Here is a 72,089-nt window from a genome sequence, read left to right as displayed (position 1 = left end):
TCTCTAACATGCACACATCTATCTCTCTCTCTCTAACACAACTCTCTCTTATACAAACACAGCTATGGGTAATAGTCTCTTTCTCTCTCTTATAACACACCCCTCTACCGCAAGTATATCTCTCTCTCTTACAAACACAAAACACACACACGACTTACTCCGAGTCTCTCTCACTCTCTCTCACCCCACGCACGCCAACACCTGCCAATAGTCTAATACTAGTTCTCTCCCTCTCTCTCTCTCTACATCCATAGTGGTCTCTCTCTCTCTCTACATCCATAGTGGTCTCTCTCTCTCTCATATTCCACACACACAACCACTGGCATGTAGGCAGAACTACAGTCCTATAAATATACTAAAGAGTCTCTCTCAAAGATACGCAATCACCACTATTAATAGTGAACATCAGTGTTCGAGAACATGACTCGGCCCCTTGCTGAGCCCGGACTTGGCTTGACTTGGGCCGAGTCCGGCCAAGTCAAAAAGAGTTAAAAAAATAAAATAAAATATATATAAATCAACAGTAAAAATAGAAAAAATATATTTAAAGTAAAATTAAACAAATCACATCTAAATAAAATTAAAAAAAATACTTTAAAAAAATAGATTTTGAAAAAATCAATTTGTGATGGGGGTATTTTAAAAATAGTTCAAAAATAAGGGAAAATATTCCCGGTCAAAATATTTTCTAATATTTGCCAAAGTAGTTAAACACAAAAAAAAAAAAACATAGTGTTCGAGCTTTTTTGGATTGTTTAATGATCTGGGAATTAGACTACCCAACTCAGAGATAATCGGCGAATCCGAGTTGGCTCGCCCGAATAGTCCCCGTCTCCCTCAACAACATAAACCTACTGCAAGTGATAGCTCTCTCTCTCAAAACTCCTAGTAATTGTCCCTCTCTGTCTCTCTCACCAACACACACCTACTACAAGTAATAGCTCTCTCTCTCTCTCTAGCGCCTACTAATACAAGCACACTCTCTCTCCTCACCAACACCATATATACTCTCTGTCCCCACACCAACACCATATACTCTGTCCCTCTCTCTCCCCACCAACACCATATGCATACACTCTCTCTCTCTCTCTTACTTTCTCTCTCATATGCACGCATACATACAAACACAGGGACGTAGTAAACTTGAGAAAATCATTGGTCCAAAGTCACTTAATTCTCACCTTTGATGTTAGGACCATAATTTTGTAATCCTCCATTTAGAACTATTTAAAATATCCATTTTTCAAGAAATATTTCAAGAGGTGTAATTTTCAAAATTACTGAATTAACTATTATTTTAAAAAATGAGTTATTTGTTAAGACTGGTAAAGTCTTACTAATAATCTAGTACATGATCAATTGCATTATCAGTACAAAACTTTTCATTTATGGTTTCTACCACCTTCTTTAATTGAATTCACGCAAAATTTGCATTTGAAAAATAGATTGGTGAAGTGGATCGTCCACCCACCTATTCTCGGATCATTTATTCATAATGTTTTAGATTATAATTTTTACTTAAAGTTTCCCAAAAAAAAAAAGTTATTAATTATGATTTAAAAATATTCAAAAAATAAAAAATACAATAAAGTTTTCTCAACCGTGATCACTATGTTTGTGAAAAATTTTAAGATTTCAAGCACTAAAAATAGTGTGTATTGTAATTGTAAATAATAATAACAATGCATATTGTACCACTTTATCTAAACCATTCTTTTTCAAATGTTTATAGATCTACAACATCCGTACTACTTTTTTGAGCTACAAATTTTAAGATCACCGGTGGAAATAGAGTTTAGAGTTATCTTAGGGATTTTCCATGCCCGAAGGATTTTCCGAGTAAGATTTGGAGATGAAGCTTTACTTTTTTCCATATGGCTTAGGCCTTAGTGAAACTACATCAGCTTGTCAGCCTTTGGCACCTCTAAATTGTGCCGAAAGAAGTTGTACAAGTGTCAATCTATTTATCTTTAATCATAAAATTTGAAACTCTAAAAATAGTACATATTAATCAGATCTATAACCACTTAAACATTTTTCAAATGGATAGTTTATATAATACGTTATGAGATGCACTATTGTCATGACAAAATCTTTTTTTTTTTCATACACATACATTACAAAGTCGAGATGATCAATTATAGGGTACACTAAGGAACTATTTTTGGTGGATTTTTGAGGTACATTTTCTGAACTTTTCTTTATTATAATATCTAAAACAATATTAGAAAAGTTAAAAAAGAAAAAATATATACCTTAGGAGAGAAGGGGTTTGGCCTCTTTTTTCGAATTTTTTAGCCATGTTCGATTTTTATTATTTTTATATTTTTAGGTCTAAAACTGAATTAATATCGAATTTGTTTGCCAAAAATATTGCTGACTACGAAAGTCTTAGTGGCACACGGGACTCTTTCTATATTTTCTTTCTTTCTCTATAATATAATATTATTTTTATTCGACCTTATCGGTACGGTTATTCTATAAAGACAACAAAATATCTTTTGTGACCCAAATGAACCCTCATTTTTTTGTTATTTTTGTCCTTTTCCCATGGGCCTTCCCCAAAACCTTGTCTCATTTGTTTTTGAGTATCTCCAAAATGATTATTATTTATTTAATAATATTATCACTAAGCCACCTATACGTAAAAATTATGATTATTATAAATTTAAGGAAATATTATAAAAAACAAATTCCAACGAGACTTTGTAGATAACCTAACCCTAACAAAATTGGATTTGGCAACTTTTATACCAAATTGAACTTTTCTAATAAATACCATCGAGGCAAAAGCGTCATAGTTTTTTTTGATGAAAATGTCCATAGTATTGGACCACTCTTATTTTGTGTTGTACCGTACTCCCAAAATGTCAGATCGCCGTTATTTTGTATCGGATCTCATGCTTTCCAGAAAGCCCAAAATACCGAACTGCCCCCATTTTGTGTCAGGCCGCTTGTCCAAAGTGCCAGACCACCTCTATTTTATGTCGGACCGCCTCTATTTTATATCGGACTGCATGCTTTCCAGAAGCAAAGTGTCGGACCGCCTCCATTTTATGCTGGACCGCAAGCTTCCCAGAGGGTATTTTGGTCTTGAGTTTATCTTTTTTATGACTTGGAGGGTATTGCTAAAAAAATTAAATTTGCGGTAAAAAGTGAAAAAAAAGTTTGGTTGGAGGTAAATTGCATAGGAAGTCTATTCTTGGCGGTTATTTGTAATTTTTTCTTCAAATAATCTTATTTCTAAATCACCTGTATTGCAAAAACTAAAAAGGGAAAACAGTTTGATAGGGTTGTGGCCCTATCAAAATAAGTAAATCAGCACCGCATAACTCATCGACAATTGGAGTCAAGCATTGGAAAACCTTTACATCAATCATCTCGACTTGGACCTTATGGTTGTGAAAAAAAAAAAAAAATTTCAAGCTTCAAAAAATAGTGTATATTGTACCAAATTATCTAGACCATTTATTTTTGCCTTAAAAACAAATGTTCACATATCTAAAAAATTTGTGCCATTCTTTGAGTTTCAAATTTTATTGTCGGTGTTGGAAATTGATTTTAGAGCCATCATAGAGATTTCCGCTTTCCGGAAGATGATTTAAGGTGAGGCTTTATTCTATTTTCAGAAAGCCTAGGCCTTATAGAAACCGCATCCATTAAAAAATCCCAACTAGAGGTGAGTTTTTTCTTGGTCTACCTGTATTGCATAAAATAAAAAAAAATCCAATTAAAGGAGAGCTTTTTCTTGGTCCATATCACGTGTACTCTTGATGCACATGCACCTTTGAAATTGCAATTGAAAGGTTCACACTAAGGGGCAGAAAATGAATGGCCATGATTTAATAATATATTTTAATTTCAGTTTTTCTACAAATTAGGTTAATTTGAAATCCTAGATGTGCATATTTCGTGCTTACATCCCAATCAGGTGTACCTAAAAACTATAAAAATATATTTTCAAATATATTATCTAGACCGTCCATTTTCAAGATTTTCACATCTTGTGAATTTCAAGATCTTAGCCTTTATAAATAACATTGTTCACCTAATGAAAATAAATCCATCCAAAACAATTGGAAATGAAAAAGTCCTTTTAAGGCCTAGATCTAAGCATCTTACTAAAATGAATGGCTGATGTTAATTGAGTTAAAAAAACACTTTATAAGTTGTGTATTTAATTTTTTCTGTTTTTGTGATTGTTCATTAGAATGAAAAGAGTGTATATTTTAAAATTTGGTTCAAATAAATGGCCATAAGATGGTTTTTTGAGGTTGTTGTATGATATTGGTTGTATGAAATCATTGCCTAATTAAATACTCTAACATTAATGTGATTACAGAACGGGGAACTTTTGCAGAGTTACTATAATGTGTATGGAGGAGCAACAGCACAATATCCATTCTATGGAGGGGCAAGCATCTATCCTTATTTCCCCATAGGTCAAGGGCAGGGGTACCCTCAGGTCCAATACCCACAGTTTGTGCAGTACTCAGCAGTGAGTGGTGGAGTGACCACTGCCTACCCCAACCAATATGGAGGAGGCACACTGTCCATTGGGACACCACCTACTCCCCCAACAGGTGTGCTATTCTCACTCTTAAAAAGAAGTGGAATATCCTCTCACTAGAATTTTTATTGCCCTTGGATCTCATTTTCACATGCATGAAAAGTAGACACATGGATGAGTTGTCATTGTTCAACCCTATGAGTGGAGAGAGAAAGAGCGGAAAAGTTTTCATTTTTCATTTTTTTTTTATAAAAAACCTCCCATCCCCGTCATGTGGTATGGAAGGATATACAATCAATTTTTATGTTTTTTGGTTTTTTTTTTTGGGGTAATTCACATGTAAAAATAAGCTCCTACCTATTTTTTCAAATAGTTTAAAAGTCGGTGTTTTGAAAGTGAAAACAGAAACGGCTTACATTGACTAGAGTGTGGGGATGTTGTCATCATGACCCCAGTCTATTTCTTATGGTTGAGATTGAAGAGGTCACTTCTAAAAGGAAAAATAAATTTTATTTTATTTTTTATTTTAAAAATATTTTTTTATTTTATTTTTTATTTTTAAAAATAAGTTTTACCTGAAATTTGTGATATATTTTCATTTTTATAAAAATTTTAGCAATAAAAAAATTTGAACAAAAATAATTGGCCACAATACCTTGAATGGTTTAAGGTATTTTAGTTTTTTATAAATTTATTTTTATTTATTACGACCTACAAAAAAGAATATGTGCCCTAAATTTTAAGTAAAGATAAATTTTAAATAAAAAGAAAAAATAAAATTATCTACCATTGATGTGACTCAAGTTCAATCTAAACTGTTAAGCATCGTCCTTTTTTTCAAGAAAAGTTGAGAAAGATAGGTTAACTATTTGAAAATAGATAGATATTTCACAATCGAGTGTTATAAAAAAGGCAGATAAGGGTGAGGCCCTGAACAATCAAATTAAGATTCCCCTCAAAAATTCACCACAAAAGATTGTTTGAATATCCAAAAATCCTAAAATCGATCATCTCAACCTCAAGATGTATGGATATGAGAAAAAATAGATTACAAGTCTTAGAAATAGTAAATCTTATAATGCATTTTTTAGAGTGTCAATTTTCAATATTTTCAAGTGTTAATAGATATGTTTGCTCTACACTATTTTTAAAGCTTTAAATTTTATAATTAGAGATGAAAATAAAATTTCAGGCCATTACAAAGACTTTCAGTACTGAAACAATGTCTTTCAGCGCTATGTGAAGGTGCGCTTGACTTTGATTGTTTGAGGCATCAGCCTTATACAAGCTACATCCTTTAAACAATTATTTGACTCGGGATAGGATTGAGATGCACGCGAGTCCGATCAGGAACGATTTTCTCTTGATTTTTTTAAATTCTATTAAAATTGCCTGTATCAGATTCGATTATAAGGACTCGGGCCCAAGTCCTACTTTGCCCGCTTCAACCCCAAGGTTTACGTCCCCAACTGTGCCACTAACTGCTACGATACATAATATACCACACATGCGTCTTTTTTCCATTTCCAATGGTGAGATAGAGGCAAAACGTGCCTAGGTTATGTGATCTCTAACCCACAATGTATTATACACTAGTGGAACACCTTTTTATTGTTTCAATGAACTTCAGCTTTCAAACGTTTGTTTTGCATTTTGAATTGACCCGAGAAGAGGTTCAAGGCTAAGTAGTCAAGGTGGCAGTTTACTACAATATGACGTCTTAAGTTCCATTCTTATTATGGATAGGGGACTCTTTCCTTATTGAACTACCTCAAAAAGAGATACTCATAATGGGAACACATGGTTTTTGGGCCGTACCGATATTATCTTTTGCGGTTGATTAGGCGGGAATGTCTCTTTTATCTATAGTAGGAATGGAACTCAAGAAGTCATATTGTGGTTTTCACTCAGACTATTTTTAGTTCAATATATGAGCAGTTCGGTTATCCTAAAGAAAGGATGCCCCATTATTTGTGAGCTTGTGCGTTTATGGCATGCTCACAAGTGTCAAGATATAATTGGTAGATAGTTATTCGGTGTGGTTTTTCAAGGCGTAGTTATACTCGTTAAAGTTACATCGTAACCCCATCAGAAAATACAGTTTTGGTGTCGAAATCCCTTGTGATGGCATATAAATCTATATTCGCTCTTGATTATTGAATTTGAAGCTCCAAATATAGTGCAGATTTGGTAGATCTGTGAACCTTTGAAATGAACAATCCGAAAAAATGCATTTACATGACAAACTATTTCTAAAGCAAGAAACTTTTTTATTTTTTAGATCCATGATTGTTGAGGTCGAGATGATCAATTTGTAGATTTTGTTATTCCAAATTATTTTTTCCAATGAGATTCGAGGAGTGGCATTATAAAGCCACGACCCTACAAAATAGTTTTCCCAATTATATTTGGGAGATAACTGTGGAAAAGCTTTATATAAGGATGTATTGCCTTATATAAAGGTAGGGTTTCACCTCTAAAATCAACTGGAGAACATATTATTCTGGGATAAAAAAACCCTCAAATTGATCATTTCGACCTCGACAATCATGGATCTGAGAAAAAAAAGGATATCAAGCTTTAAACATAGTGCTTTTTGTTACACACTATTTGGACCGTTCATCATTTAATATTCATAGCTTTATCAGATCTGCATTATTTTTGGAGCTTTAAATTTTATAACTAAGGGTGCAAATAGATTTTCAAGACATTTTAAGAGTTTTCGATGCCAAAAAAAAATATTTCGGTAATGTCTAGAGGTTTTGACTTAACATGCACCCAATAACATTTTTTTTTTCTCTTTTATAATTTTTTCGTTTTAATGCAAAATAGGGATTACTTGTCTATGCATGGCATTTGTTTGTTGTTGGTAACTTATTATGGATATATCTTAATCACGTGTTAAATATAAAGCCAAAAAGTTACTAATGTAAATGAAATGACGTACAAATTCTATATGATTTTTTTCCAATTGCCATTACTTTGTCTACCGGATAAAATTTGTTCCCACTCATAAATTGTTTAAATTAAGAGGACGAAATGAATAATGGGAAAGTATACAACAGGATTGTTTCAATGGTAGAAAAAGTCATAATTATATTTTGCCTTGGTCAGATACAAAATTGGGTGGTTGAGAAACGTGTTATCGACTGCACTTGAAGTCCAAGAATGAGGTTGGGTCGTGGTGGTAACACCACTTGTGCCTTAGCTAAGGTTTAGACTTTCATTCTCACTTAATATATAAAAAATTACTAACGATTTCACATATGGGTAAAGACTTGGCATCCCGATTGAATTACCTAAAAAAAAAAATCCATAAATATTTTTCCTTGGACTTTTGTGCATAAAACAAGCACACCCTACTCGATTTTTAAGATGTCATATTTCGTGTTTCAAGAGTAATAAAATTTTTTTTTTTTTTTTGAGGTCGATAAAATGAGTAACAACTTCATTATAAACAATCCTGATGCTTAGGATGAGAGAGAATATAAAATAAAAGTTGTATGTAGTATAAAAAAGTCGTCATCACCCAGTCGCCATCACCCCAGCTATCAGATATGAAATCTAAGTGGCCCGAGGGCATAATGTTGACCGGTCCCAGAAGCGTTCTTCTGTAAACCTCTTGTAGAGAAAAGGCACACCTCAAATGTTTGATTTTAGGTGTGATAGGTTAGGGTGTTTGTGACCTTCTCCAAGATAGATGATTATGTTATCGATAAATAGTAGTGTTTTAAAGCCCAATGATTTTCAATCCAGATCACCGATTTAAATAAGAGATGATCAAGCTAGTTCCGACGTATTCCCCCCCTAAAACCACTTTTATATTTTTCCTTTTGTTTTCTAATGCTTATCTAATGTTTACATATTTCCACTCTAAATATTCATTGTGAAATTTCTTTTGAATTTTGCGTTATTTATGGATACAATTTCATTGATGTGATTACTAATATCTTTAACAGTGTCTCTCACTCTTCAACAGGCATGACCATGGCTCTCCCAGGTGCACCAGCAGCTCTCCCTCCTCCAACCCCTCACCCCTATCGCCTCCACTCAGTCCTCCCCACTCCGCTTTCTCACTCTACAATTCCTGAACAACCCTCAGCATAAGTCTCTCTCTCTCTCTCTTTCTCTCTCTCTCTCTCTCTTAGCTAGGAAGCACTTTTGGGCACCATGGCCCTTAGCACTCTCCTACATGCTCCATACTTAGCCTCAAAAGGCTAAATTCTCTCTCTACTTCTCATGAGTCCTTCTCACTTGTTTAGCCTTGGATAGGCTAAAACTTCCACCTCCAAATTTGTCTATGCTTTGCCCAGTGGTTCACCAAATTTAGCCCCACATGGCTAAATTATTGTTATAAAAAAAATATCACCCTCTAACCTGAGGTTGAGTGACTCTAGGGCATAAACCCTAATTCACCTCCTCCAACTTTAGGCCCATAGGGGCTGAACCCATCTCCAAACATGGGAAACATTCTCTAAATTTAGCCCTAGAAAGGCTAAAACCCTCACTCCAACTCTTGCCACAAGGGTGGCACAATTTGACAACCTCACCCAGTGTAAACTTGTGTAAACCCTAGGGAAAGGGAAGCATTCCACTAACACTTGTTATTCTTTTTGTTGTTTGGCTCTTGAATTTGAGGCTAAATATTGGGATTTAGCCTCATTAGACAGATGTGGGGTAAATTTGATGTCTTTTTTTTTGGGACTCATTTTTACTATCTGTCTCACTAACTTTAGGGGAGGCCTCCAATAAGTTATTGGAGTCCACTAGGATTGGTACTGGTACTATTCTTTTCTTCTTTTTTCTTTTATTTGTTTCTCTATTTAGGGAACCCCCCAAACATGGGAGTAATCCAAGGGAGAGATTTTTGGTCTCTGGGTTAGCTTCCCCTAACCCACCCCCCAACCATGGTTAGAAGTAGGCCAGGACCCATGTCACAGATTGTTGTCTTTCTTACCAGTAAGTCACACGTGAGATGCACTTCAAGAGAAGTACCTAAAAGAGAAATATCTATTTGGACATTGTGCACAGTGTGGTCCGCCGGGACACGCTATACGCACCCTTAATGCTTTATGTTATAGTAGAGATGTAGCATGTGTTAAGAGGACTTGATACTATGGTGACTCCTATGTTGATGTTATTTACTGAATAATTTGAACCTTGTACTTTAATTTGGTATTAAGCCGATCCCAAATGGTTGGGATGAGGCTTGAATGATGATGATTTTAATTTATTATTAATTAGTGTTTGGATATTAATAACTGATTATAGCTCTATCTATGATGGGAAGTTTTTTTTATTTGCATGTATAGGGCTCCATTTTTCCTAGGGGTTGTTGTTTTTCCCAAATCAACTGCATGGAGAAATATGGATAATATGAGGAATGATCTTTTATTGAATTTAGATAGAGCTTGTTTTTATTTTTATTTTTATACTTGGGTGCTAAAGTTGTAATAATTTTTTTTGAAACTTAATTATCGTATTGCAAAAAAATTTATTGGACCCCTTGCCTAATCTGGCCCAAAATGAATGGGTAAGGGGAAATAAAAACAAAAGTAAAAAATCCTAGTTTTGAAAAGAGAAATATTAGAAATATTGTTCTTTCCAAAACTAGGATTCTTCAATTTTGTTTTTATGAAAAGAGTGCAAGTCTAGCCCATCAAATTTGACCAAGCCTTAAGACCTTCCAAGCCCATGTCAAGCTCATTTGATTAGACCCATGCTTGATGGATAAAATTATAGAAAAATATTTGGTGAGTCAGCTGATGCATGCATCCGACTCAATTTTCAAAATTTAAGGAGACCCAAATCAACTGCATGGAGAAATATGGATAATATGAGGAATGATCTTTTATTGAATTTAGATAGAGCTTGTTTTTATTTTTATTTTTATACTTGGGTGCTAAAGTTGTAATAATTTTTTTTGAAACTTAATTGTCGTATTGCAAAAAAATTTATTGGACCCCTTGCCTAATCTGGCCCAAAATGAATGGGTAAGGGGAAATAAAAACAAAAGTAAAAAATCCTAGTTTTGAAAAGAGAAATATTAGAAATATTGTTCTTTCCAAAACTAGGATTCTTCAATTTTGTTTTTATGAAAAGAGTGCAAGTCTAGCCCATCAAATTTGACCAAGCCTTAAGACCTTCCAAGCCCATGATAAGCTCATTTGATTAGACCCATGCTTGATGGATAAAATTACAGAAAAATATTTGGTGAGTCAGCTGATGCATGCATCCGACTCAATTTTCAAAATTTAAGGCCGATAGTACATTCTAGATTCCTATGACTTTATTTCCACCTCAGATTCATTGAAATAATAGACTTCTAAATTTTTTGATCCAAAATTAATGTGCAATATATATTTTGGAAGGGTGGACTAAGGTCCATGATATATCTAGAGCTAGTGAAGGTCTATTATTGATTAAGCTCAAAGTCTAATAGATTTTTTCAGATTTTGTACAATAACTCCAGCTGTCAAATTTTATATATTACGATTAGATATGATTCTAACCTTTACCTACCAAAGATAAATGATTGTAGGCTGTACAACCCCTTATATTTTGTATAGATATTTCTCTCCATATCATATATTATATATTCTTTGAGATTGAAAAGAGAATAATCCTCTTCGACTTACATTTTGATGAATTCAAGTATGAGCCTAGTACCAAGTCAAGGCACGACACTTACTTTTACATTGAACCATCAATAACTTTATTGGGTAGCTTTTTTTTAATTCCACATCCAACAAAGGTGATGAGTTATGGTGACCTTTTATATGAAAAATAAATGGCCTTATTATGTACTTTTTTAGTTTAATTTATCATTATGATAGTTTTTTTTCAATTAATTATGGTTGGCTACACGAATACTAGTCTGTCATTTTGCTTTATTAAAGGCCATACGAAGTCATAAGCCTTCATATATTTTTGGATTACTTCCCACCATGTCCTTTTGGGCACATCCCTTATCATTTTCAGTCCTCTTACTTGAACTAACTCACACATCCTAACATGTGTTGTGCTTGGTCGGCATCACACGTGGCGAGCCCACTTAAGTCTACTCTCTCTCATTTTAGCACCTATTGGTGTCAAACCTAAATTTTCTCAAATTGATTCATTCCGCACCATAGAGCAGAGCTTGTCTCACAACTCTCTTATAAAACATGGCTTTTAGTTTCATTGATATACAGTGATCACATAAAATTTCAATTGCATATCTCCACTTTGCCCACCCAACTCTGATTATGTGTGTGACATCTTCCTCAATCTTTCCATTTCTCTGAATTATCAGCGCAAGATATCAAAGTGCAGTCGTTTTTGTATTTCATGGCCGTCAATTCTGGCCCAAAACTATTTGACGCAACTTTCTAACACAAAGCCGTATATGCAAATTCCTAAGCAATCTCTTCCCCTATCAAAAAAAGTTGCATCAAATAGGGCATGTTGGGCTTTAATACCAAGGGTGGGTCCTAGCCTATCATTCTCATTGGCCTCATATTCAAGCCCAGCTCGGCCCGATGAGCACTATTAAGATGCCCGAACCCAACTTTTTCACACCCTCACTCATAAGTGGGGCATGCTAAATCCTCCTAGGAGATTTGACTAGACAAAGGAACTAATGACTTAGGTAAGGGTTAGGTCATGGTGATAGCACCCCATACCTAGTAGTCATGTTGTGGTTTTCAATTCTCTCGACACTTTTAAAAAAGCTAACTTCTAAGACTATATAAAAAACGAATAATAAATTATTTAAAAATATATATATAAAAAAAAAAACGAATAATAAATTAACTAAAAAAAAGAAAAATAAAGAAGAAGGAACAAATGACTTAAGTGGCATGAGCCAAACAACGAAACCACCCTTGTTAAGGATTGGGAACATGAAATTACCAAATAATTAAAACACCCTGTAGTTGTTCAAGGTTAGTAATATAGAACTAGGATATTTTCATCTATTTGTTTTGTGTTCCCAAATTTGAACAATTACCGATTGATTTTTCTTTCTTGTTCTGCTTGTTTTTTTTTTTTTATGTAATTTTGCTTAAGCCATTTGAGTTGAATTACCAAAATATCCATGATGCTTAGGGTTTCCAACCTTGAACAGGGGTAATCTGAAATTTTTTAATAATTCTTTTGGTGGAGTTTCGTGAAAAGTAAAGCCTGCAATAGTAAACGAAATATTTTGAGCCCCTCAATAATTTTATAAACTAATATAAGTCCTCTAATGACATTTCCCAATTTTTTGGAATTTTTTATCAGAATTGAAAGCTTCATCTGTCCAATGAGTCACTAATAAAAGGGTGTGGTTTTCATAAAGTTAAGGTCCTGACCAATCAAAGTAAGGCGTACATTCAAATAATGCCAGAATATGTTGTTTCCGTATCAAAAATCTTTATGATGGCCCTAAAATTTATTTTCATCTTGAATTATAAAATTTAAATATTAAAAAATAGTGTAGATTGAGTAGATCTATAAACACTTGAAAATCTTAAAAATTGACGGTCTATAATACATTACAAGATACACTATTTCCAAAACTTGAAATCTATTTTTTCTCAGGTTCATACATCTAAAGGTCGAGTTGATCAAATTTAGGATTTTTTAGCATCCAAATAATCTCTTCTAGTGAATTTAGAGGTGTGCCTTAATTTGATTGTTTAGAGCGTCGCCCTTACATAAACCTTTTGTAGAAACAAAAAGCAATCCATAAGAAAAAAGAAACAAACACAAAAATATACCTGATTCGGCAACGTGCCTACGTACACGAGAGATGAGAGCTTTTTTACTGGCAAATGGAGAATAGGGTTACAATAACTCTCTTCCTCACGCCTCTCTGATCTCTTTGATTACAAAAGATCTGTGTTTTTTCCTTAACCCTAAAAAAAACCCATCTCAACAATATATGTCGAGTCCTAGATAGATGGTACATGTGGCTAGCCTAAGATAAAACATAACTTATTTATTATCCTTTCCTATATACCAAAGTTTATACCCATCTATTAGTTCCATAGCTTTTCCCCTTTCTACTTAGTTTCTTATAAATAAGTCATGTTTACTCTCTTTTGTCTCATTGTATATACTAACTCTATACTCTTACTTGTAAGTGTTCCTGTATTCCATGTGGCTAGACGAATCATATTATCTTAGGCTAGCTTCCTTACCCGCGGCCGTCCAAAATGTCATGGGAACTGTTAACCATTTTCCACTACATTTGGGCGGCACTACGACGCTCACTTTTGAGGAATGTTCTAGCTTACCTTGCTCATTTGTCACTATATCCGGGTTTCAGTACGGCATATTGCTTACCCAGAACGCCCTAGCATAAGAAGATAACGTAGATTCATGATTCATGAAATATTTTAGCAAAGTTTTAAATTTCGTTCCTACCTAATACAACCCACATCTTTTACCGGGGTTTGGGATAGGTTAAGGGAAAGTTTAAGGTCATCACCCTTCTTATACCAAATACAAGAAAATACTTATAGTAAAAAAATAGGGAAACTGACCAAAAATTTCCATTCATTTTGGAAATTTATGGCTTAATCACACTTTTTTGTAGGGAATATTATAATTTAATTTTACTTTTAAATTTCAAAATATAAGGGACAAATTTTAAATTATATTTTGAGTATTTTTTACAAATGTAAGATGGTGAGAAAATCAATTTCCCAAATTTAAGCTCATCCAATATATAGGAAAGAAAATAACTTTTTTTAAAAAATATAGACTTTTAAAAAGTGGGACTTGAATGAAAATACAAAATGCTCATGACTACTTTTTATAATAAATGGTTTTAAATATACGCTAGTTTAATTTTACAATAAAGTTATTAGGGACCATCACCTTATTTTCCTCACTTTTTCCGCCACCTCTTGATTAAGGGTTGCATGATTTTCAAGGGCATTTCACCCTTTTAAAATTATTTCTATCTACTTTTATCTCTCCCTTATTCCCTTCAACACGTCATTGTAGCTTATTAAAATATATATTTTATGTATAAATAGAGGAATGGGTTTTTATTCCGTACTCTAGAAGGACGCTCTCTCTCTCTCTCTCTCATTTTGAAAGCTTCATAATAGGTAGCGTCTAGGTTACAAAGAGCTTGTGAGGCAAGAAGGAATGATGAGAAATTAATTTTATTATTTTTTTGAATTTTAAAAAAATAAAATTATCAATAAGATAAGTTTTCTATATTTCCCCTATTTTTAAAAACTTATCTACTTCTCATCCGACTGTCCATTCTGAATAGATGGCTAAGATAGTCACATTCATAATGTCACATCTCTAGACTATTTTATTTTTAATTTTTTTTGAAAAACATTTTACATCCAAATTTTTAGTATCTATTCGTCTTGTAAACTCTCACTTATCAAAACTATAAAAATAATATTATCAATAAAATAAAATGACCAAAGTGCCTCTAAAAGTCTCAAGAGTATTTTGGTTATTTTATTTGATCAAAAATATTTATTTAGCATTTTATTTGGGTGAGCCCCATTGACATGATTGCATGTACCAACTTTCATATTCATATAATTTACTTAAAAATTTTAAAATAAAATACTCGTAGGTATCAAATCTAGATCAAACGGTCAATGGCTGACTTGACGTAAATTGGAAGACGGGATCGAGAGAAGTATACATCTTCTACACAATAAGGGAAAACATGGCTCTAAATCAAATAGTTTATCTAAAAATTAAAAATAAAATGCTCGGAGGTATCGGATCTAGATCAAATGGTCAATGACTCACTTGATCTAAATTGGAAAGCTGGATCGAAAGAAATATACAGCTTCTATGCAGTAGGTGAAAAAATGGCTCTAAACCAGACCAAGAAAAATATAGCTCTAAATCAAGCCAAGAGAATAAGATTTGTCTTCTTTCATGAAATAAAATTCAATTCTATTATCTTTCAATTATTTTTACATGAGCATCTTTACTTCTCTTAAATTCAATTCTATTATCTTTCAATTATCTTTACATGAGCATATTTATTTTTCTTAATCCTTTTAATCTTTTTTCACCTGTATTTTTAACATTTCTAGTCTCTATTTATATTCTAGTCTTACAAGTCATTCCAGAATTTGCAACAATTATATTTTATTATTTTAATATATCTTTATCTCTCAAATCTGCAGCAATATTTTCTCTCGATATATCTAGTTATCTTCATATCTATTTTATCATCGGCTAAATTTACAATAAATATATCTAATTATCATAATATTTATATTTTATCTTCATATTTGCCATATTTTGATGATGTTGAGGAATGTGATGCATTGAAAACTTCTAATTCTTAGTACTTGGTCTCTCTATCAAACAGAACAACAAATCACTTCTTAGTGCTTGGAAAGATGACCTGGTCGATGAAGAAAAATAAATCACCACAATATAAGAATTGTGATATTGATTTTTATTTTACAATAGAAGATACAATATCTTCATACTTATATTTAAAATGCAAAATACTATAAGCTAATTTTCCTTGATTCCTTTATAAACACATAAAACCCGTAATAATTGTTTTTTGCCAACATCAAACCATTTCCTTCTCTCCCTCTTTTCAATCTCCTCTTATGTCCTAAAAAAAAAAAATATGACTATTACCTTTTCAATCTCCTCCCATACCCTGAAAAAATTTCATCTCCAAAAGTACCGCATTCTAATTTATTAACCAAACTTCTATCGACTTTTTAAATAAACATCACTATTTTAGTTATTTTTAATTAATTCTCGCAAATTAAATCAAAATAGGTAGGGAAAAACTTACAAGGCTTTTATAACACAAAACAATAATGAACAGACTCTTATAACACAAAACAATAATGAACAGAAGCATGTTATTCCAAAGTCTTTCGATGCTGAAGGCATGTGATTCCCAATCAAAAATCACAATATTACAAAAGGTGTGAATAGTTAGATGTAGTCGCGCAAGAGGTGGGGCTATGTGTAGCAGTCATGAGGACTACACTATACACTTGGCTGCAGACCTGACCCAAACACCAAGTTGGAAGATTCTTTTGATTTAAACGTTTTCAAATTTGTTTTTTTGTTCGCCTCGTACTAGTTAGATAACAGTCATGAGGACTACACTATACACTTGGTTTCACACCCCACCCAAAACACCAAGTTCGAAGATTCTTTTCATTTAAACATTTTCAAAATTATTTTTTGTTCACCACGTACTAGTTAGATAACAAGTGCAAAATACGTGTGTACAAAAGCATTTAACATCAAACATAGAAAATATGAATTTCTTTCAATCCAAAAGCTTCAAAATCTAAAAAAAAATATAATAGAGCACGACAGCAATAAAACATCATGATAACTTGAGTCAATTACCTGAATGTTTTATACATGTTTATAAAGTCATTGTTTCTTTACTAGGGTAAAAAGAGATCCAACTATTAGCAAGGTAAGAGGAAATCCGGCTATAGGCAAGATTTTTAGATAACATAATATATAAGAAAAAACATATTAGAGTTTTAAAACCCCGATTTCTGGGGCGATTATTCACCCACATATCCATGTCATTGAATCGGTTATCCAGATCGAAAATGATTCGGTTCAAATCGATTATCCAAAAAAAACAATTTTAAAACAAATAAAAATTAAAAATAGAGTAAGGATTTATAGATGGGATTTAACAGGTCATAAGAGATCATTAGATAGAATATATATATATATATAATAGATAGGGGGACTGGAGACGGTACCCATACCATCCCATAACCAGTTCAATCCCACCTGATTCCCATCTCAATCGGAAAACATTGATTAATATAAGAACCATTAAACATAAAATTGACTCGTAATATTTCAGCTTATCTTTTTCCAACTACAATCAGCCTTTGAATTGAAAGAGAAAATTTAAACTTTTCTTATAAATGTAGGTGATTTTACCACCCGAAACATGAGTGGAATTAGTAATTCACCTCATTTAGACACCCAAAATTTTAAACTTGGTTTACAATATTTGTTCACCATAGAGAGAATAAACGGAGTGAGAGTGTATTAAACATTTCCAGAGAGAATATAACTTTGGAATTTAAGAAGGGAAAAAAGCTAAAGTTTTTAGGGTCGGTTTGGATTATTGGAAAAATAAATTTTGAAAATTCTTAGGTGTGAGAGATGATTGAGGGTTAATGGGATATGCGGAAGGCTTGGGGTTTGCATCAGAGAGATAGATATGATTTGGGGTGAAGACGGTTCATTTTTGGGTGTAGTTTGTATAAGGTTGCAAATTTAAACAATCAAATTAAGGTGCACTTTTAAATTTTATTATAAATATAATTTTGGCGTCAAAATTTCTTAGGACGGCTTGAGAATCTATTTTCATCTCTAATTATTAAAGTTTAAACTTTGGAAATTGTTCAAATCAAGTAGATCTATAAACACTTTAAATCTTGAAAATGGACGGTCCAGATAATGTGTTCAAGATAGATTATTTTTAGAACTCGAAATCTTTTTTTCTTTTCATATTCATTCATCTCGATGTCGAGATGATCAATTAGAAGGTTTTTCAACATCGAAACAACCTTTTATAATGAATTTTTGAGATACATCTTAATTCTGCATTTTAAGGTTGCAACCTTATATAAACTTTTTCCTTCGTTTTTACATGTAAATCTTTCACTTCTTTAGTGAGAGAGAGAGAGGGAGAGATTTAGTTTCCTAAGTAACTTTGAGCTAAGAAAACATTTCAATAAGTCAAAATAGAATATTTAGAAAGAAATAGAGACCCAAATTTTTTGAAAGAGGTACAGACACCGATTTCCTACTTTAGTCTTTCTATCTTAAATTCTATCTTTATCTACATGCTATGTACCCTACATTCTCTCTGCTATTAGACCTTGATGCCAATTGCAAGAGAATTTTAATGAAACTACATAACATAAAAAATTAAAAAAATACAGTGAGAGATATAAAAAATAGTAGAAGAGGGGTGGAAAAGGGAAGAAGAGAAAGAGAAACCATTTTTTTCGTATTTAAAAAACCCACAAAAAAACATTATACGTTTTAGAGTGTACTAATACATAAGTTTCAAGTAGACCCCAACTCTATGTGTGGGGCCTTTGGGCTTAATTTAGTAAGATCTATTCTCCATTTCTTTTAACTTCATTTATCTTGCTTCTTTCATACTTTAATTGATTCAAAGTAAATTTATTTAATTTTTATAAGAAAAAGTTTTAGGCAAGATCAAGGCAGCATAGCTGGAGATTCAAAATTATGTGAATCATAATTTTTCTGGAACTTCATCTTTGATATTTTTCAATACTAAAGTAGCTCTTTAGTTGGCACAGAAATCAGAGGGTAAACTCTGGATTTGAGTATAAACACTCAGTAAAAGTATAAAGAGAAATTGGAGATAAAGTTATACAGGAGTTTTCAAGATATACATTGGGTTTCTCCCTAGTAAGACAATTTATCTCCATAAGTTTGCCACAAATTTTACACAAGTTTCATATAGTTTGTTATAATGTTTCAAACACCAACGATTTATATCGAGAATCGCTTATCTAAATTGGGAATCGGACGAGACCAAACCAGTTTTAGGAAGGTATCAATCCCATCCCAATTTCCCCTTAACCATAGCATGACACATTGTCATGAGTTTGAATAGTTTCAAAAGGGTAAATTTTTAAATATTTCGTCTCTTGTATTTTGATAAATTTCCCTGAAAAAAATATTTTTGCATCTCAAAAACTAATTAAATCCCCCCAAAAAGATTGATTCCAGATTATCCAATGATGATCATGTCTAAGGTTTCGAAGGCTCAGAATCTTTCATCTTTTGTAATTGTTCTCATGGTGGAGAATTAAAGATGTTATGAAAATTTTGATGGTGGGCCGGGCCGTTAAAATTAAGCTTGGCCCCACCACTTGCTATTATTTCCTTTTGTGGGTTGCTCATCTCCGTTTCGAAGGACACCATGACTCAATTTTCATTTTAAATAATATAGAATGAAAAAGAACTCTCTAGTCTCTCTCTGTATAAAGACAAAAATTATATAAAGATGAGACCCTCAACAATCAAATTAAAGCGTATCTCAAAAATCCATTAAAAAAATGTTGTTTTGATGCTGAAAAACCCTCAACTTGATCATTTCAATCTCAAGATGTATGAACATGAGAAAAAAATAAATTTCAAGTCTTAATGTATTATCTAGACCGTAAATTTCAAGCCTTCGTAGACCTATTCGATCTACACTATTTTTTAAATTTTTAATTTTATAATTAGAGATTAATAAATTTTTAGTCCATCATAAAGATTTTTTATATTGAAACAACATATTTCAACACTATATAAGGATAGGGTGCGCCCTTCTCTGATTGTTTAGGGCCTCGGTCTTATACGAACCCTATTTAACTGCTTTTTAATTTTAAGGAAGCTTCTTTTTTAGCATCTGTCCTACTAATGAAATACCTTTTCTATGGTTATGAATCTCAATATTCCTTCTCTTTAGCTTTTTTACTTTTATTTTTCTCTTTCTACGTGGATCGGTTTGTCCTGCACAATGTATAAAGTTCAAGATATGAAACTTTTTTCTCCAATTTTAAGGGCAAAAGGAACAGAGAACACACCCTTTCAACAAAGATTTATTTTGATATTTTAAACTATTCTCACATATATTATATTTTACACTCAAGTCCCAAAGCATAAAGTGTATGTTAGTTATATTTCTTTTTCTATATATCAGAATAATTTCAAATTGGATATCTGTATATTTCTCACAATCAAACACTGATAAAAATATTTTAATAAAAAGAAAATAATAAATAATGAAATATCCCTGTATTTTAATAATTATTTATTTTAAATATTTTTTATAGGTGAATGATGGTGAGAATTATAAATATTTGAAATTTAAGTTTAATCTAATACATAGATAAAAAGATAAAATAAAAATATAGTTTATGCTCTAAAAATAAAAATATAGTTTATACTCTAAAAATGAAAGTGTAAAATGTGAAAATATGGGACTATTTTTTTTAGTTTTGAAAAAAAATTGGAATTTCTCTAAATCTAGAACGTTCGTGTCAAATGGTGAATTAATCTTCGGTTTAACAAAGAGAGTGTGCAGCATACTCCCTCTTGTGAGAATAAACTATACCCTTACACCCTCAGGCAAAAGACTTACTTGGGAGAAGTATTTCCTCTATCAGTTCATAACCGACTTTAGAATAACAAAGCAAGAATTTTCAGGAAAAGAAAATTAGAGATTAAATTTTAGAAATACTTAAATTTCCCCACACGAATATCGACCTTCTCGATGTTATTTTTCGGTCACACATATATTTCATTTGAGTATTTTTATTTTTCTAATATTCTTTAAAGAAATTGTTGAGTTGAGGCTATATACCTAAAAAGTGAAACTGCAATCAAAATTAATCCCAGGACTTCATTTGAGGGAGCAAATGTATCATATGCTCCAGCGGGAGCATATAATTTCTTTGCGTGTCTGTAAGCCTGGGAAATTCAAAAAATAGAAAGAAAAATGTTTCATGGGCCGGACCGCATTTCTATTGTTGCAGTCCCTGAGGTATAAAGCATCCATCTTGAAAATGGATGCAAATAGGTAGTCTATCTAAAAATAATTAGAATTGACCGTCCAAATATTTTTTAAAATAATTATTTTTAATTTTCAAAATTTATTTCCTTTTTCATATTGATATTAGAGATCACGTGTGCTTAAAAATAAGGTCCAAAAATTCATCTCAAAAATAGATTTTCAAGAGGTGACTTATTTTTACATGAACTCATAGAAGCGATGTGCCCTTAATATAAAATAAGAGAGAGATATACCCATGTTAGTAAAAAGTTGATTTAGAGAGAGATGTACCCGAGGCTGATTTAGAGAGAGAGATGTGCCCATGTTAGTAAAAAGCTGATTTAGAGAGAGAGATGTGACCATGTTGGTAAAAAACTAATTAAGAATAACAAACAGTTAGAGTAAAAAGCTGATTTTGAATAACTAAGAGAGAGAAAGAGAGAGCATTTGGAAGTCACTGGCTTAAGCTTTCCTCCTTGAGAGAACAATAATTATCAGATCATGCCATGCGTGCAGGTAAATTACAGAAAAAGTTTCCTTCTTGACATTCATGCTTTAAATTTTAATAACAAGTTCTCACAAGCTTAAGCTATCCTTCACTTTTCATAAGGTTAATCTCATAAATAATTGTGAAATTTATCACATTACCGATGAGAGATGAATAATTTAATATTTTATTTATAACTTTCTATTTAATTTCAAATACCCATAGAAAAATAAGTTGAAATAGTCTCAAATGCGCAAGATATTAAATACTTCATCTCTAATGGTTAATGTGATTTCCCAGATAATTTCCTTGAACTTTCTCACAAAAAGCATTAATAAAAAAGTCAATAAAATGGAGCATTTGATATGAGTTAGATTTAAGGAAAAGATTAAAAGGAAATACAAATGAATAGATCAAATTTGTGCATTAATGGAATTAGGATATTATAAAATTAGGGGTTTAATGGACCTTAAATTTTGCGCACATGTAAATCCCATCAAGGCGCTAAAAAAAAAGAATGAAGACAAGAAAATAGGTTCATCATTCTCAGCCATCCATTTCTAGGAAAAGAGCCCACGCATAATTGGTTAGCGCTTAACCATTTGCAACGCTATACGCAAAACTCAATTCCTACCAAGGGTAGAGGCCCTCTCCCTACACACTCACCCAAAATGGTCACATTAATCTTGGCTATTGGATGTGAAATTAGGTACTTATAATTATTCCTTTGACCAAGCTCAAATTTCAAAATAAATTTTTTCGAATTTCTGACATCCAAGCTATCAAATTTCATATTAGATGATTATAAATAATTGTGACCACCTTTTGTTTTGATTTTGGCCATCCAACCTGTAATGTGCTATAGTTCCTCCACCTCTTTGAGTCCCTTGCATCGAGTGTTTTAAAACATGGTGATCTAATCAAGAGTAGTTGATCCAATAGGTCATGCTTGTGAAAAGAAAGTGTATATGTCTATCGGGTTAATATAAAAGGTGTATCTACTCTTTCCAAATATACAGATTACAATATACACCTTTTATATTAATCTGATAGACATATACACTTCTCTTTCACATATATCGTAATATGTATACTTAGAAAGAGTAGATACAATATCTTGTATTTCCTCTTCTCAAATATATAGATTACAATATACACCTTATGTATTAAGCTGAAGACATATACACTTTCTTTTCACAATGCTTATGAAACCAAATCAAATCTTTGCTATTTCTCTGCCAATTCTCAGGTTCATTCTAATTAAAATATGAGGAATCTATTTTTTTTAAAAAAATATCCTACAGATTTGTAGAGAAGATTAGTGAGAAAAAAACCCTCCAAATCGATGAAATCAAAGCAGAAAATTTCAGCCATTTCTTTCCATTCCATATCCTTTTTTTTTTTTTTTGATGGGGCAGGTTTTGTAAGTTCTCACTTAGTTTTCAATATCTTTTGTAATGGTAGAGGCATTTTGTTACTTGTTCAACCCTATATCATGACTACATGGAGTATTTTGGATTTGGTTCCCATATCGAAAATCATAAGTCTAAGATATTTCGAATTTTGCCTTTCGAACTCAAAATTCATTCACACTCAAATGTATGTTCTTTTACATAAATAATTTAAAATAACTTCAATCCTTGTTTGTAGATTATATGATGATTTTAAATGGATGATATCGATCTACATTTGCAATTTTTAAAAATATTTGTTGAATTACTGATTCGGCCAATCCAGAACAGTTCAATGAATAGGGTGGTCCACTCGGCCGATTGACCTAAACAGAACAAAAACAACCTGATTTCCAACTAAAAGACGCAGTCATGAAAATACATGCCCCATTTTTAATGTTCATCAATCAAATGCTTACCCTATTCCCAGCTCAAATTAGTTTTTGCTTCATTCTTAATTCTTCTTCTTCTTCTTTTATCCAATCCATTATTTTTGGCATAAGTTTGTTATGTACATGCTTTTGGGACGTTTCCATGGTATTCATGCTTTTGGGACGTTTTTATGGTATTCATGCTTTTTTGACATGGAGCTAAAGTATATTCTCTATTGGTTTTGGTTTTGTTGTATAAATAACTTATATACATGCTAATTGTGATACCGGATAACCTATAATTCACAACTCTTCAAATTACAAAGGTTAATAATAGAATGAGTTGTGAATAGTGGATTTACTAACTATGTGGTTTATTTTTTTAAAAAAGTTGCTTATAACTTTTTGTGATATCTTGTTCATCGAGTAATGATGTTTTTGTAAATATCACTAAAAGACATGGGATACTTTTGTCATCTCTATAAATGGGTACTCTACAAATAAAGTTTCGAAATACTAACTTTCAAAATATTATTGTACTTTTATAAAAATCTCAAAATTTTTCTTATTTGATGATTTAGTTAACTATTAACATAAATTTTCAAACAAAAAATAATATTTTTTAATAAATACATTTATCACAACACATTCTAACATTAACCATTATATTTTGAAGGGGTTGTTAATTATATACAAACCATTGTAATATAACCATCTTTGTGATTGTACCAATATTTAAAAGATTCATTGGATAGAAATCTAGGCGAAAAAAATCATTTGACTTTCCATTTTTTATAATCTGTCTATCTCAATCAAAGTCGAGTCGACATAGGGGACTCTGGATTGGGCCCCTCGCAAATCATAGTCCGAATCTAACCTTTTAAAACATTTATTTTATAAAAGGTGCAGTTGGCATATAGATGCATCTGTAGGTCTAGAGGTAAGGTGCACCTTCAAATTTTATCATGGTATATAATTTTGATGTAAAATGGTTTTTTGATTATCTCAAAATCAATTTTTGTATCTAATTATAAATTTTTAAATTTCAAAATTGGTTAAAATCAAGTAGATCTATAAATATATAGAAATCTTGAAAATGGATGGTGTAGATAATTTGTTATAAAATGCATTATTTCTGATACTTAAAATCTTTTTATTTTTTATGGTCATACATATCGATGTTGAGATGTTCAATCAAAGGGTTTTTCAAGATTAAAATTACCTTTTTCAATGGATTTTTTAGGTACATCCGTAGTTCTACATTATAAGGTTGCATCCTTATGTAAGCTTTTTCCTTTTATAAAAGGTGCGGTTTGTATAAGGTTGTAACCTTATTTGTAAAAATAAAGTTGCAATACTCTACACCATCTATTGTACTTAGACGGTTATAGATTTGACACATCTTTTAAGACAACTTTAATACATGGCACATCTTTTAATATAGTATCCAATTTACACCATCTAAATAAAATGAACAATATAAATTACTACAACCTTATTTCTACAAATAATGTTGCAATCTTATATAAACTTTCTCCTTTTATAAGTAACTTTAATAGCATGTTACCAAGTTCATTATCATATTATTTGTGAATGGAGAAATTTTATATAAGGTATCAAGCTTATACTGCCTAAGTAAGGAGAGCATAAAAAACCTATTGAAAAATGTTGTCTCAACACTGAAAACTACTCTAATTGATCGTCTCAACACCGAGATATATAAATTTGAAAAAATAAAGGATTTCAAGTCCTAAAAATAGTGCATCTTTTAACATGTTATCCCGAGTGCCTATTTTCAAGATTTTCATGTATTTATGCTTGCTCTATATCATTTTTTGAGTTTTAAATTTCATAGGTAGGGATAAAATAGATTTTCATATCATCTTCGAAATTTTCAATACAAAACTTGCATCTTCTGACAAAGTTTGAAGGTGCACCTTATTTTGATTGTTTAAAGCTGAGATCTTAGATAAACATCACTATTTATTAATTACTACGACCTCCACCCCATGTGTAGGATATCACAACAGGTGGCATATTGATGGAACAACGATTTTGAAATTTAATTTTCTATTGAAACCAATGTGGTTTTTAGAAAAACGGCCAAGGGAATCTGATGTAAATAATATTAAAGTTATTTTAATGTTTTATTAGTCTTTTGTCTCTTCAGATATGCACATATGCACAGGGATAATTAGGGTGTGTAAGAGTTTATATTGTGTTTATTTTGTATCAGTTAGGTTAGTTTAGGAAGGTAAATAGATAAGGTTAAATTATGGGAGTTAGTTAAATCTAAGAGGGTTTTATTAGAAATGTTTTAGATAAAAACGAGGTTCCCTTCATTATAAAAGTGGTGGATGAGTTAATAAAATTTGATCAGATTTTTTGGGTGAAGAGATTTTTGAGGAGGATTCCTTACAGACTTTGAGAGAGGGTATATTCTCTCAACCTTAGGGTGAATTCCCTTACAGACCTTGAGAGAGGGTATATTCTCTCAACCTTTTTTTATTTATTTATTTCTAGTTTTATTCTTTTACATCAATTGGTATCAGAGCTGCGTCATTTTACATCAATTGGTATCAGAGCTAGTCAGATCTACAAAGGCCAAGTTAGATCTGCTATGGATAATCATTGGGAACAAGCTTAGGATCGTTGGGAACGAGCTATAGAAAATTTTTCTAAAGTCCTAGAGGATGTTCGAACTAAAATACGTGAGAAGAAACATGAGATGTAGTGGTTGGAGAACAATATTCCTGAAGAAGAAATTTGCAAGCTAGATCTACCGTGTTCTATAGAGAAGCCAGATCCACCACGTCCTATAGAACGACCACGAGATTTTGACATTAAAATTGATCTCCCAAAATTTCATGGTCAAACGTGTTCATTGGTTCAACTTGGTGTTTTTTGGAGCTAGACCCATTCCTGTTTAGGAATAATCAGGCCAATTTCGTATTCAACAATTACTCTTGGAATACACAATTGCAAGTATCAGTCTTGAAGAAATTCAAGAAAACGTACCGAGGCTCATGGTGCGACTTCATCACCAACTTTTGGTTAAAAATAATAAGCCCAAGCTCTATTCAACAATTACTCTTGGAACACAATTGCAGGCATCAGTCTTGAAGAAATTGAAGAAAACGTATCGAGGCTCATGGTGTGACTTCATCACCAACTTTTGAGCTCGAGGTCGAGCTTCTCTCAACCCGAGGAGAATAATGCAAATAATATTAGAGTTATTTTAATTTTTTATTATTCATTTGTTTATCTCTTCAGATATATGCACAGGGATAATTACGGTGGGTAAGAGTTTATCTAGTATCAGTTAGGTTAGTTTATGAAGGTAAATAGATAAGGTTAAATTAAGGGAATTAGTTAAATCTAAAGAGGTTTTATTAGGAATGTTTTAGATAAAAAGTGGGAAGCATAACTTTGGATAAAATGTGGAAAATCTTATCTTTTTTGGTACGTGGTTAAAGAAATAAGATACCAATGATCAAGAAACTAGGTTAAGAGAGAGAAAATAGGGAAGAAGAGATAAAATAGGAAAAGTGTAGAGAAAGTTTTCTTGTTAATGTTTATCTTATTTTTTAGTCTATTTAAAGGGAAGTTTCCCTTCGTGTGGTGGATGAATTAATAAAATTTGGTATAGTAAAGATATTGGATGAATTCTCTCGTAGACCTTCAGAGATGGTATATTCTCTCAACCTTTTATTTTTTTATTTTTTTCTGGTTTTATTTTTTTACATCAATTGGTATCAGAGCTGCGTCATTTTACATCAAAATTCCAATATTTTCAAATGCTAATATCTCTCTAGAGTTTATAGACATTATGTGATATCAATATCTGTAAAAGTACACAGACCGTTTAGGTGGTCACAATTAATCTTTACCACTAGATGTGAAATTAGATGCTTGTATTTATTTCATGGATCAAGCTCAAATAAAATAAGAAGTTTCAAACTTTATAACGCACCCAAGTTATCAGGTTTTGCATCGGATAGTTGTAAGTAATCGTGACCTCTCTCGTCTTATTATATATAATCCCATATCACTATCTCATGATTAACAATAACCGGACGAGATATTGTTGTTTCAAAACAACAGTATCCCATGGGGTGGCTTATTTAGTAATGAAATGCCGTTTGTATTAACAAACACCAACAACTCATAAGGTGTCACGAAGATACTAATAACTGTAAACTTGTGAAAATTTAAAGATAATATCACAGTCAATATCTCACAAAGTGACTTAATGGAATATTGGTGTTTGAAAATACTATTGTAAAAATACTTTAAATAATAATAAATTATTATGTTAAAATATGATATTTTATGGAAGCCTGGTAGAACCCATGTATATCATACATGCGACTGTCATTTTCAGTCGTCCAACTTTAATGCATGACTATGATAGCTTTAATATAACTTGTAATTGGTATATTTATAAAAAACAATATTTATTTTTATTTTCAAATTATTTTAGTATATGACTTAATCTTTAAGCAATGATAATTTTGAAAGTTTTAAAAAGGTACAATGATATTTTGAAAATGAGTGTTTTGAAATTTTATATACAAAATACCGTTGTCTTTTATTAAAAATTTCAATTTTACCCCATAAATATGAAAAAAATACCTATTATTTTTTAGTGATATTTACATAAATATCTTTACTTGATAAACAAGATATCACAAAAAGTAATTAAAAAAAAAAACTGCATAGTTAGTAAATCTATTGTTCACAACTCACACTAACTCTAATTTTTGTAGTTTGAAGGGTTGTGAATTGTAGATTATCCTTCTTACGAATCATTTGTCATGATGTTTGGAACACGATAGTTTTTATAGGAGTGCCAAATAATAAATAAATATATTTTTATTAAAATTTACCAAAATACCCCTATTAGTTTTAAAGGCATTTTGGTTGTTATTTTATCTAGAATAATTCAATTGTTTTTATCATATGATCTCAATGAAGGAATGCCCAGTGTTCATGCTAAATTGATACATAAAATAAAAAAAATAAAAATCAAATATGGTACACATTTTGAGTGATCAAGCATGAGGCTATCTTGTAACATTATAAATAACGTGGAAGATATTATACTGCATAGGGAGTATACTGTCCATTTGCTCCCTATGGTAAAACTCCAGTTAGAATTAGTTTTAATTTTAGTTTTAGGACCTCAAGATTTGGGGATGTAATCTCTTTAACACATAGATTATCCTTAATAAAGAATTCCTATTGTATTCCTCATATTATTTCATGGTATACCTTTTTTCTATTTTCTTTTTCAAGAGGCATAAAGAAACCTTTAAAAATTTCACCATAACCCCTCGTCTCTTATCTATTTATTTTATTGACTTTTGATCAAATTAACCTCCAAAAAATATTGTTATACCATTTCAACCCAAAAACTTTTTTAATTGGTGAAAAGGAAAAAAAAATGTTAAAAAAGTTTTTGGGTTGAAATGGAAACTATCTCATTTTTAGATGATGAGATCTAAGCATCTTAAAACTCAAATTTCATTTGTTTTTATGAGGCAATAATCGTCTAGTAATTCTAAGGTGGCTACCAAAATTTTAGAGCACAAAAATCCTTTCAAGTAGGTCATCTGACTTACGTGCTCTTTAAATAAAGTTATCGCAACTATCCATTTAAGGACACGGTTTCTATGTGGCCAGCCCGTATAGTGTAGAAATATGTGCTTGGTAATAAATATATTTTTTAAATATAATTTGATCTTAAGTTTTAGAAAATACGAAGAAAAAAAATTGAAAACTAGATTGCTTCGACTAGAAGTTACATATTGAACAATTTTCCTCTATTTAAATAAGAGAGCTTGGACTAAAAGTTACATATGGTATATACTATAGGAAGGGCATGGGCCAAACTTGTACTGACGCGACCTCTACTTTCAACCATGCCAAAAGATATTATAGTCCCGCAGGAGTAAACTGTCATCCCCATCGGATAAATCCTTATGCATGATTAAGTTTAGGCTCTAAATTTTGGGAGCCTCTATGCACATAAAAAAGATAATATCTCAATACTATATGGAGACCGTCCAATTTTTAAGAGGTGAGATCTAAGTGTTAAAAACTTAAAATTCAAATTTTTTTTTTTTTAAAATAATCATCTAGTGATTTGAAGGTAGTTTCCAAAACTTTAGATAGAAATATATATATCCGTGTTATTATGAAATTACCTCCAAGTTTCTGTTATTATATTTATATTCGTTTTTCACCATCCCAACAAATTTTTTTAAAAAAAGATAGAAATATCCATTTTCATTTTTTCAAACAACCAACTTGTTTTTCAAAAATCGAATTTATGTTTGATTCTTTAAACCGTTGAAGGACCACTAGATTATCTCTCTCTCTCTCGAACCATACCAAAGCGCCCAATCTCATCCTAATATCATATTTCATGGCCTTCTTTCTCGGCCCCACCTTTTTTTATAAATAAGTAGTGGTTTTTTATTGCATCATTAGAAATGGAAACCTTTTTATAAATAAGTAGTGCTTTTTTATTGCATCATTAGACATGGAAACCTAGATCGGTAGCTAAGGCTCAAATAGTGCTACTACCTTGACCTCAACCCCATTCTCTTCTACTGCTCTTCTTTACTTCACACACAAGCCAAAGATGACCGTTCATCGGATAAACTTTGAGCTATTTTCTCTCCACCTCAACAACAACCTGTCACATTTCTTTGAACCTCGAATTACCTGGTAATCAGCTCAAAAAAAAAAAAAAAGGAAAACCTCAAAACCCAAAAAAAAAAAAAAAAAAAATTTAAAACCCAACAAAAGCAAAACTCATAGAAATCCAACAAAGAGCTAAATCTTCTCACAAATACATTATTTTTCTTTGGAAAAGGTAAATGGTAAACAATGAGATCCATCTTTTTATCTTACGTGACTATTTATCTCTCTCTCTTGAATGTTAAAACTTAAAACATAAAGAAAAATCATTAAAAAAAAAAAAACCTACAGAAATAAAACTCTCAAAAATCTTCACATATCATTTAGCAATTCAGCAAATGGGTTTGGCAAAACGAAAGGAGGCTTTTCAGGGCTGGACTTTTGACCAGTTTCAGAGAAGCAATAGGAGAATATGAGATGACCGCTCTTCGTGGGGACCTTCAAAAGAAGCTTCATAGAATTGCAGTGGGCTTCCTCTCGCCTGAAAAATTGAGAGGGCCGGGCCGTGAAATTCTCCCTCATGTAAACTCTCAATTTCAGTTTTTAATAACTGCTACACATGGGTGTGGGAGGGTCTTATAGGATCGTTACTTTATATATATATATAGTTACTTTATATATATATATATAGAAAAAATTTATATAAGTTCGTAACGTTAAATGTAGAATTATAGATGCACATAAAAAATCCATCAAAAAATGTTGTTTTAATCAGTGGGTTAAAAAACGGATCAGTGCCTAATAAAACCCATTTGGATCGGTGAGTTGGTGATTTGGATTCAGAATCGACTGAATCGATCGGATCCAGCCTTAAAAATATCCAAAAATATTATTAAAATTCCTTATAAATATTGTTTTGCAGAAATCCAATAAGAAATAGAGGTACTACATTTAGAACTTTTATTTTTTTGCATCAATATACAAATATTGAGATGTTCTTTCTCTGTACTAATTACTGTTAACCATTAAATTTATATCACATAAAAAGAGAAGCATAGAATTATCATGGATTAAGTATATCATCATAAATGGACTACAACAAAGCATATAATTAGATCATAGATTATAATTAGAAGAATATATATATATATATATATATATATATATATATATACAATCATTTGATATATCAATCAAATTTTAATTACGTATCTAGATTCAATCAAATACATTTTAGTACCTACAAAAATTGACATTAGAATTAAAAAATACAAATTTTATTGCATGATAAAAATATATTTGATGCATGATAAAAATACATTCTTGCATCGAATTGGACCATTTCAATATAATTACAATAAATAGAAAAAAAATATTTTTATACTCGGAGAAATACATGCATTTAATGTATTAAGAAAATTTAATTATGATTATAATTACAATAAAATAGGAAAAAAAAAATATTCTTATACTGAGAAAAATAAGAACATACATGAATTTGATGTTTCTAGGAAATTTAATTATGTACCTTGATTCAAGAAAATTCATACACAAAGCATTTTCAACTAGAAAATATATTTTTACACATAGCATATTCAACAAGGAAATTCATATAAAAAAAAATACCAAACGATAAATCATGATACTAATAAAAATACGCATTGCAATAAATAGGATCATAATAAATACCTCCATTCAATCTGAATCGACTTATATTGATTGAAATTTTTAATTTGAAATTTAGGGTTATTCAGGCGCGCGTGAATCAGTCACGATTTCTTAAAAAATAGATGAACAAAACTTTGTTAATAAAGTAAATAACTCACACAATAATTTGAAGAACGCCATGAGCTTCAAAAACCCTCGATATCATTTAAAATGGTGCCCAATTTGTGCTAAAATCAACACTTTGGCGGATAAAAAATTTCAAAAAATGTTGCCGAAGCTCGATGTCTTCAAAAATCGAGCAAAATAGGTGTTTAATCATAAAAAATATAACTACAGTACTTTGAATGACAATGTAAATTTCAAAACCCATTTGATTTTAATCACAAAGACTAGTTATTTCGCCTAAAATTAATCAAATGGTGGAAATTATATGGAAATTAGGGTTCTTCATGAATCAATCATGATTTCTTCATAAATTGATGAACAAAAATCTGTTAATAACAAAAATAACTTATACAATGACCTGAAGAACATCATGAGCTTCAAAAACCTCAGATATCACGCAATATGGTGCCCAATTTCAGCATAAATCATCACTTTGGTGGATCGTACCCAAAAACATTATCGGAGCTCGATTTCTTAAACAATTAAACAAAATAATTGTTGAATCAGAAAAAATATGACTATAATCCTCTCAATAACACTTTGAACTTTAAAAACCCTTTGATTTTTATCCAAAAAAATCTCTAATTCGTTTGTAATTCATCAAATGGCTCAAAACCATGATTAACATTCTAATGCACTATTGTGAGCAACAACACAACAAAAAGTGAAAATCATGTGATTTTTTCACTGTTAATGCAAGGAATGGGTGAGACTTGCCCCAAAAACCAGAAAATCGGTGATTTTTTCGTTGGACTTGAACGAATCCCATTTTTATATCTAATCTGGAACGTCCTCGACGATTCTCGATCCAGATCGCCCGATTCTAGATCGGGTCGCCGATTTTTGGAACCTTGGTTTTAATGTTGAAAAACCCTCTAATTGATCATCGAGATGTACGAATATGAGAAAAAAAAAAGATTCCTAGTCTCGTAATAGTGCATCTTGCAACATATTATCTAGACGGTCTATTTTTGAGATTTTCACATATTTATATATCTACTTGATTTTAATAATTTTTGGAGTCTCAAATTTTATAATTAGAGATGAAAATAGATTTTAAGATAATCCTAAGAAATCTTTATTTCAAAATTACATACTAAAATAAAATTTAAAGTTGTCATCGTTTACGGCTGCAACCTTATAAAACCTCGAGCATATATATATATATATATATATATATATATAAATTATCAAATAAATCTTTTGAACGAAGGTGTAGGTATACGTACCCCGACAGGAACACAGTAAACGGGCTACTCAAACCATTGCTTAGGCATTAAGGCACAGCGATCGTTCATTGGGGTATTTCTGAAATTAAATAAAATTCAAGATTCACCCTCTTAAATGTTCGAATAGAAAAAGGATGCCGTTTGTATAGTGCCTAGGCTCTAAACAATCAAATTAGAACTTACTTTCAAATAGTACTAAGAAATGTGGTTTTATTATTAGAAATCTATGTGATAGCCTTAAAATATATTTTTGTATTTATTTATAAAGTTCAAAGCTTAAAAAATTATGTAGATGGAAAAAACTTCGAAAACTTGAAAAATCTTGAAAACTAACGGTCTGACAATGCGTTATAAAATACACTATTTTCAAAACTTAAATTTTATTTTTTTCTTATGTCTATGTATCTTGATGTCAAGATGATCAATTTGAAGATATTTGGGCATCAAAACAACCTCTTCTAGTGAATGTTTTGAGATAGGCTCAAATTTGATTGTTTAGAGCCTCGGCTCTATATAAGCTTTTCCCCGAAAAAAAGGAATAGGCGCGAATGAAGCTTCCCCAACAAATAACGAACGGTTCAGATCATCCCTCAGTGCATCACTCGACTTCGTGGCGCTATCTATACCGTACACTGGGTAGGCCGGGCGTTTAGAACGATATGACCCCTCGCACATGCGAAATGACGCTTGACTAATTATCGTACGTGTGAAACGTCATTCTTAGTGGGAACAACGCGTAAATGTAGCTCGGACTGATTTGATTAATAATTAATTTTATAGTAAATAATAAAAAGCAAAATAAAAATGAAAAGAAAATACACATTTAATAGTGAAAATACTGTCACCTATGTTTTTTAGTAATCCACCCAAAAGTAACTAAAATCAGTGACACGATTTCTATCCGACCGGACTTCATATCGTAGAAATGGGGGACTTATTTTTAAATATAGTTTGATCTTAATTTTTAGAGAATATATAATTTTTAATATAAAAATAATGCATGTGAAAAATAAATAATATTTAAAAATTAAAAATAGTATTTATATCATAAAAAACATTTAAACAGGTAGTTACAATTGTTTTTAGATGGACTACTTATTTGATCCATATGGATGCTTTAAACCTCTAGATCACATATTATAGAAATGCGGTCTAACTTGCGTGAAACAATTTTTCAAAATACAATATCATTCAAGCAGTGTTTCATATGCGGATCAGTTGGGTCGATCGTTCACTCCACAAATCCATGTCGGATCACTAGATTGGAGATTTGGATTGGTCTTGATTGGTCCGAATAAGTGATTCAAAAAATATTTTAAAAAACAAATTAAATGGAAGTTTACGGGGGTAAAATATAAGGGACTTAAAAAAACACTAAATAAGGTTAGAAAAAAGGGAGAGTTTTAAGGGAACCGAGTTGGGACCAATGGCATCCTAGAACGACCTCCATTACGATAGATTCCCATGCAGATTAAATCGAAAAAACCCGGGATTTAGAACACTATATTCAAGTATGGTATTACTACCTATGTTTTGTGTGGTAGAACAGAAAAGTGAAAAATTTGCCAAAATGCATTTAACATACTAACTACTTATATTTTATCTATTTAGTTGTATTTAATTTAAAATTCCTATCAAAATACATATAGTAAAAGAATTGTAAAAAAGGTTAAGTAGTTACAAAATAAGGTGTATTTTAAAAAACATCCATACAAAATTTTGAGCTACTTTTGCAATATGTTATTAGCATTATTTTACGAAAAATACTAATTATTGAAACTGGAAAAAGGAAAAAAAAAATTGATTGCTAAAATAATATAAAGGGAGAAGTATAGAGTTTAAAGTTTTGACCTTGTTATTACAAATGCAAACTCCGCTAAAAATTTAAAAATAATTAAATAATATACATACTATATAGCCTTTTTGCAAGTTTGAACAATCTATCAACTAATGTTCTTGATATCCCTATGCTATATAGATATATACCTTGGTGATGCAATGTTCACAAACCATGTGTGTTTAAAAGGGAATTTACCCAGGTTGACTTAGGCAAATCCTTCAATAAATTAAGTTTTACCAAACATTGGGGAAGTTTTTCCTTTAACGGAGCTTATAACATAATACACTTAATTTTAAAATATTTGATATTTTATCTATTTTCAACTATTTTAAGTCATGATCATGTGTATTTTGATGATATTTATGAAACTAAATCAAAAGCTACGACTAAAATGTTAAAGGGTGCAGTTTGTATGAAGCCTAGGCTTTAAATAATCAAATTGGAGCCCACCTTCAAACATCATCGAGAAATATGGTTTCAATATTGGAAATATTTGTTATAGCCTTAAAATATATTTTTATCTTTATTTATAAAGTTTAAAGTTTAAAAAATAGTGGAGATTGACAGATCTATGAAAACTTAAAAATATTAAAAATTGATAGTAAAATATGTGTTACAAAATATACTATTTCCAAAAGTTGAAATTCATTTTCTTATCATGTCCATGCATCTTGATGTCGAGATGATTAATTTTAGGATATTTGGGCATCAAAACAACCACTTCTAATGAAATTTTTGATGTAGACTCTAATTTAATTGTTTAGAGCCTTGGCTCTATATAAGCTTTTCCTAATGTTAAATAGCTTATCTCTTGATATTATTTTTGTAAAGTGACTTTTCAAATTTTGTTATTTTTGGAAATTTATAAAGTATAGCCCAAAATGACTTAGAACCAATGACTTACCAAACATGTGTCTAGGCTCGATTTTGTGGAATATGGATTTATATAGCAAATCTCCACATGCAGATATTTTACTTGGCGTTAAGTTTGAGGCACCGACTCACGCTTACACCAACCACTCGTCGAAAATAGGTTTGCATGTTTAAAAAAAGTCTAAAGCTATATTAAACACAGTCGATACACATTGTTAACACGTAGTAGATTTCAAGGACATTTACGAGGAGTCATTTGACATGCGTAAAAGAGATACTAAAAATGATCCTTTTTTCTTCATAAACATAAGCACTTTTTAAAAAATATATATTTTGAGTCCACGGTTTTTCAAACTAATTATGGAGAAGTAGTAACACGCGTAAGTTTTTTTCTAAAATTAATATTTGAAAAAGATAGATAAGTTTCAAGGTAATATTGAAGGACCTTTCTCAAATTAATTGACAAAATACCCTATACTAAAAGGAAAAAAAAATGCTAATATAGACCATAAATAGATATATTCTTCAAACTACCTTGGTAATTCTAGTAATTTTTCTAAAAATACACAACTGTACCAATTTCCAATACTGAGTCAATGTTGAAGCAAATTCATCGAATTATTGAAGCAAATGGAATTTTTTATTTTTTGAAATTTCAAATTCATTGCTAGGAAGTATTCACCCCATGAAATGAATGTGCATTTCCGATGCAGATATTGTTATTATTCTTGAGCGTAATGATCTTATGAGACCATTCCACACCGATGTGTGTGTATAGGACTTCAAAGGATCCCCACTAAATTTAGTATAGATCTCTAAAAAAATCAAGTCTCACATTTAAGTGATAATTTTTCGAGAAATATATACTAAATTTAATAGTAGTCATTTAGAATTCTACACACATCTGTGTGGAAGGGTCTCATAATATCAGTATTTCATTATCAAAATCCCATAAAATTGAACGTACTCTTATACAATTTTCCCAAAAAAGGGTTACAAGTATATATTTTAATATAATTTGGGTGGGAATAACAAAATATTAAGTGCTAATAGAAAACTCACTATATAATATTTTAAATAGAAAAGATTTTGTGTTCCTGTATACTGCTAAAGCAAAGTTTACGGATTGATTCTAGGTCGATCTGACAATCACAGATGTCCGACAGTATTTGAATTTTAATTTTTTTTTCTACAAATCCAAATCACTTGAAAAAATAGACGAATCAACGAAAAAATATTAAATTTGTTTTTTTCATGAAATAAATTGACTAAAATACTATTGAAAAGTTTCAGAAGTATTTTGGTTAATTTATTTTTATAAATTATTTTTTTTATATTTTTATTAGATGTCTCTTGATGAAAAGAACACATTTCTAAAATTTTTTAATGTGATTTGAATATGTAAAAAAATAAAATAAAATTAAAATACTATCGAATATATGTGAGCATCAACTCCGTCACAAAATATCCGAAATTAAACGCGTAAGCAAGGGCTCCCAAATGAAATTAGATCATACAAGTAAATCAAATAATTTATTTGAAATTATTTCCATATTTTAGATACACTCTAAGTGTGTCAGATACTATGAGATAGCTGCATCATCCCCTCTTTTAACCCCTCTCTAACTCTCTCCTTATCAAACTTTCCCAGTTTATCCCTCTCTAACGCTACAGAGTCTCTCTATCTCGTCCCTCTCCAGCTTTAGGCTCCTATAAATAAACACCCTGAGCTCTCTTTTCTTAAATTGGAATCAGTCTTTTACCCCTCTCTCTCTCTCTCTCTCTGTCTCTCTCTCTGCATACAACGATCTGATTCTCTGTCTACCACTTTCCCCAATTGTTCTCTCTCTACTGCGATAATTACTCTGTTTCTTCTCGTTCTTTTGAGGTATTGGCGCTCTTATTGCTTCAGCATTCGGGTTTTTTTTTTCTCTGTGATTTCGTGTAATCTCTCTTTTTCTCTCCTTAGTCACTGTTGTATTTATTCATCTCTCTATACGCACACACATACATATATTATACTTCTCCATTTGCTCTGATTCTCTCTCTACTACTTTCCCAATTTGTTATGTTTTTATCTCTTCTGCGTTCCCCAATTGCTTTGGTTTTTCTTGTTCTTTTGAGCTCTCAGCACTCATAAGCTTCAGCATTCTGGGTTGTTTTGGGATTTCCTGTACAATCTTTCTCTCTCCCCCGATCAGTATTCAATTTATTGCTCTCTCTCTCTCTCTATCCTCATTCTATTGTTTGGTTTTTCTTTTGGTTTCTTGGGTTTGTTTCTCATTTTCCTTATTTTTTTTACTGGTTTTCTCTCAGGTTTTGTTGTATTGGTTCAGAGACTGAGTTTCATCTTTGAGGTAATGGTTTCCCCCTCCTCTGTTATGTATTTTGAGAGAGAGAGAGAGAGAGAGAGAGAGAGAGAGAGAGAGAGAGAGAGAGAGAGAGAGAGAGAGAGAGAGAGAGAGAGAGAGAGAGAGAGAGAGAGAGAGAGAGCTGTAAATGCCCATGGCGTCCATTTGTTTTTCTTGAAATAGCCATAGTGCTTCATAGATGTATCCTCATGTTAGAGAGAGAGAGAGAGAGAGAGAGAGAGAGAGAGAGAGAGAGAGAGAGAGAGAGAGAGAGAGCTGTAAATGCCCATGGCGTCCATTTGTTTTTCTTGAAATAGCCATAGTGCTTCATAGATGTATCCTCATGTTAGAGAGAGAGAGAGAGAGAGAGAGAGAGAGAGAGAGAGAGAGAGAGAGAGAGAGAGAGAGAGAGAGAGAGAGAGAGAGAGAGAGAGAGCTGTGAGCCCATGGCGTCCATTTGTTTTTCTTGATATAGCCATTATGCTTCACAGATTTAGCCTTATGTTTCTTTTTTTCTTTTTTTTTATCTTTTCTTCTATTTTCTTCCCTTTTTCTTTCATTTCGCTTGCTTTTTTGGAAATCTTTAGGAGGTTTTATGCAGAATTCTTTGTTATCTGAAATTTTGGTTGGAAATGGCATCCATTAGGACCTGGAGCATTAAGATCATTCATCACAATCAAGTGGCCTTACTAGTTAGAATGATATTTTTTTTGGATTGTTCACTCTATGTATCTTTATGGTCTGTTAAGTTTTACTTTGTTTCTTCAACTGTGTGTGTGTGTGTGTGTGAGTGAGTGAGTGAGAGAGAGCGGTTAAACTGTGATTTCGCAATTGAATGTTAAGCTGCAATGAGAGAGAAAGAGAGAAGAGAGAGATTAACAGAGGGGATCATTTGAATATGCTACAAAGTACAAATTGTCATATATGACTTCTATCGGTTTCATTGTGGCGCTCTACTGTTATTTGGCAATTGAATGGTAAGTTGCATGAATGTATTGCTGTCATATTATTCTTGGATTTATCATTTTATTTGTTCTTATTTATTCTTTTGATCTTGAGTCGTTGGTGACACATTCTGGGCATAAGTAACTATTAAGATAGTGTTTTAAAACCTGTATTGGTCGGGTGACCCTGCCACCTGGAAAACCTGTCCAAATCAGAAAATCGTTACCAGCTTGTTGAGCTGTCCGATTCTCATATTCTCACCCATGAAAATCGGTCAATCATCATCGTCATCATCCAAGCCTTATACCAACTATTTGGAGCTGGCTATTGGTATCCTGCTTTACCAAGGGCCATACCATCAGGAAGACCATAAGTCATTATATCTCTTCGCAGTACTTCAATCCATGTCTTTTGGGGCCTTTTCCTTTCCCTTTTAGAGCTTTCCACTTCAACTAAATTGCATATCTCGCGAGAATCAGTTAAAAAAAAAAAAAAAAAAAAAAAACCAAAAATAATAAAAATAAAATATGTGGGCAACAGATTGTAGATCCCCCGGTTCCTTGATAGAACCGGACGGTTCCATGGGAATTCGTATTTTTAACAGGAAACTGGGTTGGTCACCACCTGTTCCTAGTCTAGATCAGGTAATTCCATTATGGATAGTTGATTTTTTTAAGATTGGGATTTGTGTATTTTCATTGTAACATCTATCCTAGGCAGCCCAATGGCCCATATAATAATTGTTGAAATATACTGCTATCATTGTTGATAGGGGAAAAGTTGAATAAAGAAATTACAAAAGTGGATGATGCATCAAGATCTTCTTCAAATGGAATTAGATGAGACTTTTTTGGGTCATATAGTCATGTCACGCTGAACCCTTGATGCAATGTTGGAAAACTTGGTAGGTTTGACTCAGATGAGTCGGACTCCATCGAGTTGACTGGTCTTGGCACCAAACACTTGGGAATCTACTGACCTTATCAATTCTCAATATTTTATTGTTTTCTTTGTTTGGACTCGGCCGAGTCTTCATCAGACGCAGGACTTGAGTCCCGACACATGTTCGTGTTCTTTAACACCAGTCCAACGTATGTGTTCATAAAAAATATCCAAATATCATTTTCCATTTTCTTGGTATTATATTTGATCGTTTGACCATATAAATAGAAATATGTTTCATATCATTATCAATTACTTTTTTTGTCTAACTATTTGAAGTTTCAATTGAGCAATGTCAATGCTGCTCACTGTTATACAGTTCTAATGTAGTATTAGTTGAAAACAGGCTCTTGATAAAGCTATATTGGATTCCATTTCCTCACAGGTGAATATGTTTATGGTAGCAAAGCTTTAGATCTTTCATCCTCTGCTCTGGTCTTTGTGTGGTGATTCTGATGATGTTTACTTAACACATAACAGAATAGCTATTCGGATTGTTTGTTGAGAATAAGATTGTTGTTTGACCGATTAAAAAAGGTCTTGTTATTTAGAATCGGCTATATTTACTCCAAATGAATGTGCTCGTTTTGTCTTATTTATTTGAACTTTAAATTTATGGTCTGCTTTTGAAGCTCTGCTTCTAATGCTATTGATTAAAGGCAAATTTATCAAAATATCCACAAGAGATGAATTATTAAACATTTTACGCAATTGAAACTATTCTAACTCATGATCATGTGTCTTTTGATGGGTTTTTTAAAATTAAATAAAAAGATATGAGTTGAATGTGAAATAGTTCCTCTCTCATAGCTATTTGGATAAATTTTCCTTGATTAAATAAACTTCTATGTATTTACCATGTTTATATTACTGAGTTAGTGTAAGGTTTATGGTATATAATCAAACTTCTGTTTGCATAAATTTATGTCCAGAATTGAAGTTCTGGTGTGGTGTTTAAACAGTTTTTCTATTGCCATCGGGTAAATGGCTTTGATGTAGAACTTCTTTCTAATATTTTCTTCCAAATTAAGGCTTTTTGTATTAAGGCTTCTTACAATGTTTTGGACTTTTTCTTAGGCACAAATGAGTGTGCCAATTGAGATTTGTGTATGCTGTCATGCTCTCATTCTTGTATTGCTGTTGGTTTGATTATTGCATTATGGATTGTGTGTATGTGTGTGTGTGTGTGTGTTCATATGTGTGAGAGAGTGAGAGAGAGATGTGTGTGTGTGTGTGAGAAGAGAGAGAGAGGAGATTTATAGATTATCAAAAATTAAATCCCTTTAATATGGACTTTATATGCCTTATGTCTTCAGGAATACGAGTATGCCGCCAAAGAAGAATGGCAACCCTGGTGGTGCTAATTCATCTCCAAAGACAAAAGGCCCTACAGGAACTCAGGAGCTGGGGTCCTCTTCTAGAGGCTCTGAAACAAGTTGGGCCGATGCATCTGAGTTTTCGGCTGATATCCAAGATGATGAGGGTGTGTGGGAGGTGCCAGGAAGAAAATCCAGGAAACCAAAGTCACTACAAAACATGGTCCAATCAGGCCCTCGACCCTCTAATTTAGCTGCGAGGGCACCGAACTATAACTGGCACCAACAAACCCATGACCCCAAAAAGCAAGTTAACAATAGAGGAAATCCAAGGTCTCAGGCTTCGAATTGGAGTGCTGCTTATATGGGTCCTCCATCTGTTATTACCCCACCTCTACAAAATGGTTGGCAATGGCGGAATCGGGCTGGTTCATCGAGCCAGACTCCCAACAAGCCTAATGATAAAACCCAAGTTGGAGAAACAAGTTTAATCAAGGAAGAAAATAGAAATTCAGATGAAGACGACGTCAGGTTCTCTGGTAATTCCTCTGAGAATGAGGACCTCGATGAAGATAGCGAAGATGAAATGTTGAGTGATGGGAACTATGACTCCGATGTTAGTCAAAAGAGCCACAGTGAACTGAAGAAGAGCAAGTGGTGCAAGAAGTTCTTTGAAAAGATGGATGAGTTGAGCGTGGAGGAAATCAATGAATCTTCAAGGCAATGGCATTGCCCGGCTTGCTATGGTGGGATAGGTGCCATTGATTGGTACACAGGTATGCAGCCGCTTGTGACCCATGCCAAGACAAAGGGGGCAAATAGAGTTAGGCTTCATAGGAAGTTTGCTGAGCTCTTGGAAGAGGAGTTGCAGAGGAGGGGCACATCGGCTATACCAGCTGGGGAATTGTTTGGAAAGTGGAAAGGGCTTCGTGATGAGGTTGCTGACCACGAAATAGTTTGGCCTCCGATGGTTATCATCCAAAACACTCAACTTGATCGAGACGAGAATGACACTGTATGCTTTCATCACTACTGTTGATAGAGCTTTATCAGAAGGGAAAATTATACTATAATCCAATGGGAAATGGAGAAACCAAATTGAATTGGTCATCACCTTAAATTGAACTGATGGAGAGTTGGACCCACCCCAGCAGGGCATAGAGTGGATGGTGGGTTGCACCCCACTCTCTCTCTCTCCATGACTGTTTCATGGGTGGTGATCCATTTGGCCCATGGTTCTCAATAGTCATTTAAATTGCACTATACATTCCCTTTACAAAAATTGTGTTTTAGTTATTTTGGTGGAGATACTATTTCTTTTCTAGTTGAGATATTTAATATGCGACTGCTCTAAGCTTATATGTTAAACTCATATGTCTGCTAGTGCCTTGATGAATTCATATGTGATGATAAACGCCTATAATATTCTGTATGTAATCCGTACTTTTGGATTTTTGGCCTCTTTCCATGCTAGTTAGATCTGTTTTATTTTTCTGTTGTGTCTCCTCTTCTTCCATGGTTTTTATGTTTCAAGAGTCTTTATCTGCTGCTCTGCTGCCCATCTTGTTTATCCAGTTTTCTATCATGCTCAAGGGACATGCACTCATATCCCTTGTTGGTATCACTTGTGTTCATTTATAATATTTATTTTTAGCATTTGACTAGCTAGCTGGTAAGAATTGTGTTTCCTTGGATTCTACTATTTTGTTTGATCCTTTCATAGTTCCTTGCTTACCATTCATGGAAATTCAAGAGTTTGTCCAACACTTTGAAACACATATGTAATCTTGTGTGTGATTCTGAATTGGCAAGAGCGCATTGTTGCTAGTAACTGATGAGCTGTCATTGTAAACTATAAGTTGGATGTATTCTTAGGAATTCATACATCTACATTTAAGACTGTTCTATAAAGATAATTCAGGAAGAATAAGAAGCTATTGTGGAAAAATGTAAGCTGAAATCGAAATTAAACTTTATATGGATTTTTCTTCTTATATTCCTAGCTTCTTCGTACAAGTCACTTTTATTCTTTTTATTGGGATATGGTTAAGTAATTAATAGTTAGTGATCGATATTACACTTATTTCCCAATACTTGTTGACATGGTTGATAAATATTTTATGGCCTATGTGCCTAGTACTCATTTTTGGCTATTGACATCGTAAATTTCAAATTCTTTATTTTATTATAACATTTTATTTTCTTCTTCACAAAAGATTGGTTCATTTTGGATGTTCTTCACATGGATATTTTATTCATTCTTATTCAGTGTGTCAAAGATTGGCTTCGGTTTGGGACTGGGCCCTGCCTAAGCGGAGAATGGACTAGCCCAAGTCATGTACTTGACCAAAAGGGCTAAATTAAAAAAAAAAATGTTAAAAAAAAGGAAAACGCAAACTAAACAATAAGCGACATAAAAGTCCAAAAAAGATGGGAAAAAATGCATAAAATATGGAATTTGGAAAATATTGATTTATTGGAAACAATTCCCAAAAATCCAAAAAAAAGGGAAAATAAAAAAATATTATAAATATTATATTTTTTTAATGTGTTTGAGTTTGTGCCCAGGTCTAGGTCTCGGCTCGGCAAGGTTCCTAGACAACTTGGCTGAGTTTTAAAACCTTGTTCTTGTTCTATGACTTGCTTTTTTGCATGGATCTTTTATACTTTTCCATTTTTGTGTGTTTTAGTGGCTTGGAATGGGGAATGCAGAGCTTGTCGAGTATTTCAAAGCATACATGCCCTCAAAGGCTAAGCATTCATATGGTCCTCAAGGTCATCGTGGGTTAAGTGTTCTTATATTTGATCCTTCGGCCATTGGTTATTTGGATGCTGAGCGCTTGCACAAGCATTTCATGGAAGAGGGGAGAGATAGGGATGGATGGGACCGACGCCGTGTTCTCTATTATCCTGGTGGAAAGCGTGTATTGTATGGCTATTTGGCCACAAACGAGGATATGGATCTCTTTAACCGCCACTGCCATGGTTTGTTCTGTCTTGACTCTTCATGTATTGTATACATGTTTCGTTGATCTTGTACCCTGTAAGCAAAAAGAAAAAATTTATGGAAAGCAGTGCCAATGTTTTTGTTTGTATGCGCCAGTAATTGTTGGTTTTGTGACCGGGGTTAGTTTACTTTTATCCAATGGACAATGCAAAACCATGGTCTATTGAATCAGTAGCCATGATGGTGAGATAATTGGATCTGCCATTTGGTCATACCCTGATCAAGGGTGGTTCTCACTGCTCCTAGTGGATCATGGTTCTCCACAGTCCATTGGATTACAGCTTTCATGTGATTTGTGTAGCCTTCATGCTGAAAACTTGTGAGAACTAATTTTGAGAGTTTCCAAATTTGGGGGTCATAGCTTAATTGGCAGGTATTTATCATTGCAACCTTGAGGTTGTGGTGACTGTGGAAATAGAGAGTTTTGTTAACACACACACACACACGTACACACACACACGTAGGGGTTTGTCTTGACATATGGTTAGAGGAAAGGAATATGATTTTCTGTTTTGTGTTTCCTTTTCTTTGCTGCGATGCTGATTTGAGCCACCTTTGACATAGGTAAATCTAGGTTGAAATTTGATATGCGATCGTATCAGGAAATGGTAGTTGGGCCTATGAAACAAATGAGTGAGGATAACCAACAATTGATTTTCTACAAACATAGAGTTGCCAAAGTGCAGATGGAGTCGAAGGCTTTACAAGAAACTGTATCTGATGTGGGGCGAAGACTGCGTCTTAAAGATGAGGAGAACAAAACATTTAGACAAAAAGCCAAAGACCTCTATGAGGAAAAACAAAAAGAGGTCGCCTGTGCCACCCTAAAAGAAATCTCTCTCTCTCTCTTGTGGTTTATACATATGGGATTTAATCTTATTAGTTTCAATTGAAGAATAAACTCTCTCACACACTTGCACACAAGTATTTCCTATTCTTTTGAATTTTGTGGAAGTAAAGAGAATAAATGATTAGCAACTGATTATATGATGTTTTGATGTACTCGTCAGATGGATGCTCAAGAGAAATTCTACAAGGAACAGATAAAGGTTCTCCAGGATAAAATGCAAGTGAACATGTGCTTGCAAGAGAATGCTCTTCAGGAACTTCAGATGCAGAGCAGGAAGACGCATGTCAATGAGCTCGAACAAGCCAAGCACGCCAACATCTTGGGCAGCAATGAAGCTGGCGAACATAAGTACTTGAATCTCTCTCTCTCTCTCTGTCCCCCCCTCCTCCCCCCCATGCATGTAGGTGTTCTAGTTGACCTGTTTGATATTACAGGAGCACGTTTATATGCATGTTTTTTTATCTTGCTTTGTTTTATTTATAGTTTATGAGTACTAAGTATCGTTGTGGTTTAATTTTTCTTGGATTACATTGAGGGAAAACTCTCATTCTTTTATTTGACAGGCGAGAAGAGATTTCAAAGGTGATGAACATTCTTGACAACCAAGAGAAAGACATACAAGAGTATGAAGCAGAGAGAGACAAACTCTTGCTCGATCAGGCAAATAGGCGCAAGGAACTCAAACAAAAGCATCACGAGGAGGAGATCAAGATGGAAGAGGAGTTCCAGCATGCCATGAATGATCTCTTCAACAAATACACTGCCCGAGCTTGCCCGAAGCTTGATGCCCCCAAATGCCCCTGAAAAGATTGCTCTCTCTCTCTCTCTCTCTCTCTCTCTCACACACACACACACACACACACAGGTTGGATTCTTGACAATATCTGAACTTTACTTTCTGGCCTGGAAGAGGCAAGCATCTTTCATGTCATTTCTAGTTACCGTTTCTGTCTTTAAAGAAAAACACTCCCTCTGTCATGAACAAAATGCTTTCACAAATATACAGCTCAAAATTGCTTTTTGGCATGAAATGCCTTGGCTACAAGCCTACAACCCCAAATGCCCCCCACCCCCTTCTCTCAGCCAGTCCAATATAACTAAAAAGCAATTAATTGGGAATTTTCTATATTTACTGGAATCGGCCATGAATTTTGCTGTAGATTTTGTTTCATAAGAAATACTGCAAACTCGTATCCATGAATTTCTCTTTTTGGGAAATAAATGAGCTTGGTGACCTGGTTTGCATTAAGCGAGTCTCAGGCTCAACTTATTAGTAAAGACATGGTTCTTCCTTTTGATATACCTTTCCTTTTATCATGTCATTCGTGAATCATATACACGTTTAACTCATAATGCCAGTATTTCTATTTCGGTATAATGTGGTTTTTCTCTTGCTATGATATTTTGTTGTTGTGTGCTCCCTCTCTTCTCTGATATTTTACTACACTGTGGTCTCTTGTTTTGTTGCATTGTGGTCCCTCCACTCTCTGAAATTTTGGTCTCTCTCATAATGGGAGCCAAGATTTAGTTGTTCTGTGAACTGTCATTAGCTCTCTCTCAAAATGGGAGCCTTTGGCCGCAAGTGCAGTGTTAAGTGCCTCTTTTAGCCGCGTTATGTATTGGAGTGTTTCAACACTGCTAGGCTCTTTTAGGGCTGGCTACCTGCTAGGCCTGGGCTGGACTTGCCTTTGTCCCAAGCCCGTCCTGGTCCCTATAGGGCCAGCCTGATCCCTGGCTGGAACTAGTTGAAGAGGCACAGGTCAGCCTAGACCTTGGGTGGCCAGACCCAGCCAGATTCTGCCCTCGTGCCACATTTTGTGGCCCGTGGCCTAGTTCTAGTGTCGGGCTGCCACCCATTTATAGGCGCTCTAAACATGTCGGGAGAGATTGTAGAGCAATTAAGAGTGAAAAGCGTGAATAACGTGCTCATAGGAATAAATTTTACATTTGCTCTGTAGCATAAAAGTGTTGGAGCGGAGGATTTTTTTTTATCTGAAAGTTTGAGATTTATTTAATAATTATGAGATGGGAAAGCTTTCTATGTTTTACAACATAGAAGTTCTATCCTCTCTTTATCATCCAGCCATCCATTTTTTATCAAGAGAGCTCCTCATTGTTTCATCTTAGATATGACGTCTCAAAGTATTTTATTTTTAGTTTTTTTAATACAATTTTTTTGAATATGAAATTTGGTACGTGCCATTTTCTCATTGTGGCGCACTTATAAAAAATATCAACAATAATTTTTCGATAAAAAATAATGATCAAAATACCTCTTGAAACTTTTAAAGGTCATTTTATTTTATTAAAAATATTATTTTTTATATTTTTCATTAGTGCGAGTCTAATAGAGGAATGGACATCCAAAATTTGGCGATCAAACAGTTTATAGAAAAAAAAATTAAAAATAAAACAGTGTAGATGTGACATTGTGATTAGGGCAATCTTAACCCTCTATTAAAAAATAGACGATTGGATAAAAGGGAGGATAGAACTTTTATGATGTAGGGGGAACATGGAAAGCTACTTTCCCTTTTCAGATTACCTAAAAATTATGAGATTACCTAAAAAAAGATGGATTTCGAGTTTATGTACACTTAGATCTTGCCTTTTAAGAACTTGACTCTCATTTCATACTTGGATTCCTATGTAATTCAAACATTTTTTTAGGTTAGAGATTGCATTTCAAAATATGAGATCCTAAAATACTCTGAGATTGGATAATATGCTCACATTTGCAGTCTTTTGACAATAGTGTTTTCAAGTGAAATCCAAAGCTCCATTTAGAGTGGGGCTGGCGATAGCAAAAGATAATATGTAAAAACATGGAATATTGGCTGGATGAAGGAGAGCCAGGACGTGAAATGGAAAGGATAAGAGGAGTAGTACTTGAGAATAATGGTACAAAGAAGTAAAGAGAGTATACCCTATTGGGCCATGTTTTAAAGGAATTGTTGCTACGATACTTTTAAAATCACACAACTAAACCCAATTATTATAAATTTTTTTTTTAGCAATGCTTCAAAGAAGAAAATAACTTTGTTTTGAATGAAAATGTATTTTGTGTATAAACCCAGGAAAGTTTAATATACATCCCCACCCTTTACATTTAAGTTATGTTCTTCATCTCCCAACCATTCGATCCATTCGGATAGTTGGGATGGCTTCAGCCACATTGACCATTTGATTTAGATTTGTGGTCTCAAAGTATTTTATTTTAATTCTTTTTTACAATTAATATGAATATGAAATTTAATGTCTCATCATCTCAATGAAGCAAACCTAAAAAAACAATTAAAAATAAAATAGTATTTAGACATGACATTATGACTGGAACCATATTAGCCTTAGCCATCCATTCATATTGGATCGGTGGGAATGAAGAAACTAGTGAAAAAAAAGACCTTCGATGCGTGAATGGGCAATTGATTACCAAGCGGTCCGATGATTAAAAATCTGACCAAATTTTGAGGGCTCGTCCATTAGAATAATAACGGCTTATTTCGGATTTTTTTGTGATAACGGTTTAAAAAACCGGTATAACAACCAAAATATTTAGAGGGGAATTTTACACAGCGTTCTTTACACGAAGCGCTCTCTCTGCAATCATAGACGAAATATTTACAGCGTTCTCTACACGAAGCTCTCTCTCTCTCTCTCTCTCTCTCTCTCTCTCTCTGTCTTTCTTTATAAAGTTGATGGATAACGATGAATCCTCGGCACATTTATTACAAGATAAAGCCAGTGTCTCTCTCTACTGCACCATCCCCCTCGCTCCGCCATTTGCTATCGCCCTCTTGGTTTTTACGACACCGTCTTCCTCTCTCTCTCATCCAGCTAAGATGCAAAAAGCATCAAAACCAGAGAAGCGGTGGCGTGTGTCAAATTTGCGTAAATAATTGCTCCTTTCTCGTCTTTTTCTTCTTTCCCTTCTCCTCATTTTTTTCTTCTTTCCCTTCTTCTCATTTCTCCTCATCAGGCACTGGAATGGATGAGTTTTCCAGATCCATGCCTGTATGGGCACCGGAGAAAGCATGTTTTTCTCATTTTGAATCCATAGCATCTGCGCGCTATTTTCTGGCCGTAAGCAGTGAAGAGTCGATTTCCCGCTGAAAATGCGGCAAAATTCTTTGTTTCAAAATCAGTCGGACAATCAAAGCATGATTCGTTTTGTAATTTTGTGGTATACAAGAGAGAGATGTAAAATGCAACAATGAGTGGATTCAACCTAGGTATCCAAGATCCAAGTCTATTCTTCCAGTGACTTTGCTAATGGACTTTCGGCCCCGAAAATTTGGAGGTGCTGATGGCAAAAAAGGTACATAGCTCTATGATCTCTTCAAAACATTGATCAAAGAAACCTAGCTCTATGATCTCTTCAAAGCATTGATCAAAGAATACCACATTTTCTTTTTTTCTTCTTTTTTTTGTTTCCTCGGGTTCTTTTTGGTTTCAATATTATTAAAAAAATAAAATGAATATAAGGAGACATTTACTTTTTATACAAGATACTCTTGGATTTGAAATCAGTTGGAAACTGTGACCTCCCTGTACCTTGTACCAAAAATAAAGGTCTCATGATATACAACCCTTTTAAGAGTAGCTAATTGACGAACTTTAATGACTTGAACCCTCAACCTCCTTGATCCAAATTGGAATATCTACTACACCAAAAGCACTCATAGCAAGAGAATAAAAAAGAAAATGATAAAGTGGTTCAATGCTTCGAGGTGGACACAACCTCCAAGACATTTTGCTCAATAAAAAGTTAGATATTTTGTTTTTTTGATGGAAATTAGGGAAATTTATAGAAAAATCCTTTTTATTTTGCAAACTTTATTAGAATGTTTCTTTATATGGATTAAAGTCAAATTTGGTATGTTAATACTCCTCACCGTCAATGCACCTATAAAAGCACACAAAAAATTTGAAATAAATAAATTAGGTGTAGTTTGATCATTTATTGTTTTAAAATTATTTTTAATAAAATTTCAAAAATACCATGATAGTGAGAAATAAGAACATACCAAATATGAGCTAAATTCGATATAAGAATAAAAAAAAAAAAAAAAATTGCTATATAGACTAAAAAAGTAGGACTTGAGTGAAATATATGAACTATAAGGAACTATTTTAAAATTTTGAAATTGAAACAGGTTCCTTTGAAATTATGTTATCTCATTTTATAACCCTAACCCCAACACCAACCCTAATCCTAACCCAATCATACAATTATTTTACCCAATCAATTGGAAAAACAACTTGACCTACTTAGAATCTAAGAGAAAATGTAAGATAATTTTTTATCTTCTTATTTACGTAATTCTACCTAGGAAGACTGTAAGACTAGCTACGCTTTATAGGTAAATGTTGTGTGGTCAAGAAGCAACATATTCATAGAATGAGTGTAGCTGAGATGAGGGTGTTAAGATAGATGAGTAGCAAAACAAGAAACACTAGAATTCAGAATGAATATATCCAAGGGAACTTAGGGGTGACTCCAATAGGTGATTAAGAAAATAGACATAGGGTTAACTATATGCAGTGTGGACTTAGATCAATATCGGTTTGGAGGGGTGATTTAGTTCAAATGGAAGGCTCAAAAGGATATGGATAGAAATAGTTAGAAGAGGTATGGTGGCTTATGGTTTGACTGAAGTTATGACCCTTGATAGAACAGATGGCAAAACATGATTAATATAGATGTCCCCAAATAGTTGGGATAAGGCTCGGGTGATGATGTGCCTAATTCTCCCTCTTAATATAAAATAAAAAGGAATGGGGGGATGTATCATTACCATGTGCACTATGGATAGTGAATGATGCATCTCTCTCTAGAATCTAGGTTTACTTTCTTACTTGAGTACTTCTTTGTAGAATCTGAAAAGAAATATTTGATAATCTCCTCTCTCCTTATTTACCTAAATATATCGGCAACTAAAACTAGAAAGGTAGGAAAGGGTGATGTATCAGTACAATTGCTCAATACAAGATACCAAAGGTTATGTCAAATGAAAGGCATCTTTCTCTATAGTCTAGGCGTATTGCTCTAACCTCTTTTGTATTCCTGCTTCCTCTCTCTCGTAGATGTATTTTCTTAATAGTGAATGATGCATCTCTCTTTAGAATTAAGTTTACTTTCTTATTTGAGTATTTCTTTGTAGAATATCTCTTCTCTCTCCTTATTTACCTAAATATACCGACAAATAAAAATAGAAAGGTAGGAAAGGGTGATGTATCAGTATAATTGCTCAATATAAGATACTAAATGTTATGTGAAATGAAATGCATCTTTCTTAGAGTCTAGGCGTATTGCTCTAACATCTTTGTATTCCTGCTCCTTTCTCGTAGATGTATTTTCTTAATAGTGAATGATGCATCTCTCTCTAGAATTTACATTTACTTTCTTACTTGAGTACTTCAGTGTTTTTGTACATAAATAGATTTCCTTTAGTGTGAACGTCTGTCTAGATTGTTTGTATTTTTGAAGTTCTGGTGCGGTGTTTGAGTAAATGAATTTGTTGCATAAAAAAACAAGCTTGTTATTATACGATAAAAAATAAAAGGAAAAAAGACGTATACCCGCGTTTCTATATTTTTCGTCCCAAAAGACCCTATGAACCCCTTGAAGTATCTAAAAACCTGATGGACCCCTTAAAGTTGCAAAAACCGGATACCAAACCCCATCAACTTTTTACACCGCCTCCAAATTACTATTATACCCCTTTTCATTTGTCTAATACCCACCACCAAAGTAAACCTTTTCCTCTCACTCTTCCACCGGTGATCACCTCTCCCTCTCTCTCTGTATTTGTGCTACGGAGTGTCCTCTTCCAAGTTTAAGAGGCCTGAGTGCTCATTTCTGTTTTTGGGTTTTACTCCAGATCCCCATGAAGAGGGGTGGTGATGGTCTTTTCATGGTGTAGGGTTGTAGAAGGGTGTGCAATAAGGAATTTGGAGTGGGTGATCCTCAGAGATAGAGAGAACAGAAAAAAATGGAGGAGAGAGAGATGACTATTTACAAAGATCTGAAGATAGAGCAATGAGGGCCTCTAAGTCAGAGTCCTCTTGGCGGGAAGAGGATCGATGATGTTTCTGATAAACAAGTAGAAGTCTTTGCTATTGACCTCGAAGTCCCTCAACAATCGCAGACATAAGGATATGAAAAGTATAGCCTTTCCATTTCATCTACCTCTTTGGCTTCAAAGAATTAAGCATCAAATCCTAGGGGCTCTTCTTTATCTAAAACCAAACTCTCAGATGGTTGGCACTTTTCAATCTTGAAACTAGTTTGCTTCTTCTTCTTCTTTTTTCTCCTCGTTATGTGAATGTGGGTCTCTATTTTCTTTTGGTTCTCTTTGAATATTTAGTTGTTTTATATTTCATTGAATTGGGATTGGGGGTATCATTCTCAAAATGAGCCTCTTCTATGCTGAAATGGGAGGGGTGATCTAATGTGTTCTCTGATGGCCAAAGTTGTCAGAAAAACACGCTTTCCTCTTTCTCCAGCCACCATTTATTTTGTGACATAAAGACCTAGATGCACTCAAATTGGCTGGAAAACTCACCGGATTTACAATAGATGAATTTTCGGACAATGAATGAGAAGTACCCGCTATAAAAATTCCTGGTGGGTTTCCAATGATTTTTTGGATCATTTTTTAGCCATTTCTCCTTGTTAAAATGGCTAGAGACAGAGAGAGGTTCACGTGTGGAAAGAGATAAAGTCCATTCACGAGATGGGGTTTTTTTGGGGGTGGGCATTAGATAAAATAACATGGTCATACTTTTAATTTAGAGGGAGTAAAGAAAGTAGAGGGGGCAATTGAAACCCAAGCAACAACAAATCATGGTCCTATCAGGCTTTAGACCTTCCAATTTAGTTGGGAAGACACCTAACTATAACCTGCAGCCCATGAACCCAGAAAGTAAGCGAAGAATAGAGCAAATACAAGGCCTTAAGCTTCCAAAATGGAAGTTACTTTTACGGGACCTCGTGGTGGCGTTCTATTATCCCACCCTTCAAGAATAGTTAGCAATGGCGGGGTCATGCTGGTTCTTCCAGCCATGCCCCTAATGAGCCTAATGATAAAAACCAAGTTGGAGAACAAGTTTTATCAAAAAGAATATATATATATATATATGAAGAAGGTGCCAGGTTCTCTGGTGATTCCTTTGAGAATGAGGACCTCTAGGAAGACGGTGATCTTGTTTTGTTGAGTGTTAGGGACTATGACCCATATATTAGCCAAAAGAGTCGCAATGAAAATGCAGAGAAAGTGGTGCAAGAAGTTTTTCGAGATAGTGAAGGATTTTGGAGCAAATCAACAATCCTTCCGGGCAATGGCATTGCCTAGCTTGCTGTGGTGGGTCAGGTACCATGGATTGGTATGGGGGGATGCAGCCTCTTTTAACCCACGACAAGACAAGAGGGGTCAAATAGAGTTATGCTTCATAGGGAGCCTGATGAGCGTTTGGAGGAGGAGTTGCAGGCGAGAGGCACATTGGCTATACTAGCTGGATAGGTGTTTGTTGACGCAATGAAATCAAGAGCAAAAAGAGAGAATAGAGAAGAAAATTTCAGCCACAAGAACACCCTAAATCAAGCACCTAACAAGCAGGAAGCAAGAGAGAACCAATTAGCTATGCGTGCTTTTTTCAAGGAAGAACACCTTTTCTTCTTTTTTTTTCCTTCTTAATTAGAGTCTGAAAATATTTCCGCATATCCCCGTGTGAAGCGACATATCTCCTTTTATACATAAACAATAGAAAAAATAAGAGATATATTGAAAACCTCCCTCTTTCATATTCTTACCTTCCCCTCTTCTCTAGATCCTCAAATGTAGGAAAGTTTCTCACTTCAACTAATAGGCTCTGCTCAGTCCTTACATTCTAATCCTCTATGTAATTTCCTTTCTCTTCCAAGGCCTGTGTGCACCACCTCACCCAAGTCCACCAATTTAGGAGTCCCACTTACTCTCCTATTTAAATGGAAACCAAAAGCTTATGTAAATAAAGAAATTACGCTTTACAAAATAAATGATAACATTTGTTGTTTTTTTAAATTGCCCTTGAACAATCACATCATCTGAGACTTCTCAAATCCTTTTTTTCTTTGAGGAAATGGTTGACTTTGTATTTATAGTAAAAAGAATTACATGAGGACCAAACAAAAGACGCCATCCCACAAGTTGGGTGTTCAGGCTACATCAATTACAGTTGGAGGGGGATAGAACATAGAAAAGAGGGTATAGAGTGAGAAAGTGTTGGCAGTCAAGAGGGAAACTAGGGTTAAGAAAGTATTTGTTAAAAAGAGGACCCAATGATAGATGCTCAGATAAGGCGAATCCACTTACAGAAGGCGAAAAAGATAATACGTACAACAGTGAGAAGTTATGCGAGGGGTGAGCGCAAAGACAAAATTTGAAGTAAGAGAACTGAAAAATAAATTTTTTTATGAGAAGGATCTTGGGATGCTTCTGCCTCGAGAACTTCACAAGCTTCGCAGAACCGTGCTAGATCTTCGAGATCGCCTATCCAAGGTTGCAGTGGCTCGCTTGGAAGAGGTGTGCCAAGAAGAAGAAAGGCGGAGGAGAGATAGAGAGGAGGGAGCAGATGGGATGGAGATGGGCTGAATAGAAAGAAAGAAGGGGGTGGGGGGAGGTGAATGGAGGGAGAGGGAGAGGGAGAGAGGTGAGGATGAAGATAGCGAGGAGAAAAGGTGGTAGCAAGAAATGTCTCACAAAGTGTGGATCGAGATGAGGGGAATAAGGGAGGGAAGAAGAAAAGGGAATAAGTAAAGAGAGGAGAGGAAGGAGGGGGAGAGATTGAGATGGATTGGCTAGGAGATAGGGGAAACGGAGACAAAAGAGATAGGAGGCTACATGAATCTTGTTCTATCATGTTGCTCTATCAAGGGCCATACCCACTATCTCTAAAACAGAAAAACTTTCAACAAAAAAAGAGGGCCATACTATCTGTGAGGCCATAAGTCACCATATCGCTTCTTACCACTTCCATCTATACCCTTTTGGGCCTTCCTTTTATCATTTTAGATCCTTCCACTTGCACCAAATCGTCCCTCCCAACTGGTGTTGTTCTAGATCTTTGTTTCACCCAGTGGTTTAAAAAACGGATCGGTGGCCCGGATCGGGCACCCCAAAAACCCATCCAGATCGGTGAATTGACGATTTGGATCGGGAATCGGCCGAATAGGTTGGATTAAGCTTTAAAAAAATATAAAAAAATTATTAAAATTTATTATAAATGTTGTTTTTTAGAAATCCAATAAGAAATCGGGGTACTACATTATTAATTTTCATTTTTTTATCAATATGTGAATATTGAGATGTTTTTTCTTTGTATGTACTTATTTTGACTATTAAATTTACATCACACAAAGGAAAAATCATAGAATCATCATGGATGAAATATATAATCATAGATGGACTATAATAAAGCATGGTTTTAATCGATAAAAAATGGCCACCAAAATCTTGAATTGGTGGAGAACATTATATACTGAAATTGAACTTGTTGGTTTACATTTTATAATTATTTTATTATACAATTAATGACAAATCCAACCTCTTATTTTTTACAATAAATAGTTGATCCTTTTTTTTTTGACAAAAACCTTTTATTTCTTATGACAATGACTTTTTATTTATTTTTTTACAAGAAATGCTCGTCGTATTACTTTTTTTTTTTTTTTTTTTTAACAAGAACCTTTTTTTTTTTTTACAAGAACCTTATATATTGTTTACAATAAACTTTTATTTTTTGACAAAAAAAAGAAATTTTGTTGTATTACCTTTTTTTTTTTTTTACAAGAACCTTATATTTTTTTTACAATAAGCTTTTATTTTTTGACAAGAATTTTTTTTTTTGTTGTATTACGTTTTTTTTTTTTTGACAAGAACCTTATATTTTTTTTAACAAAAAATATATTTTTTTATAAGAAACTTTTATTTTTTTTGTAAAAAAAAATTATTTTGTAAAAAGAAAAAAATTAATTTGTTTGTGAAGGAATGATGACACTTGGGCAGGAATTGATCCCGCAACGTCCAGCTCACTAAAACAACACTCTAACCACCACGTCAAATATTAAGTTGTGATACGAAGAGGTCACTCAATAATTATATCATATTTCTTTCTGAGTTATTACCTTAGCGCAATTGTCCCACATCGAACCCACAGAACAAATTTGGTAAGGATAAATAGTTTTCTGCTACCAAAGCTAGTCGCGCGCGAAACACATGTAGCAGTGTGGGTTTGTGATGGAGCACGTGTTTTTGACAATAGGTGCCTATTGTAACTCGAAAATTTATAAAAATACCCCTTGTGACTCATGACATCATGCGCGTGCACAGAACCGGGCGAGTCATGGCGTCAACCGGGCGAGTCATGATGTCATCCAGTGATTTACTGTACAGAATCGCCGGTTCTTCTCTAGAATCAGGCGATTTTCGGGTTTACAAAAGAATCGACACTGGATGACCGATTCCCTGTTCGAATCGACCGATTCCATGCCGGCTCGACGATTTTTAAACCACTGGTTTCACCAATCTACTTAAGTCTATTTATCCTCATCTATCGCCGATTGGAGCCACCTGTAAGTTCCCTGAAATATTCCAAATTCTACTTATCTTACCACTCATCCATCTCAACATCCTCATTTCAGCTACACTCATTTTATGGATATGTGTTTCTTGACCACCTAACATTCAGTTCCATAAAGCATGATCGGGCTTACAATCATGCTATAGAATTTTTCATTCAGTTTCATTGGTATGTGATGGATTCCGGAAGCACATCTCCATTTTGTCCACCCAACTCTAATTCTATGCTTGACATTTTCCTCAATCTCTCCATTCTCATGGATCATTGACTCAAGATGTTAAAAATAATATCTTTTAGGTAGTTCTTAGCCAACAATCTCAATTAATTGCTTGTGTCTACTCTTATTCTTACTAAACTTGCATTCTATATATTCTTAGTCTGACTAATTTTGAAACCTTTAGATTTTAGAGCATCCCTCCAAAGTTTTTATTGCGTTAACCATAAGTAAAATTGCATTGCTTAAATCAAATAGAAAACTAAATATACGAATTAATTGCTCATGCATCGGACTCTCCTGGATGGAGAGAATTCCTTGTACAATAAGCCAAACCCGCTATGTTGTAAATAGTTCCCCATATAGTAAATCAAAATTATTTTCTTTAATTACCCCCAAATAATATATGATACCCATCTTAATCCCTCTTAAATTATTTTCCCCAATTAACCCATAACTATAAATAAAATTCATTCCTTAAATTAAAAATACAAATTAGTTGCTCCTACATCTGGTTGGAGAAAATTTGTCCTTGCGTTTAAAGTGAGATAAGATGATTGTGCGTTAATCCCACTGTCTTCTTCAACCACGTAGTATTTTTAAATATGGGGCTTTGCTATCAGCTGATGAGCACAAACTCATTTAAGAACACCTTGAGGAAATGGTCACTATATGTTGATGAAGTTATTGTGATATGCTGGCTTTTGATGAAGTCATTGTGATATGTTGGCTTAGTTCTGTCAAATAAACTTACTGGATTTTTCTTAGTTGAGATACATAGCCTTGTTGTTTCTGCCCTATGTAAACACCCTACTTTGGCTAAGGGAATACCTAGGTGCTCGAACCCTTATATCTTAGGATCCAAACCTAATTGCCTCCTTAAACTAACCCTAGAACCTAAACCTACCTTTCGCCCACCAAAATACCCTAATCCCTTTAGGGACCATACCAGGGTAGATAATCCATTTCGCCCACCAAAATGCCCTAACCCCTTTAGAGACCATACTAGGGTAGATAATCCATAGTCGAGGTAATCCCATCCTCCATACACCATAACCACAAACATAAAATACCATGCTAGACCTTGCTATAAAAACCCTATTTAATTAACCTTAAATTCACTGAGTTAGCCTAAGTCTTCCTAATTTTCCTTAACCCTTAAGAAAGCCTTCCAAATCAGGATACACCATCCTTAGAACCTGCTAATTAGGCTAAATCACTTAGGAAACCTTCTTGGATTGCCTAAATTCGAACAACACCATTAAACCCCTAATCATCTCTCAATCACCTGTACAAAATCCTAAATTTGCCTTTAGAATAATTAAAAACATTGAAAGTTTAGTTAAAAATCATTGAAAATGGGAACTAAATGCCAAAAACTCCCAAACGGACCAAAATTGGCCTCTAACGGCCATGTGGGTAAGCAGCAAGACATCATCCCCATTTGGGTCCAATGGGAGCCTGTTTCACAAATCGCATTGCGCATTTGATGGATTGCTTCTCGTACAATGCAAATCCCATCACAGTATGCTGCATGACCTCGATTGGGTCGCCACTTGATGTGTGGTAGTTACCTATACATACCACTAGATATTGTTAGATTTGCATTGGTGAAACAGGGCAGGAAGATTGTAGTTTGACAAACACTATAGAAAATTTTAAAGAACTTGACATCTTTTTATTTCTAGACATGAGTTAGTGTTTTTTCCAGACAATATTTATTTTTTACTGATGAAAATTTGTGTACGTCTAAGTTCTCTAAACAAATTTGTCCTTGAAATACATAGAAACAAAAGATCGAACACTAATCTCACTTGTACAAATGCGTAAATACATCAAGATCTAAAGCACCATAGTAGCTTCAAAAAAGAGATTTTGCTAGCTAGAAAGCTTGTGCCAACAATTGTGATGGTAACATGTCACCATGACGTTGGTTATTCTAATTGAACATTGACGTGTTGTGGCTTTTCGTTCCTCGACTTACACGCCATATAACTACTTGTCAGTTACACCTTTTCATGTAATTGGATATCACTCGGTCACAATTGGTCCACACCAAAAGGATTACGTTTCATGCGCTGTTGCCGAAGAAACATGCGTCTCGTAAAGTTGACTTTGACTTGCAAGCGAAAAGTTGACTTTGACTTGCAAGCATGCTATAAGCGATTCAAACTTGCAACATCGCTATGAACAACTCCGACTGGTGACATAGAAATGCTTCAGTGTAAAATGCACCCCAAGCGCTGGCACATACACGAGCACATTGCATGCTTAACATACTCTGAATGAGACATATCTCCCCGAGGTTCTTAGAACACAATGGCAGAGGGTATTTCCATATTTAAACATGGCGTACACTCTTCCATGCTTCAATGTGGGACTAAAATCCATTATTTCGCTCTCTACAGTAATACATAGTTTCGCTTTCCAAGGATAATTATTTTGAAGGATATTGTTTTGAACAACTCCTAGTATTTTCCTAATGCAACAATACAACATATTTATTCAACCCAAACGTATTTTTATAGCCTGGACCTTGCCTGTTTGAACCCTAGAGATCTCTTTGGCCATTTTACCTTTTATCCTTGGAACCTTGGAAATCCTAGGAATTCAAATCTTAACCTTAGGCTCGAGGACCGCGAAACATTCGCAAAGATCTAGCATGACTGGCCCAAACTCTTCAAAACTTCAAACACCCTAATACTAGCGAACATCTTAGACAACCCTAGGTAGCCTCATACTTTGGTGTTCTCTCCTCTTCAATCCCAAATCAATTAAAATGCAAACGTTCTACAAGCAATTCTATTTAAGCATCTTCAAGGACAATGGAGAAGGTCATTCGGCACCGCCTTTCTCTGATACAGGCCCCCAACTCTGATTGCTGGCCTTTGGTTCTGGCTCAAGCAAGTAGGCCATCTTCTTTCTTTTCCTCTATATTGCATGCTTAGTCTTCTCTCAATCCAATTTTAAGCGCTTTCAAACTCTTCTCTCTGGAAATACCCTCTTCCACAAGATCTTGTTCTCAATCATAGATTGGATCTTCCACAAGATCAAAGTGCTCCTCAAGGGGAAGATCAAAATCCCTTTCCTATTGTGTAAAGATTCTAGTCGGACTGTGGGTCATCTCCCAACTCAACTTCCAGTTATCCAACAGGTTCAACGGGTCGTTCTCGATGCAAGGCTTGAATTTCTCATGCCATCTAATCTATGTTTCCACGTTGCTCTTGGATCATACCCATTTGGGCTTTGATTGTGCCTTCCTTCTCTACCATGTCCCCTAGCTACAATGTCGGACCTGGTGATACTGCTTGGAGCAGTGAAATCAAGAGCGAAAAGAGCATAGATGTTGGGACCTTGTAGCAAAGGTCACAGACCCGCTCTGGAACTTTGATCTCACAATTCCAGCTAGGGTTCTTGGATGAAACACGGATCCCTGTACTGTGATCCTCGTTTCCAGCGGCTTTGAACCGTGGTTCTCAAGTGTATGATGCAATGCATTGGACGTTCCCTTTATTTGGCACTAAGCCATATGCACTGATTCAGTTTTGTACCCAGTGGTACTTTGAACCCACGAATCACTCGTGATTTCTTAAAACTTACTATTGCGATTCCCTCATCATGGAATCATGCTCCTTTGTATGTACGGACAACGATCCTAACCACAAGGAACTTCTAGCAATCCACGGTGTTGTGGACCCGAGCTAGCTCCCGCTCCCGGGAACGCACCGCACCTTACAACTATGGAATATAGAGTAGAAAGAAGAAAATTTCAGCCACCAAAACACCTCACATCAAGTAGGAAACAAGAGAGAACCAATTAGGTATGCAAGCTTTCTTTAAGGCAGCATACCTTTTTTGACCTATTAAATTAAAGGCTGAAAGTATTTCAAAGACCCCCCATGTGAGGCAACATTTCTTCTTTTATATATAAATAAAAAACAAAAAAAGAGATGAATTAAAAAAATCTTCTTTACTATTCCTACATGCCCCTCTTCTCCACATCCACAAATCGAGGAAATATTATCTCTCTAATATACCCTCTACCCAATCCCTACTTTCTTGGGCCCCACAACTTCTTTTCTCTTCCCAGCCCTGTTGTACCACCTCATCCAATCCTACCAATTTAGGAATCCTACTTACCCTCCTATTTAAATCGAAACCGAAAAGTTAAAGTACATAACAAGACTACCTTTAACAAAGAAACACCGAGCTTAATTATTTTCTTGAATTGCCCTTTAACAATAATTTGAAACCAACCTTAATATGTTCTAATCCCGAATTAACCCATATCCATAAATAAACGTACATCCCAAAAATTATGACATGATATTCTTCCATCACATTGTTATTACAGCTTTATCAGAAGGGACACGAATACTACAATCCGATTGGAAATGGAAATACGACAGTGAATTGCATCGTCACCCTCCATTAAACTGCTGGATGTTGATGGAGAGCGTGGAACCACCATAGCAGGGGAGGGGCTTGATGGTTGGTCCCACCCCACTTTCTCCCCATGACTGCACATTGTTTCATTAGATGGTTTATGGTCTATCGTTCTCAAGAGTCACCTGAACTTTTACTGTATTTTATTCCCTAGAAAAAAAAAGAAAATACTCTACTATCCCCTCATAAAAAGTTTGTTGTTTTAGGCACTTTGTTAGAGATACCATTTCTTATCTAGTAGATATATTCCATATGCGACTGCTTTAAGCATATAAATAAAACTTATCCGTCTTTCAAGTGCTTTGGCAAAGTTCATACAGGTTGATATATTTCTATGATCTTCTATTTGTATATTTTACACGCTTTTTCAGTTAATTGGATGGTTTCCATGCTTATTAGAACTTCCTGTTTTTCCTGTTCTATGTAGCCTTCTTCCTAGGTTTTTATGTTTATCAGTCTGTAATCTTGTGCCCTGGTGGCCTACCTCATTTATCCTGCTTTCTAGCATTCTCAAGAAATCTCTACTTCTTTCCCTTGTTGATATCACTTGTAACCTTTTCCTTTACCTTCAAGATTATACATTCTGCTGTTATCTTGATTTATATTATGTATCGCAATGTTGATAACTTCGCTTAATTTCAAGCGAATTGCCCGAATTCTTCATGTCCAGCCAGTCACATGAAGCAAAGCACAAAGCAACTGAAAATTTTGATTCACCCCTTCAGCTTCTAGGAAAAATTTTGAAAGTTTTGTATGTTATATTGAACATAACACATGCTGTAGTTGCTGTAGTAAATGTAATACATATGGATGATGAACACAAATTGTGGAAATTTTGACCCTCATTATAGCACAGTACAATAAAAGTCATGTACTTTCCTTTAAAATATTGATTGCAATAATTGTGACATTTACAGTAACTTTATTTAGAGACAAAAAAGAACGTTTTCTATATTTAGAGAGAACAGACGGTAGCCATTTGGGATAAAACCACACTCTCTATCTAAATGAATAAAAAGTTAATATTTAAAATAAAAATGTTGGGAGTACAAGTATTAATTTTTAAAAACCTAATTTCATAAATATTTTTGTTACTAAAGTGATAAATTTTTAAAAGCTAATTTCATAAATTTCTGCTAGAGCACCTAAGGGCTTTCCGTTTTTGGTCCAATACGAAGAGGCCTCAGATGCGAATCTGATAACGTTGGTCTATTCTTGGTGTGTGATTACGAGGCTTGAGGAGTTGTGTTTCCTTGGGTTATGCTGTGTTTGTTGGCCCTTTCCATGATTCCTTGCTAACCGTTTACTGAACTTCAAGTCTTTGTTTTTTCCAAACTTTATCATGTGTCTCTACCTTGCATGTGATTTTGAAATGAAGAGAGCACATTTTTGGTAATGGCTGTTGAGCTGTCACTGTAAACTAAAGGTGGAAGTATTCATTTGGAAATTCATACATCTACATGTAGGTCTGTTTCACAAATATAATTCAGGAAGAATCGAAAAGCATGTTGGAAAAAGGCAATAAGCTGACATCAAAATGTAATGGAGTTTGCCTTTATAAGGATTTTTCTTCTCATATTCCGGGTTTCCTCTTAAAAAATATTTTGTTGTTTCTGATTAGAATATACTTCAAGCCTTTAGTAGTTAGTGCTTGATATTACTCAGATGTATTTCTTAATTGTTGTTGATGTAGTCGATCATATTCCATGGCATATACCCTCCCAGTGTTTTCTTTTTGTATTGACATTGAGTATTTTCAATATATGTTTCATTTTATTTTCCTACCCAAGAGGTTGATGTCCTATGGCTCTTCACATAGTTACTTTATTCATCCATGTTTCATTGGCTTATTTGCGTGGATTATAACATAATGACTTATGTTCTTTGTATTTTATGCTTTTTTTCTGTCTTTTAGTGGATTGGAATGGGGACTGCTGAGCTTGTTGAGTATTTCAAATCATACAAGCCCTCAAAGGCTAAGCATACATATGGTCCTCAAGGCCAATGTGCATTAAGTGTTCTTGTACTTGAAGGTTCAGCCATTGGTTATTTGGATGCCCAGCTTAGGCACAAGATACGGATGGATGGGACGGACGCCGCTTTTTCTTTCATCCTGGTGGAAAGTGTTCGTTGTATGTTTATTTGGCCACAAGAGAAGATGTGGATATCTTTAACTGCCAGTCCCGTGGTTTGTTCTCTCTCTGCTGTTCTTGTTATATATATGCATGTTTCCTTTGTTGCTTTTATTAACAAAAGGCACTAACACGAAACTTTGCCAAATATTCTTGTTTAGAAGCATTAGTAATTACTGGTTTTTTAATTGGACAAGCCTAATCTAATCCAGTAGACAATGAAGACCACGGTTCATTGGGTCATCGGCATCCATTGAATTATAACCATGATGGGAGATGGAGTTAGTGATGCCATTGTAGTCATGCCCCCTTATAAAGGGGGTCCTGCTATTGTTTTCCACCATCTTTTCAATTACAGTTTTCATGGGATTAGTGTGGCCTTTGTGTTCAAAACTTGTTTGAGAACTATGAATACAAAGCTCAACTGGTAGTTGATATTGCAACCTTTAAGTCGGGGGTTCAAACGCATAGAAGTATGTTCAAACATGCATATAGAGGTTCCTTCTTACATGTTGGTGAAAAAGGTTATATTTTTGTCCGTCTCTTTTTCATTTTTTTGGCTCTATAGCAGATTTTTGCAGCCTTTAGCTTAGTAAATCCCTATTGAAATTCAATATGTTGTCATACCAAGAAACAATCATTAGGCCCATAAAATAAACGTGTTAAGATAACCAACATTGCTTTCTAGGAGAGCGTTGTTACCACAATGTAAATGCAGTCCAATGCTTTAGAGTATACTATATTTGATACGAAAGAAATTGAGTTTGAAAAATGAGCAAAATACGATACTCATACTGAGTGCAAATGAGCTTTATAAAGAGAAGCAGATAGAGGTAACGTGTACTACACCATATGAAATCTCTCTCTCTCTCCTTTATATCGGGTGGATTAGGTTCTCTCTCTTTGCTTCTCTTCATAGAGCTCTTTTGCTTTTTGTTTGAATGCTTTGTTCTCCTTATTCTTCAAACGCAGTCTCCTCCCCAACATCAGATATGGTTTCTTTTTAAGCCTTGGAGTGCATCTGCACATTTGTGACTCTGTTCTTGCGGAAGATCAATTATTAGTTATGCTTGCCCATTTGTTTCATTGGTCCAACGACCATTTCCTGGTATGTTCGCATATCGAATTTCAACCGGGATTTACATATGTCAAATGTAGCTCAAATTAACATCTGAGCAAAGATCCCTTTCCTCCACCACTTGTGAAAAGGAGCCTCTCCTCTGTGTGTGTGCATGCACAGGTCTTAACATAGCTCTCTGGGTTTGAAGCACTACAGGTTTCAATGTCCGATGCCTGTCAATTGAATTATGCACTTGAACCCCAACTTTTAGAAGCTCTTTGACATAGTCTTTTTATTTTCCTCTTCTTCTTCTTGATAAGCTTGATTGTTTTCAAAATTCACAGTCCTCGAATATATATGAAGGCTACAGCTACACATATTCACATGAATGTGCAATCCAATAAACTTCACTCCAAAAGGCTACAGCATATTTTCTTCTAAAATGAAGAAAGGGGAAGTAGAAACCAAGACTCGGAAGTGTATAGTTGGGTGACATTTGTTCCTGATTTGGTTTATGACGAACGCACACACACACACATGGAGAGGGGTAGGTGTCCTAAGGCCTTCCTTGGATTTATGAAGGTTTATAGAGAAGAGAGAGAGATTGAGAAGCGTCCTGAAGTCTTGGAGTAATGGAGGTTTGGAGAGAAGCTATTAATGGAAGTTCAGAGAGAAGCTCACATACAACACATGAATAGAGTAGAGATGGAGAATTTATGAGCCTCGGCAAAATAGATATTCTTCCAGAGGCTTAATGAGTTTTATGAAGAGAAGCAAAGAGAGGTAACATGTGCCACACCATATGAAATCTGTGTGTGTGTTTAAATTTGAAAATTGATAAATGAGTCTCATTTGTTTCTTGTGTATTGCCAAGTTCAGTCTCTCTCTCTCTCTCTCTCTCTCTCTCTCTCTCTCTCTCTCTCTTCTCTCTCTCTCTCTCCCCATACACACACACCACCAAGTTCAGGGTCTCTCTCACACTCTTTGCTGCCAAGTTCAAAAGTATGACTCACCCACTTAACTCCTAGGAACAGGGTATCTCTTTCATCACTTCCAATTGCCTTGCTCTCTTCACTGCCAAGTTGTGTTTCTTTTTGCCTTTCTTCACTGGTAAGTTCGTAGTCTTGTGTATGTTTATCTAGATCTTCTGTGTGTAGGCTCGCTTGTGGTTTAATATACAGGGTTCTAGTCTTTTGAGTTTGAATAGACACCTGTACACCATCTCCTCTCTCTCTCTCTCTCTCTCTCTCTCTCACTACAAGCCATTCTCTTTTGCCATGAGAAGTGATCATATGTATTCATATTGGAGATTTGGGATCTTGTGGACCTTAAGAGAAGAAATGTTTAGCTACTGATTGTATGTTTTTATTTGTTTTTGTTATATGGATGCTGAGGAGGAGTTTTGCAAGCATCAGATAAGGGTTAGTCAGGATAAAATGTAAGAAAATTTGTGCTTAAAGATAAAACTTTTGATAAACTTCAAAAGTATTTCAGGAAGACCCATATTTGTGAATTCAACTAAGATAATCTTTCAGCTCCAACACTAGGTGCAATGAAGATTGCAAACATCGTCATCAGTATCTTTTCCCAGCTGTCGGCTGTGAAGAATGCAGACATATATACTTAAGTTTCTCTCTAAACTAGCATGTAAGTATTCTATATGAGCTCTTCTAGAGAGAGAGAGAGAGAGAGAGAGATTGATCGATTTAAATCATTATATTTGAGATCTTTAGTACTAGAGTTGTTGTTGGCGTGCTTGGCTCGGTCGAGCTAGTCTTTTGAAGTTTCTGATGTGTGTAGTACAAGATTCTTTTGTATTTAATCTTGAAATAATTAGAGATTTCCTACTTTTGCGGGAGTATATTATCCATTTACTCCCTAAGGCAAAATACATTCTAGGTTACTTTTAAAATCTCAAAATTTGAGAATGCAACCCATGGAATAATCTCAAGCCAAAAAAATAAAAATAAACTCTTTATGTATTGGAAAAAAGTTAATGTCTCAAGATTAATAGAGACCGTCCAATTTTTTAAGGGCTGGATCTAAGTGTCAAAAATACAAAATTCAAATTTATTCCTTTAAAAATAATCACTTAGTAATTGTTACATGGTTGCCAAAGACTCAAAAAGTCAGTTTTAACCAAGGGAGTAGATACATAGCCTGCTCCCGCAGGAGCAAAGTGTATGAGCTCATAATTATGTGTTACTTATAAAACACCTCTCGAGCATTATTTCCAATAAAACATACCTTGTCCTTCTCTTGGACCGTCTATCCTTCCGTTTCATTGAGCTTCCGGTTTGGGTGGCCCTCTTGCATTAGTACTCTTGGCGAAATCCGATGTGTCTTAGTGGACCTCAAATGGCTTGTTGTAGTCAGGTAAGCATAGCACCGGGATGCGTCTGTGTGGACCTCAAATGACTTATTGTAGTCAGGTAAGCATGTCATCGGGTCACTTGTTACCGGCTTTTTTTTAGGTCTTCGAAAGCTCTCTGATATGCCTAGCATTCTTTGGCACTCGTCCGACTTGCTCAGTCCTTGAGGAGATCTGTGAGTTGAGACGCACTTCTTGAGCAGCCAGGGATGAACCGCCGATAGTAAACGACCTTCATTCCCCTTGGTAGGTGCAGGCCTTTCTTCTTTGGCCTTCATCTTCCCCTTTTCCATCTTGATTTTCCATCCCCAATCCCATATATCGAATATGATAAATTGTTGATTAATTTTCCTTGAGAACGATATAACGCCAAATATTTATATAAATGGAGCATGGAAAAAGTTTATATGAGGTTGCAATTTTATAATATAGAGCGACGGATGCACTTCAAAAATCCATCAGAAAAGGTAGTTTTAATGTTTAAAAACCCTTTGATTGATCATCTTGATATCGAGATGTATGACGATGAAAAATAAAAAGATTTTAAGTTTTAAAAATAGTGCATTGTACAACATATCATATCTACACTGTCCATTTTCAAGCTTGATTTGAACCATTTTTTAAATTTAAAATTTTATAATTAGATATAAAAATAGATTTTGAGATTATCTTAAAAATATTTTACATAAAAATTATTTATCATGATAAAATTTCAAGGTGTACCGTACCACTACTGCTACGGATGCATCCGTAGGGCAACTGCACCCATCAAGCATACTCTTTTCATTGAAATGCGGAAGAGAGAGAGAAAGAGAGTTTATAGGTATAGTAGCTAGGCGTTCATACCAAAAAAGCAAGTTAGGGTAGCATATTCATGAAAGAAAGATATAGTTCAACCACAAAGTGTGTGTTTTTTTTGGGAAGAGTATGGACAAAATAGAAAAAAGGACTTTGAAGAGTATGGTTGCCTCTTCCAAGCATAAAGCAAGTTGGGGTGGTATATTTGTCCATGATTTAGTTTAGAAATATTGTTTCATGCCGGCTGGGCTGCCTATTTTCTATAATATGCGGTCCAGAGGCATGAAGCATCCATCTTAAAGATGAATGCAAATAGGTGGTTCATCTAAAAATAAGTGCAATTAATGGTTCAAATGTTTTCTTGATATAAGTATTACTTCCAATTTTAAATTTTTTTAAATTTTTTTTCATATTCATGATCTCCATGTTAAGATTATATATTATCTAAAAATTAGATCAAATTATATTTATTGCCAAGCTTGTATTTCTACAATATGCAGCCTGGCTGCATAGAAACCGTGTCCTTTAGTTTATAGCATGAATGAGAGAGAGAGAGAGAGAGAGACGTGTCTTGGATTTATGAAGGTGAGAGAGAAGTGTCTTGAAGCCCTGGATTGAGAGAGATAGAAAGAGTAAAGAGATTGAGAAGTGTCCTCAAGTAGAGATAAAGAGATTGAGAAGTGTCCTCAAGTATTGGACCATTTGAGGTTTAGAGAGAGGAGATATTTGAGAAGTGTCGTGAGGCCTTGGATTAATGGATATTTCAACTAAGGGAAGTTTAAAGATTTCACGAAAAGGGATTATGTGAACGGTTTAGTGCCTTCAAAAATAATATAAATCGTGTACATTTATGAATAGTTGAAAATTTTGAAAATCAACCGCCCAAAAATATGCATTACAATATGTTTTATTTCAGATGCTTGAAATCCATTTTTTCTCATGACCATATATATGTAGGTCGAGATGATCGATAACCTCTTCTAGTGAATTTTTTAGGTGTGCTTTAATTTAATTGGTTAGGGCCTCACCCTTATATAAACTTTTTCTTTGATCAAAATGTATCTAAGATATGAAGCATTTAACACTGCATCATTTTTTTCATTTAATTTCAAAAATCCTATCAAAATACACATGACCATGCATTGAAATGGTTGAAACTTGAAAATATGTGAAATGTTAAATAGTTAATAAATTAAGTTATTTTGATAAATTTCCCTTTACAACATTCCTTTTTTAAGAGTCATTGTCGACAACTATCATTAGCACGCCTAAAATTTTGTTGCAACGGATTTTAAGAGTAATTATGGAGAAGCATTTAGCATGCATGAAATAAATGACCATTTTTTTGGAAAAGAAAACACTTTTTTAAATAATAAAATTTGTGAAAGAGGTCATTAAGACTAATTATGGAGCATTAACATGAGTTAAACAGCATTGAAAATCATTCTTTTTTGAAACAAAAGGCGCTCTGGTAATCATATCAAAGGTCACTCCTTACATTGTTTTGTAATAGGAGAAATAGAAATTAGAACTTTACTCAACCACCTTGATAGTCATGGTGATCCAAATCTTGAATCGCCAGTCCGGATTTGGTTGGTAGACGATCTGGGTATCCAACCCCAATTATTTTTAAATATCTTTTTCTACAAAACACTAATGCCGCGGATCAGTAGAGTAAGTAATCCAAAACTTGATTCCAGGTTTTAAAACACTGGTTCTAGTAATTACTCCAAAAATTGGGCACTTTAAATGGACACTTCTTACACTAGTTTTCAGTATAGAGAATCACAATTCAAATTATTCACATAGGCCAAGTGGACGGTTTTCTCAGAAGCAAATTCTCGATAAGGAAGCATTTTCAAGCATGAAATCTTTTGGAATTTCCTATTTAATTTGAATATTACAAATATTATTATTTATTAATATACTATATTATAAAGCTCAGATGATGATGATAATTATCATTTTATTATTCTCAAATTTCATTTAATATAGAAGATGTTTATGATTTTTTTCCCTTAAATATCAACGGTTTTATTATCATCCTTCATGTAATTTGTGTGGGAATAACAAAAAGTTTGGTGCCCGAAATAAAATTGCTATAATATATATTACATAAAATATAAATCTTGATAATTACTAATTATGATTAGTGTAATGATCTTGTAGGACTCTCTCCCACCCATGCGTGTAGAATTCCAAAGGATCGTCATTAAATTTGACACGGATCTCTAAAAAATTATCACATGGGTATGGAACTTGACGTTTTTAGAGATCCGTGCTAAATTTAATGATAATAATCCCTTGGGGTCTTATGCACATGGGTGGGGGAGGGTCCTAGAGGATCATTTTTCGATTGATTAAACAATTCCATTTAGGAAAAAGTTTATATAAGGATGCTACTTTTTTTTTTTTAGAAAAGAAAAATAAATTTGAGAGATCCAAATATATAAGGATGCTACTTTGTAGAACTACGGATGCCCTTCAAAAATCCATCACAAAAGGTAGTTTTAATGTTGAAAAACCCTTTTATTGATCATCTCGACATTGAGATATACGACTATAAAAAATAAAAAGATTTCAAGTCTAAAAAATAGTGCATTTTACAATATATTATCTACACCATCCATTTTCAAGATTTTCATACGCTTAACCATTTTTAAATTTTAAAATTTTATAATTAGATATAAAAATAGATTTTGAGATAATCTTAAGAACATTTTACATCAAAATTATATGCCATGATAAAATTTGAAAGTACAACTTACCTCTACACCTACAGATGCATCTGTATGCCAACTGCACCCTTCTATTTAAAGGAAAATGTTATCAGGGGATGCATTTCTACACGGTCCATCCGTTGGAAATAAGCTTGATTTTGGTCAAGGTTATTTTGGGCATTTGAATATAAGATGAGGGATATTTGGGGAAACTCATGTGAATAGCAATTTTGGGATGTACTAAAAAATTTTGTAGAGTTCCAAGGTTAATTCTAAAATTGAGAGAGATGAGTCCTAAGCCTGCAATACATGCAATTTTGAATTTAAAATGCGTGAAGTTCAGAATTTTCTTATGTACTCTTATAAATTAATCCAAGCAAATAGCGTGTCTGTTAAGAGGGAAAACTTCCAAAGGTGTACAAAGAGTCTAGAAGGCTCTTAAGAGGTCTATTTATCCATGTACTATGTATTTTTACGAGTGAAAAGTTTTCCATTAATTTGATCATTTTGAGTGAACAAACGAAGTTCTTCCTCCCCACTTATTAAACGCCTAAAACATCCATCTAGATCACTGTCGGAAAAATTGGGCGATTTGACCGACAACTGCCCGATTAAATCGAAATTGGTCAATGGCTAGTTCTGGTTTTGGTGATCAGCTGGTATTAAAAAAAAATTTCAAAAAAATGTATATAAATTTTCAAAAATAAAGAATTTAGTTTGTAATATATTTTTTAATATTATTTATATTATGGTAAAGATTAAAATTTATTTTGGTCATTAAAAATGGGAAAGCTTTCTATGTTTCCCATACAACATAGAAGTTCTATCCTCCACCTTATCCAACCGTCCATTTTTTAATGGAGGGCTAAGATTGCCCCAATCACAATGTCACTTCTCTACACTATTTTATTTTTAATTTTTTTATATAAATTATTTTGACACCAAATTTTGTACGTCCATTCCTCTATTAAACTCGCACTAACGAAAAATATAAAAAAAATATTTTTGATAAATAAAATGACCTAAATACCCTTGAAAGTTCAAGGAGTATTTTGATGATTATACTTTATCGAAAAAGTATTGTTAATATTTTTTATAGGTGCATCCCAATGAGAAGATTGAACGTACCAAATTTCATATTAAAAAAAATTGTATTAAAAAAATTAAAAATAAAATACTTTGAGACGTCGGATCTAAGATCAAACGGTGAGTGGCTCTCTTGATAAAAAATGGATTGCTGGATGGTAGGAGAGGATAGAACTTCTATGTTGTAGGGGGAACCTCGAAAGCTTTCCCATTATAAATACCCCTAGGCACAAATCGATTCTTTAAAATCAAATTTTTCTCATTAATTTTCAACTTCATTTGAATGTATTTTGTTTTAATCATTCTTTATATGCTTTTCATATTTTACCTTTTTTAAAATAAAATAAAAAAATCACTTTTTTCGCCACCGTGGACTTTCCCGGTTAGAACAGTTGAATTGGCCGGTTTACTAATTAGGCCGATTAAACC

The 72,089-nt window shown here is 33.7% G+C and overlaps 3 protein-coding genes and 1 long non-coding RNA gene across 18 annotated transcripts in view; 3 read left to right on the top strand and 1 right to left on the bottom strand.

Annotated features, from left to right (window-relative positions):
• Nucleotides 1-9,768, top strand: part of LOC18427782 (RNA-binding (RRM/RBD/RNP motifs) family protein) — a 14,985-nt gene extending 5,217 nt beyond the window's left edge. Inside the window, exons 5-6 of one of the 4 annotated variants that reach the window (XM_011622704.3) lie at nt 4,361-4,583; nt 8,490-9,768. In XM_011622704.3, coding sequence (XP_011621006.1) covers nt 4,361-4,583; nt 8,490-8,617 — 351 coding nt within the window. In that variant the 3' untranslated portion in view covers nt 8,618-9,768. Of the gene's footprint in view, nt 1-4,342; nt 4,584-8,469 lie in introns of all 4 variants that reach the window. The other 3 variants (XM_088851205.1, XM_006836828.4, XM_011622705.3) reach the window with 3 other exon arrangements.
• Nucleotides 9,769-21,954: 12,186 nt separating this feature from the next.
• LOC148779973 (uncharacterized) lies at nt 21,955-22,623 on the bottom strand. Its single transcript, XR_016043808.1, has 2 exons — nt 22,378-22,623; nt 21,955-22,209 (listed from the first exon to the last, which is right to left on the bottom strand). It is a non-coding gene; the product is annotated as an uncharacterized LOC148779973 (long non-coding RNA).
• Nucleotides 22,624-37,542: 14,919 nt separating this feature from the next.
• Nucleotides 37,543-46,242, top strand: LOC18427781 (protein SUPPRESSOR OF GENE SILENCING 3 homolog). 6 transcript variants are annotated; one of them, XM_020663353.2, is made up of 8 exons: nt 37,543-37,688; nt 38,117-38,157; nt 40,385-40,423; nt 41,355-42,369; nt 44,045-44,339; nt 44,926-45,170; nt 45,372-45,559; nt 45,775-46,242. In XM_020663353.2, the coding sequence occupies exons 4-8, from the start codon at nt 41,365-41,367 to the stop codon at nt 46,013-46,015; spliced, it is 1,974 nt and encodes a 657-aa protein (XP_020519012.1). In that variant the 5' UTR covers nt 37,543-37,688; nt 38,117-38,157; nt 40,385-40,423; nt 41,355-41,364; the 3' UTR covers nt 46,016-46,242. The 6 variants fall into 6 exon arrangements, with proteins under 6 accessions (XP_020519012.1, XP_088707328.1, XP_088707325.1 ...); XM_088851202.1 differs by having other exon boundaries at nt 37,543-37,744; XM_088851203.1 differs by lacking the exon at nt 37,543-37,688 and adding an exon at nt 37,737-37,973.
• A 2,526-nt stretch (nt 46,243-48,768) lies between these two features.
• Nucleotides 48,769-66,053, top strand: LOC105420157 (protein SUPPRESSOR OF GENE SILENCING 3 homolog). 7 transcript variants are annotated; one of them, XM_088851204.1, is made up of 3 exons: nt 48,769-49,529; nt 63,409-63,681; nt 65,268-66,053. In XM_088851204.1, exons 1-3 carry the CDS (start codon nt 49,518-49,520, stop codon nt 65,316-65,318), a joined length of 336 nt encoding a protein of 111 aa, XP_088707330.1. In that variant the 5' UTR covers nt 48,769-49,517; the 3' UTR covers nt 65,319-66,053. The 7 variants fall into 7 exon arrangements, 2 of the variants coding, with proteins under 2 accessions (XP_088707330.1, XP_020519074.1); XM_020663415.2 differs by having other exon boundaries at nt 65,030-66,053; XR_016043807.1 differs by lacking the exon at nt 48,769-49,529 and adding an exon at nt 51,681-52,474 and having other exon boundaries at nt 65,268-65,551.
• Nucleotides 66,054-72,089: the final 6,036 nt, after the last annotated feature.

Source organism: Amborella trichopoda, chromosome 11, assembly GCF_054954075.1.
Source record: "Amborella trichopoda isolate Santa Cruz 75 chromosome 11, AtrichopodaSantaCruz75HAP2 v2.0, whole genome shotgun sequence".
Taxonomy (NCBI): Eukaryota; Viridiplantae; Streptophyta; class Magnoliopsida; order Amborellales; family Amborellaceae; genus Amborella; species Amborella trichopoda.
The sequence above is the reverse complement of the archived record's forward strand: the minus strand, read 5'-3'. Positions and strand labels throughout refer to the sequence as shown.

Excerpts from the sequence above, each read along its gene's own strand:
- LOC18427781 (XM_088851199.1), top strand. The coding sequence starts at position 41,365 with ATGCCGCCAAAGAAGAATGGCAACCCTGGTGGTGCTAATTCATCTCCA. Across the intron at positions 42,370-44,044 it reads ATCGAGACGAGAATGACACT|TGGCTTGGAATGGGGAATGC; the intron begins GTATGCTTTCAT and ends TGTGTGTTTTAG. Across the intron at positions 45,171-45,371 it reads ATGAGGAAAAACAAAAAGAG|ATGGATGCTCAAGAGAAATT; the intron begins GTCGCCTGTGCC and ends TGTACTCGTCAG.
- LOC105420157 (XM_020663415.2), top strand. Across the intron at positions 63,682-65,029 it reads CTTTAACTGCCAGTCCCGTG|TCCTCGAATATATATGAAGG; the intron begins GTTTGTTCTCTC and ends CAAAATTCACAG.